This window comes from Psammomys obesus, unplaced genomic scaffold (genome assembly GCF_907164565.1).
Source record: "Psammomys obesus unplaced genomic scaffold, mPsaObe1.curated_primary_1811, whole genome shotgun sequence".
Taxonomy (NCBI): domain Eukaryota; kingdom Metazoa; phylum Chordata; class Mammalia; order Rodentia; family Muridae; genus Psammomys; species Psammomys obesus.
The window spans coordinates 3,123,923-3,194,408 of record NW_026588368.1 but is presented as its reverse complement, the minus strand read 5'-3'; the positions used below and the strand labels follow the sequence as shown (position 1 = coordinate 3,194,408).

The following is a 70,486-nucleotide window of genomic DNA, read 5'->3' as shown; positions in this document are numbered from 1 at the left end:
AAATGGCTGTGGAAACTCCTGAGGTCGTATCTTAGAAGGTAACATGTTTTGTTTTGTTTTGTTTTTTAATAATATCCTTAGGTTAATTGAATTTTAGTTACATTCTCTTTTAGCTCTTTTCTTTGACAGTTTTATAAATGCATTTAATTACTTTAGTTGTTTTTAAACCCTTTCTCCTCCTCCTCCTCCTCCTCCTCCTCCTCCTCCTCCTCCTCCTCCTTCTCCTCCTCCTCCTCAGATTTGTGTGTGTCTCGCTGAGTTTGATTAGAATTGACACATGTACATGGGTGGTAGATTATTTACAGGAACACAGGCAACTTACCAGTGAATATACCATTGAAGAAAGTGGCAGCCCACGTCCAACAACTATTAACTGTCATGAGGAAATGTTAATGTGTCAGTTTTGTGTGGGTCTTTTGTGATAACCACAATGGCAGCACATTTCCCCACTCTTCAGCTTTCTCTGCCCCATCTTCCTAGTTATTCTCTGAGCCTTGGAAGAGGTGATAGAGTTGTCTCATGTAGGGCTCAGCACCCCACCAAGATAACATGCTTTTGATTGCCAGGTTCTAAGAAAGCTCAGAGCCTCCTGGAGAGTCCAGGCAGTGTCCAGTGAAGGTTCCAGTTGATGGCCAGCACCAAACACTAGTTATCAGATACCAGCCATGTAAGAAGGATTCCAATGCTTCAAGCCCCAGATATCAAGCCACCAGCTCTAAGCAAGGCGAAGCCTAGAACAGTCAAACAACCCTTATGAGTGATGCCAAATTGCCCGTCCTTCAGCAAAGGAAACCCTGGTGCTATTTTCAGGCAGTCCTCCTGGGGATGATTTGATACGAAGCAATAAATGAACAGAGCAATGCCCTTGGGTGAATTCAGGCTTCACTGAGAGTCCAACGCTTGGACATAACTGTGAGTAAATCCTGGGTGGACACAGGGCTAGATCCTGACGGAATCTCTGGCTCTGCATTCTGATGAGCTCAGACTGGTCACAGTGGCTTCTGGATCTCTGGGAAGGACTCTGGGAGGAAATGTAAGTTCCTCATTTACAGTAATAAGAGCCCAGTCAGTGGCTTTGGTATTGGGAGGGGACATGCTACCTATGAAGTGCTCTGACTGGCATTTTCTGTTTAATGACAAAGGTCTTCATGGCAGCAGAAAGCTATGAATTCACGTCCAGAATTGCATATCTCTAAGGAGAGACAATAAAGTCAAAGTTACTCCCAGGCAAGGAGAAGTGAGATTCCCAGAGCCTTCTCCGTCTGAGGGTAGCCTGCACACATCCAAAATCTGATTCCGTCAAGTTACTCCTGTAAACGGAAGTATGTGTGGTTGTTAGGGATGAATGGACCCACCCCGAACTGCAAAATATCCAGCCGTATCTACAAGGCACATGGCCATCAGCACAGGTTCTGCTGTGACTGACTGACCATTGTGTCTAGGAATGCATTGTATCTTAACATTTGTAGTATCAATAGCAACATAGTAATCCAACTATGGACCCAGCTAACCCTATTTCATTTTTCTTAGTCAGATATTTCATTGTCTTTGCTTTAGAAGTTTTGGATTAAAAAAAAAAAAAAGTGTCCCTCAAATGGAATTCTCTTTGAAAGATTTAAAAATAGGCATGAGCAAGAATTTATCTTTTGCATTTTATGGTCAGGTGATCATAGAATTTCTAGGCTGATAGGACAAGGCTGTGGTAAGCAGAAAATACACACACATACACACACACACACACACACACACACACAAAATCAGAGTTAGATGATGGAGGAATGGCACAGGGCAGGCTAGCAAGCAAATGCTCTGAGGCAGCCTTACTAGGCCACAGAGGAAGACAATGCAGACAGTCCTGATGAGACCTGATAGGCTAGGGTCAGAGGGAAGGGGAGGAGGACCTTCCCTATCAGTGGACTGGGGAAGGGGTATGGGAGGAGATGAAGGAGGGAGGGCTGGATTGGGAGGGGATGAAGGAGGGGGCTACAGCTGGGATGCAAGGTGAATAAATTGTAATAAATTTTAAAAAAAAATTAAAAAAAAGAAATCCAATCAGCAGTTCAGAACAAACCAACAGACTGTCAAGCAAATCAAAAGGGACTCCTGGACCCAGAAAGAACTCAAAAACAGTCATCCAAGGAAGCAGCAGGACGATCAGGCATAAGGAGCCATGCTGATACCTGATCCCAGGGCCGATCCAGAAGACTACTGTGGTGAAAATAACCATCCTGGGGGAAAGGGGCGCTTACACTGAATTGCCAAATTGTTGATGCAACCACCCTCACACTGAAGGAGATAAGATTATTTATCCTGAACCAAGCTTGAGACTATGGCCTGAAAACCCAGATTTGAGACAACCAAATGACAAGTTCCTTATAGATATGGAACAAGTACAGTGATAGCTCGGTGCATGAGCTGAACACATCCGTGGGAGAAGCAGGTGGTAGGTTACAAAGCTGGGGAATCTTTGCTACAGGCCTCATACGTTGTCTGATGACCTTCTTCACTTTTGAATTGGTAGACGTTGGGGAGTCTGACTAAAATTCATTCAAAATGTTTATCCAGTCATAAAAGGGAGATTTGGTCAGATACTGCAGCGGGCAGTAATCAGATGCTGTTAAAGGGACTAAACATGGCCTTGGCTAATCTGGCTCTCAGCTTGCAACATCCAGCCCTCCACACTGAGGAAGCTGGAGCAGTCAGCCGGCAGAATCTTCAACATAAGCATGGCTTTCTTAACTCCAATTCAGAAAAATACATCCAGAGAAAGAGATAAAGGGATTTGAGGAGAGAAATAAACCAAATTACTGATATTTGAAAATGGTACAATTCTATACTTTAAAGACTCAATTAGAAAGCTCTTAGGAATGATAAACACCTTCAGCAAAGTGGCAAAAAACAAAGCCAGCATATACAAATCAGCACTTTTCCTCTGTATCAATAATGAACCAGCCAGGAAAGAAATCAGGGGGAAATCTCTTTCAGAACAGCCAAACAAACAAACAAAACCACCTAAGAATAAACCCTCTCATCCATCCCATCCAAGGAGGTGAAAGACCTCTATGAGAAATTTAAAGCACTTAAGGAAGAAAGTAGAGAGTACAGAAGATGAAAGGATCTCCAATGATCAAGGATTAGCAGAACTAATATTGTGAAAATAATCTGTATTATTAAAAAGCAATATATGGAGTCAACATAAAATGTCCATTAAAAATCAACATTTTCACAGAATTAGAAAAAAAACACAAAGTTTGTTTGCAAGCACAAAAATTCAAAAAACCCAATATATTCATAAGCAGAAAGAGCTGGAGTTTTCACAACTCTGGATCTCAAATTCTACTACAAAGCTATAGTAACCAAAACAGCATGGTAATGGCACAGAAATACATGGATCAGAACAAAGAGCCCAGATATAAACACACACAGATACAGCCATTTAATGCAACAAAGATGTCAAAAATATACACTGGAGGAAAAAAAAGCCACAAAGAACACTGGGAAAACTGGATTTCCACATACAGAAAAATAAAACTAGGTCCATATCCATCTACACACACACACACACACACACACACACACACACACACACACACATCAATTCAAAACAGACCAAAGAATTCAGTATAAAACTTGACCCTGAAACTTTCAGGGGAAAGCACAGGGAGATACCTCCAGATATAGTCCTAAGTGAGGACTTTCTGCAAAGGTTTCTAATAGCACAGGAAATAATCCTAAGAAGGGGGATCATGGGTTCAAGGTGGGGATGGAGAGATGGCTCAGCAGCTAAGACCCCTTGCTGCTCTTGCAGAGGACTCAGCTTCAATTTCTGGCACACACATGACAGTTCCAGGAGAGCCAACGTCTCTTCTTATCTCCGTAGGCAACAGGCTTGCACACAGCACACATACATACATGCAGGCAGACACTCATACACATAAAATAAATAAACCTATTTTAGAGAGTTCCAAGCAATCTCTCTCTCTCTCTCTCTCACATGCACATGGGCACACACACACACACACACACACACACACACACAGACACACACACACACACACACCATGAAAGCACAAGGAAACTATGAGGAAGGAAAACCAGGTCTAAAGAAAGGGATGGAAGAACAAGAGAGGACAGGCGTGAGACAAAGCAGTGTGTGTTCTCTGTCATGTATAGAACTTATATTCAACTATATACATGTATCCTGGTGTGTGTGTGTGTGTGTGTGTGTGTGTGTGTGTGTGTGCTTTTAACATGAAAGCTGAGGAGTTTGGGGGCAAGGAGGAGACTAGTAAGGCAGGGGAAGAGGGGGACAGCATATGCTTAAACAGGAGCAAAATGCTCTATACTTGTAATTTAAGCATCACAATGAAACCCATTACTTTGTGCACCAACTAAAAGAAAAAAAAAAAAAAAACAACTAAAGGCCTGATCCTCCATGTAACAGCTTGCTCTGTAGGAGTTGTGCATGGGGCGTCATGATCAGAGACTTGAGGGCTGATGGGACAGTCCCTAGGTCTATCTATATAGGAGCAGTAGTGTTGAGAGTGGGAGGGAGGACCTGCTGTACATGGTAAAAAGCTGGCACCTCTGCGCTGCAGGTATGGCTGAAGGAAGAGGATCCGTAGCAGAGCCTGTGCCTTGGAGCCGAGGACAGACACCTATGCCCATCTATGCCTCTCCCCCTGCTTCAGTGTAACCCTTAATACTGAGGATCATGGGGAATCCCACCCTGGCCCTGCCCCGCAGGACAACCAGAGTCACCCCTGCTCTGCTGTGAGGTGCATCTGCTTGGGAGCTGGAGCCCAACCTAAAGCTCCTTTACCGGAGAAGGAGAGGCTGAGAAGCATCCCAGAGCCGGGTCAGGGAAAGCAGGGACTCATCCGTGTGCAGCCTGGTCTGGATGCAGGCGATTAGGACTCTGCTGCAGCTCAAGCAAGCTTCGTCACAGCCAGCATGTTTAGGTGATGGAAGAACTAACGGCCTGATTTGACGATCATACATGTACTGATACATTATAATTACTCCAAATATACATACGGTCCCAATGTGCCAACAAAACTTTGTCAATAAATAAGACTGCACAGGCAGATCTGAGTGGAGGCCTGCTCTGACCCCAGGTCCTGTAGGAAGGCTGTCTGTACCAGGCAGCACTGGGGAGCCTGGCCTGGGTGCCTTCCACAGCCTCTGGAAAGGCTTATCAAGAAGGTTCACAGGCCGGGGCACCTGTCGTCCTTCAACCAGAGCTCTCCAGAGAGGCGGGAGTGGGGGCAGGGATTAGATAGGACCACTGTTCCCACTGGCCTCTGAGCAGAATGCCTGTCCCTTCTGTCCCAACGTGGGAGGCAGGCCCAGCTGGCCCCATTTCTCATCCCTATCGATTATTGTGGCAGAAGCCCTACGAGCAGAATGTAAATCAGCGTCCCTGGGGTATTTAACCAAGGAGGGTTAGTTGGAGGTGGTGTCCCTGATAAGTCCCTCATCTGATGTTTTTATATTAATTCCTATAGCAGCCAGATTAATTTTTATTCCGCTGACTGTTATCTCTTCTTCATTGACTAGGAGACATTTCTCAGAAGTGCGTATCTCAATGAGTATCAGTCATTTAATGGGGTGCTGCCCCTGGCTTCGAGGTTTTCATTAAAGAATGAACACTCCTTTGATCCAAAGGCTTGAGGTCTTTGGAAATAACAATGCACAGGGCAGTCACCACTGTCACTGTCGCAGTCATCGCCACCTGTGGGGGGAGGGTGGAAGCTGCCTAGGAACCCACAACCCTGGGTGCAGGGTGCCCTTCCCCCACCTCCACCTCCCCCCATCTGTTTCACCCTTGCCGAATCTGAGTCATCACAGAAGACTCAAGTGACCAAGTGACCACACTTAGCAGAGGGATCGCACCCACATCCCAGAGATGGACATATGGTCACCAGCCCTTTGCTTTGCTCTAGATACCTTCTCCCATCTCCGTAGATCAGCACCCCTTTCTTTGAAAACATGGTGAAAATGTCGCTATAGCCTTTTGAAGGCAAAAGGAATTCACGAGCCAGAGACTCCCTAAAGTCCAGTGCTGTACAGAACCACAGATCACAGGCTCAGATCACGAAAATGATTTGCATCTTTGCTGGCGTGGCACAGCACTAGGCTGGGAAGTGTCGAGGAACCTGGGTCTGGGTCTGGGTAGGTAAGTGGGGAACTGGTAGAGATCTGGCAAATATGGGTGCCTACAGGTGCCTACGGAGGGCAAGGCAGGCAGGTTTGGGGAACCTAGCTGCAGCCAGCACTGTAGACACCAAGTCAGAGAGGCAGAAGCTGAAACCAACGATGCTGCAGGGGCGGGGACACTCAGCATTGCAGGGATAGCTGGTGGGCCTGACACAAGGGAGCCACACTTCCCTCTCCTGTCTTCCCTTGCATTACAGCAGTTGGACCCCACATGCCTGTGACAAGGGCAGACCCTCTCCCATCTGATATTTGCAGACCAGCCCTCCACTAGCTTGAGAGGACAAGCAGTATGGACCAAGCAAGTGTGGCAGTTTGGATGAGAAATATTCTCCACAGGCTCAACTATGTGAGCCCTTGGCCCCCAGTTGTTTGGTGCTGTTAAGGGAGGTCATGAAGCCTTGCTGGAGAATGCATTTCACTGGAGGGAGGCTTTCAGAGTTTATAGCCTCACCCCAACTTCCATTTTTTTCTCTCTCTTTCTCTACTTCCAGCGTGCTGAGGAAAATGTGGTCCAGCAGCTTCCTGCTCCTGCAGCTATGCCTGCCGCCTGCTGCCATGCCTTCTCTACCGTTGTGGACTCTCCCTCTGAAGCTAATAAATGCTTCCTTCTATAAGGAAGGGGGCTGCTTCAGATTGTCAGCGTCAGCCACCTAGGATTTGCCTTGTGCTCTGGCAGGGGTGTGATTTTGCCAGCTTCAGATAGTTAAGTGTGTGTCATTTGGAATTCTGGGAAGTCTTCAGGGGGGTTAATAAATGAGAGAGCCCCAAGAGGGGCTGTGGTGGCTGCTACTTCCTCCTTCTTCTCTTTCTCCTTCTTCTTCTCCTCCTCCTCTTCTTTTCCTCCTCCTCCTGCTGCTGCTGCTGCTGGTGGTTGCTGGTTCTTGGTTGCTGGTTGCTGCTGCTGTGGTGGTGGTCTGTTTTGTTTTATTAAGTGGTCATGAGCAAAACAAGAAGAAATTGAATATCCTGATGTGTTGTATGTAATGATTACTATTTACTATTGAGATATCTTCTGGTAAAGCTGCTGTTAATCCTAAACAGCTGTATACCCAAATCACCGCACAGACACTGGGATTTATTTAATTAACCTAAAACACAATGCTGGGCAATAGTTGTTCCATCCTAAACTTCCAAGCCCACATAGTTTCTACCATCAGATTTCCCACATTATACTTGCTTTTTGTGATATATTAGGTCCAGTCCATCTCTCCATGTTGTTCCAAGACCCTTCTCTCCTGCCTCTGTTCTCCCAGCCTCTGCCCTTCTCCCTCCTCTGCCTCCCACCTTCTGTCCTCTGGCTCCTCCCTCTCTTCCTGCTTCCTTTCCCTTGCTCAACATTGTGGCTAGTTGCTTTATTTTGGCATGTTTACACAAAGTTGAGACAGGTGATGCTTAGAAAAAGTATCACAATGCAACATCCAGATTGAAACCAGAGTAGGGGGAGAGAAATCAGCATTTGAATGAACAAGGGTAAAGTGTATACATTCCAAAAGAACATTATACCAACAGTGATGGCAAAAATCAAACTTGCCCTGAGGAACTAGTCACCCCTCATCAGCAGGAAGTAGTGTAACAATAACGATGCTCCCTTTCCCCTCTAACTTCCTTTTTCTCCTACCTTAGGGTTCGAAGGATGGAGGAGAGTAAGGAACTCACAAAGCAGCAGGCTACAGCGGGACACTTGGCATATGCCTTTGATGGGAGATACTGAGACACCCACCATCAGGTGAGAGCGGTCTCCTCTGTCCCACACCTGCTGCTGTGATGTTCTTCCTCACTGTAGGTCCCAAAGCAGCGGGGCCCGCCACAGACCATAGCTTCTCAAACCATGAGCCAAAGTAGAACCTTCAGGTATTTCAGGTATTTTGCAAATAGCAGAGAAAGCAGACTAGCACACCTGAGCTTGTGCTTCGGCGACCTTCCCTGTAAAACAGAGACCCTGTCACCGCCCAGAGGTGCCTCCATCCTGGCTGGGTCAGAGGCTTCATGCAGTTTGTATGGTCTCACAGCCCAGGCTGCTGCCTTTTCTAGAGGACACGATTCCCAAAGATTTACCTCTCAAGAATGAGCTCACTCAGCTCTTTCAGAGTCAGACATGCGTAATTAGACCCCAGGCCTTTGGGATTTGGAGAATGTTGATAAATGACAAACGAGAGCAAGTAAGCAAGCGACTGCTCCCTCCCAAGGCTGTGTATGAGCTCCAACAGAGCAGCCCATTCTCTCAATCTGCACACTATTCCTAAAAGTCCAGAAGATGAATGCATTGCTTAGAGAGCTGTTTCCAAGACACAGTTGGGATGAGGTGTTGCTGTGAATAGTGTCTAAAGCGCCAGCTGCATTCATGGGTCCGAATTCTGCAAGGAAGTCCATGATGAGGTGGGGTCAGTGAGGAACAAGGCAGACTTGAGGATAGGAAGAGCCAGGTCTGGTTCAGTTCCAGCCCTTCAGCATCCACCTAATCCCCATCTATTGCCCCCCAAAAGCCAGATGGTTGGTCGAAATGATGTCATTAATGAATAATCTCTGGAGATCCTCTGTGGGGAGTGGAAGACTGGGGCAGAGTGTGGACCTGAGGTAGCCCTTGAGAGGTAGGCTGGGGGCAGCAAAATACCCACAGAGACGGAAAACTGGAGACAGGTTTTTCTCAGTTCCAACTGCTGGAGATGCTGAAAAAATGGCTTCCGGTATAAAAGAAAATACCTGAAGAAGATGAGCTTTGTGAAGCTCCTCGCTGCCATCAACATGGAGTCTCTGAATAAATGGTCCCCTAGCCCTCAGGAAGGGGTCCCAGGAAATAGTAGCAAAACATTTGACCTTCTCTCCTGCTCCTCACCAATGACCTGCTAAGAGCCCCCACTTCCGTCCTCCCCCAACACATCCCTGGGCTTCCCTCTCCTCTCACACTCCCATCTGTATGTTCTCTGCCAGGCAGATCCTGGAGCCATGGCGCCCACCTCCTTCCAGGCTCTATCATATTCACTGTGCTGCAAGACAAATTTGATAGGACCCTTGATAGAAAGTGGCTACCGCACAGGTCACCTGGTGGCTCTTTCTTTGGTGCTTGAGAAAATGCAATCTTGGATGCAACTCAGAAAGAGCACCTTCCCCCTTATGCATGGCCCCCGTCATGGAGGACCTTCAGAGAGCAGTACCTAAGCTGGGGAGAAGGCAGCTCAGGACCTGACCGAGCCCAGGATGGGCAGGTAGAGGCCCATGTCTAAGCCACAGCGGCAACTTCCAGACATGATTGCATCTGACCTTCTCCTTGAGTCTCCTGTCTCTGGCGCAGGGCCCATGGTGAGCTCAGCTCCTTCGTACTTCTGGGCTTCGTTATGGAGAAGTTTGTAAAGTGTCCAATCTACAGAAAATTGCCAACTTCTGGAATCATCGGGAGGGCCCGCATCCTTTGTGTAGAGCCCTTTTCATCCCTGGTGACCATTGTCCAGCCTCCTCTCTGGGGATTCAGTAGGCTGGGAAGGGGAGCTTCCTTTAGCCAAGAAGATACTTCCAGCCTTCTAACTCAGGTTTCCAAGAGCCCTCCCAGCCTAGTCCTGCTGGCCTGAAGCACTGAGGCCTCCAGAACCTTCCTGAACATTCCTCAGTTGAGCAATCCCAGCCCAAGCCAAATCTCAAGGGAACCTGGAGCAGGCAGGCCCCTCCTCTCTCTGAGGTGGCTCTGAAAGTTTAAAGGGCCAGGGGGAAGAGCATTCCTGAGCTTTTTAGAGTCTCCACAAAACACTTCCTGATGTTTGCCTGACACTAAAAACCTATTAAAGTCGTAAACTTCTCCTGCAGAAGGCTTCTCAAAAATGTATTTATCTAAAGGGCATCTGTGTTTGGTCTCTTAACACGAATGCTCCAAATGTCGGGCCCCAGGTGATTTATTTGGAGCGCTTTGTTCTCTCTCTGCTCCAGCTCTTTCAGCTTCAGGCCCTGGTGGCTTGGCCCCTTGCTCCTTCCGCTGATGTTCACGTTTCGATCTTCTCTTAGGGGCAGCACAGAGGAAGAGGGGCACAGAGGAGCGCGTGAGCATTCAGTGGGAACTGCAGAGGATGGGGCAGGGGCTGCTGCTACAGAGGTTGCTCACAGAGTGCACCTACCAGCCTGGTCACATTCCTCCATGTCCAGTCAAGTTAGCCTCTCCACCAAGAATGCCAGTCACATTTAGATGTGGGACCATTAGCTATGAGTCCCTATTAGGTTCCCAACTACATGAGATGCTACTACATCAACAAGCTACTGACCCCACAACATGCAAAGGGAGACCGGAGAATGTGCACAGCAATGAACGATCGTGGTGTGTGAAACACTGAGAATCAGGTGCCCACGGTCGGTCCAAGACTGCTTCCCAGGGACTGCAGATCAACCCAGCACTTTCAGACCAGGCTGCTTCATGGGGCCTCCTGCAGTCACCACAGGGTATCTGAGCAATGAACAGTTGGACATAGAGAGGAAGAATAGACAGATGGGAGGCAGGGTCAGTGCTGTGGAGCCCCTGGTAAGTCTGAGCACTGAGGGGACAGAAGAGCTTTCCTGGGAGGGTAGGAGGGCTAAGATCCCAGCTTTGGTGAGCAGGCCTTTAGGCCCCAGGCTTCAGCACAGAGTCCCCTGACAATCCTTCATTACAGCATCTTAATATGCATGAACTCATCAGCCCCTGCGCAAAGAGGCCCTGGAGAGCAGGCCCTGCTGGGGCTGCAGTATGTCTGCTGGCAGTGGGAGAGGTTTCAGGAGGCCTGGGAGGCTGGGGACTCTGCCTGGAGGGAAATAGTGAGTAGATGCCTAGAGTGTACTCCCGTGATGCTATCCTTCTCTCTGGGGCTTTGGCATCTTCAAGCTACGAGAAAGTGAGTCCACAGAGCCAAAGCTGCCAGGGCAGCCCGTCAGAGCCACTACAGCGTTCCACAGCACCATGCTGCTTCTCTGTCACTCCACCAGCAGAGATCCATCCTTCCTTCCTCCAGGAATGTGAGGGGAGAGGCTGAGAAGGTGCTTGGTGGTTTTTGTTTTGTTTTAGAGCCGTGCCATCTGATAAGCATGCTAGCCACACATGGCTATTCAACCTTATGTCATTTTCAACTCAACACAGCTGATGCAGTTCTTCTGTCCCTCTGCGGCCACAGTTCGAAGGTGCAGGAAGCACGGAGTGGAAAGCAGCCATCTCGGCTCCACCATGTTTCATTGGACAATGCTCTTTCCGGCTGTAGGTGGGATTGGCCACTTCTGGTGAGCAGGGAGGGCAGCGTCTGCTCTAGGGGAGGAATTGGTGGCATGATCAGAAGCCCGGAGCAAACCTCCCTGCAAGTAGAGCTGGTGCAGAGAGGTAGGTGATGAATGGGAGCTCCTGAGGTGCATCTGTGGCTGGCTTCACAGCTGAATCCCAGAGGAACCTAGAGGTTGTAGGCCAGTCAAGACAGTCCCTGGTCCTGTCTACAAACAAAGGGCTAGGAGTCACAGGGGGCTACAAACTGCTTGGATCATGGCCCCCTGACCAGCACCCCTGGGCTTGCAGCACTCCTGCCTCTGGCTCATGCCTATTACCATGCGTGCGGCAGGCAGGCAGGCAGGCAGTGACCGTGTCAGTGCCCACAGACCTGAGCTGACTGTGGACAAATTTTCCCACACCTAGAACTGCAGCCCACAGAGATGCTGGGCAAAGGCATCCCGCAGAGGCCATTACGGGGCATTAAGTCAATGGACTTCCTATTTGTCAACGGTCCAAAAACATAGCAGGTGTTTTCCACTCTGAAGGCAGAAACTCACTCAGAGGCCAGAGAGAATGCTGGAGACTCCAGAGAGTGGGGACAAAGGTTGCAGAGGGGAAGATTCGAGTGGTCCTATCCCCTCCAGGCAGTGTGGAACCTCCTGGAAGGAAGTCCATAGGTGTTTACACCTCCTGGTGTCTGCCGGGCAGAAGTGAACCCCAGCTCTGGTCTCTTTGCCCAAAGTCAGTTACCTTGGCATGTAAGACACATGCTCCTTGGCCACAGGAAGACGGCCTGACAGCCATCTTCCTGTGGCCAAGGAGCATGTGTCTGCCAGTTCAGGGGATGTCATAGCATGAAGAGAGAATATTTGTTTTCTTCACTGCAGTGTCTCTGTTTTTAGAAATAGCACCTCAAATATTGTACCCAGTAAATAAATGCGTTTTTTTTTTTTAAGGTCAAGTGGAAAATGTACAGACTGGGTGAAATATAGTTCCATACTGCCTGCAGACGAATTAAGACTCCTTGTCCATTCTAAGAGACCTAGCCAGTGCTGCCAGGTCTAGGCTGTGCTTCTGGACTTTTGACTCCTGAAGACCCCGAGGGTCAGGTTCCTGGTCCTGAACTGAACTTTTTTGACATCTCTAGAAACTCCCACTCCATGGTCCTAGAGGATACCACAACACGATCTCTATGTTTATCTCCAGTTTATCACTGTAGGGTCCATGATAGGATAAGACAAATAGTCAGGACATTAGCAACCTGAGTGGGACATTAAGACCACTGAATCCTGCTAAATGGCCTTTTCCTTCTGCCTCAGCATCCTGGCACAGAGTCAGTGTCTCTGGAGGGCCTAGCATAGAACCCTTGTCTCTACCCTCCTACGGAACACTACTACCCAGTCTCTCTCTCTCTCTCTCTCTCTCTCTCTCTCTCTCTCTCTCTCACACACACACACACACACACACACACACACACACACACTGCCACTGCACTATAGACCAAATCTAGAAGCATCATCCATCTTTCCTGAAGGTTTAGCTATTTTAGCCTGAAACTTGAGAAGTTGGCGATAGATAGGTTTTGCTATGATAAAGGTAAGCTTAATTTTTCATTTACCTCCAGCTAATAACTGAATATAATGACTGAAATAGGTCCTCCTTTGCTTCCAGAAGCCAAGAGTAAGGGAAATGCTTCCTGGTGACAGGATAATTTGTCAGAAAGTTACGAGTGAGTTTAGCAGAGCTGTATAGGAAGCGTATATTGAACAATATGACACACTGGCTTCTAATTGCTTCTTTCTTTCTGATCAATAATACATGTTTTCAAAAAGCCTTCTGTTTGCATTTACACAATGGACGGTAACTACTGCAAAGGATCCATTAAGACCTATTTTAAAAAGTGCATTCTTAAAAAAGTTGTCTAAATCTGCATTACAAGGCAGATTATGAAACTGCCTTGGGAGACGTTTTTCTAAAAGGCATTCAGGCCGTTTCTGCCGGACTTGCCAACTATGCTCACTGCCCTCTCCATGGCTTGCTTAGGAGCCGGAAAGCTTTCTCTACTGCTCTACATGATGCATTGAGACACAGTCGAGCCCAGCAATGGCCTCCACCATGACAGAGGATGAGCAAATGCCCAGGAGCCCAGGTAGGTGCAGTCATGAATCCACCTACCACTCTTGAAACTCCACTGAAGAGTTTGAAGCAGCAAGGGGTGGGCTCTGAGGTTCTGGGACTCTTTTCCTTCCAACACACCTGTGGGTTAGGAGGCCTGGCACTTATGGCCAAGCCAGGAGGCTGCGGAACAGGAGTTAGCTCTGGCAGGGCTTGCATTTGACACAATGGGGCTCTTACCTGGGCAAGTGAAAAACCAGGAGCAGAGGAAAACAGACAAGTTTGTAGGAGGGGCCATCAGGCGTCATATGCTATCTTAGCAATAGCTTCTGATATCTTTGTCTTTTATACTTCTATAGGTGATGGGAATAGTCATAGTAACAAGGACTGCTCAGAGGGACTATGGTGGTCCCTGACTGTGGGCTCTCTCTCAAGGAAGACAGGGAGAAGGGACAGCTTCCTAGAGGCCCCAGACTTGAGACAGAGAACAGATGAAGATGAAGAAAAGCACACCTGTCCACTGAGCCCATCCATATACTACTGCTTAAGCTCAAAACAACACTGCTGGGCAGTTGTCTCCACATACCAGTGTTAAAGAAGAACTTTCTGGAAGGTATCGATCGATGTAGTTAGCCTGGTTTTTAGGCTGGGTGAAAAGAATGAGAGAGAATTTCTCCAGAGGAAAAGGTGCTACAGGGGGAAAAGGGGAGGGTCGACGGGGGTAGGGGAGGGAGGAACTTGGAAGACCCCACAGGAGAAGCCTGAGGAAAGCTCGGGCAAGAACCAAAGACAAGGCAGTCATGTGAAGGTGGGCTCTGTCCAGGCTCGGGTAGGTAGGTCTGTCCCTGTTGCTTGCCTTCATGAGGCAGGGCCTCAGGCTTCCTCTGGTATCTAGTCAGGCCCCAAGAAGGTATAAGAGGAGTGTCTTCTCACAGACAAGCTGAAGTCCCACCTCCAAGTGTCTTCAATGGGTGCTGAGGCAGGCGGACAGGCAGGATCTCCAGAGGCCATAAGGCACATCCTTTGAGGCTGTATCCTGCCAGCCCAAGCCACATAGCTTGTGAATATGCTAATGACGTATTTGATGAGGAGGCACACCTACTTGCCTCCACCGTGGTGGCCTCAGAGGTAGCTGTTGGCCATGTTTTTTTTTTTTGTTGTTTTTAGCTCCCTGGAGGGCAGCCAACAGCAGATAGGGAGGCACACCATGGAGAAGCAATAGGCCCACCCCCACTCACCCTAACACCCCATCGGAGTAGCAGAGGGAGTGAAGTGTCCCCCTCAGGGTTGCGGACTCTGTGTTTTCATCTATTGTGTCACACTGCCTGCAGGAGAAGAGCTCATGTCCACTCTGGTGGACCTCGCATTCCTGTGCTTCCCAGTCTGGGCTGTACTTCCGGACGCCTCTCTGAGGACCCCAAATGCCACGTACCTGGCCCTGCATTGAGCTTTCTTGATACTTCCGGGCATCCCTAGACCTACGCCTCTGTGTTCCTAGGGCACCTTTCCCAGTGTCCCATCCAGAAGTAGCCCTTTTCTACTGGAGCAAGCCTGGGATCGGTGTCGATGCTGAACCTGGCCTCCTCACCCTCTCGTCCTTGGGTTGTGTTTTGGGGACAGACCCAAGGGGCCTTCCATACTCAAGAGGCCACATACAACCTTTACAGTCCAGCTTTCTGCAAGGACACCACATGAGCCGCCTACCCGTTAACTCCTTGAGACCATCAGTCGGCTTCCCCTGGGCAGGAGACAAAACAGGCTGGGGGAGGTAGACAGCACAGGTGCTAACAAACTCAAGTTAAATCCACTCCAGAGCAGCAGCCCGCACCACAAGCTCTTGGGGAGAGTCTTCTTTAGAGTATGTATGAGTAGTGGCTTGGTGGTAGAGCATTTGCCTAGCACACTAGAGGCTCTGCGTTCAATCCCCGGTGTCATTATTTCTTAAAGAAAGAAAGAAAGAAAGAATAAAGCGTCTCTATGGGTGAAGCTTAGCACCTACCAGACTGTGCCCAAATCTAGCTCCCAGAGCACTAACGACCTTCACTGGGGGAAGGTCAGGGTCAAGTTCTGGGGGAACCCTGGCAAGACAGCGGTTATGGCTTACTGAGCATGTACCCGGTGCTGTCACTGAGTTCCATCTACACATATACTCCTTTAAAAAAAAAGGGGGGAGGGGAGTCCTTTCTCTGAGAGGAAGAGGTTTACAGCCTGGGGTGGAGGGTGGGTGGGGAATGAGGCTCAGAGTAAGAAGATTAGGAAGAGTAGAGCCTCATACAGACCCTCCTTTCATACAGGCAAAAAGAAAGGAGCAAAGGATGGGGCTTCCTAAGTGACCTCTGAGGCTGGCCTCAGACCTGCCTTAGGGACAGGGAGGTAGCCACCGTTTCCACTCCCCTAGAGGAAGCTCCCTCCTACTGGGCTCAGACTCTGAACACTGAGTTAATATCTTGGACCCAGGTAGAGCTAAGTTTGGACCTTCCACAAGGCCCTCAATGCCAGCAGCTCCAGGACTTCCCTAAGATCTAGGTGCTGATGTCCCTGTCCCACTCGCCGGGCGTACACAGGGAGGAGGAGCTATGCACTCAAGTACATAGCTATCCATGGATCTGGACACTGGTGCATTCGTGTATATGGGGTTCACACAAGAGTCCACTCAGGGTCTTCTGAGGAGAGGGAAATGTCCTCACCGAGGTATCTGGACACTCAAGGGTGCAAAGGCTTGCGGTGCAGACAGGAGGGTGTTCTTGCGTGGGTGCTCAGAATGGCCAGAGGGAGTCCGTTCCAGTGTGGTGTCAGTGAGGGAAGTGTGAGGGGGAAGCTGACTGGGAGAGTGGGCCAGATTCTCTTCTCTCTCCGCACTCTGTTGGAAAACAGCCACAGGAACCTGTTTGCAGCCAAAAAGTAGCTTCCCTTGCATTTTCTGAGACAGGTCCCTTCCGGAGGCACAGACCCAAGTGACAGCTCGGGGATCGGGTGTATTAGCAACCCTGTGACTAACTCCAGCTCCGCAGACCCAAAAGCCAGTGGTCTGAAGGCACCTCTCCGGGGCTGGACGGCTAGTGGTCTGGATACCCCCCTTCCAGCAGGCAGGCTCCGAAGAACATCTCAGCTGGCCCGGCCCCAAGTCAGCCTATGTCTTGGCAGCTTCTGCTCCTGCCTGTAAGGGTGACTTCACTTTGACTTCATATCTGCAGAGTGATGTTCACATCGCTTATTCAAGCCCTGAGCTCAGCCAGGCAGGAGGGTGGGGCTCTGCGTACTGCAGAAGGGGAGGGGCTCAAGGCTCAGGTTCCGGGACCCGGTTTGTACACCCCGAGGTCCTACAGGCGTCTGTTTTCCTTTCCTTCCTCTATCAGGTGCAAGCCTGGCTTCAAATAGCAGCCGGGAGTGGGGAAAGCTGGGCTACATCTGACCTTCCATTTCCTGTCCAGAGGCTCCCCACCCATATCGTGGGTAAATATATTTAGGCATATTGGTGGGAGCCTTCTGGTAAACTTCTCTGTTTTCACCGTCCCCACCACAGTCCTGTAGCAGCAACCTCTTCTAATTGCACCAGGCTACATCAGCAGGTCTCTTTGAAAGATGCGCAGTTAGCCAGTTTCCTGGTCCCATTGGTCGTACAGGTCCCAGCCATCACAAACAAACCCAACAGGAACCCCCACCCTCTCGACCACACGATAGATTTGTACCCTGAAAGCAGGCTCTCTGGCTCTCTTTCTCCTGGTCAGGGCTCCTCCCCTATTCCCGCCTCTAGCCCCAGAAGAGGCTGCTGGCTCCAAATGCACTTCCCCCTGATAAATGGCGGAGGATGCTCTCCGCGTCCAGAGGCCGGGAGGGACAGCAGTCTAGCGTCTGGTCTCTTTGCGAGTGTAGGGAACAGCCGGCCCAGTCCCCTGAATCTTCTGCGTTGCTCTTTCTGGGCGGCGGGAAAGAACAAACGCAGAAACAGCGAGCAGGCGCCCAGGGTGAGAAAGTGGCTTCGACAGCTAGACGATCAGGGACCCACGCTACCTTCAGCCGACCCGCAACCCGCGCCACAAGCCAAGGGCACCCAGCTCCGACCCGCCCTCTCGCCAGGGAGGAAAGAGCAGTTCCAGAAGCGGCTGGTGCAGCCCCACCTTGCCCCAGGCGGGTACCTGGAGCCCCGCCCCTCCACACACACCACACACACACACCCGCACCCCTGGTCCCGCCCCTCCCGGTGCCCCTCCCTCTGCTCCCTGCCCTGCCCCAGTCCGCTCCCCCGGGCGCAGGCAGCGCAGGTCTCCTCCAACGTCAGTACCGCCAGCGGAGCCCGTGCAGGAGGCTGCGGGGAGCGGCTCGTGGGAGTCCGCAGCTGGGATCCGCGCCCGGACGCAGGGCGCCCGCAGTGCCCGCTGCGCCCGGGCTGGCATGGGGAGGCCCGGCTGAGCGCCGCATCCCACCGCCCACAGACCCGCCCGCTCTTCGGCCGCGGCTCGCGCGCGCACGGGCGATGGCGAAGGCGACGTCCGGCGGCGCCGCGGGGCTGGGGCTGAAGCTGTTTCTGCTGCTGCCGCTGCTGGGCGAAGGTGAGTCCTGCGGGACGGCGGGGACGGTGGCGGCCGGGGAGAAGTTAAGCACCGCGGACCGAGCCGGGGGGCCGATGCGCGCACGGGCGCGCTTACCTTGGCTGGCGTCGGCCGGCTGCGCGGCCGGCGGCCTCCGGGCCTGGGAACCCGGTTGCCTGCTGTGAGCTGCTGCGTCCCGGAGCGCTCCGGCCGCCGGCTGGGCGGGGCTCGGCCCGCGCCCTGGTCCCTGCTCCTACCAGAACCGCAGCCGCGCATCTGAAGCTGCTCGCTCCTCCAGCCAAGGAGGGCTCCGTGCCCGGACGAGGCGGACAGATCTTGTCGCCTTTGGGGGAGCAGCTGCGAGCGGACGGGTTAGGGCAGCCCTGGGGAGCCCGCGACTTGCGCCAGCGCTTGAAGACCGCTGCTGCGCCCTGGTTTTTCTTTTCGCCTTTCACTCCCGCACTCTCCGGGGCTCTGCTCTTCTGGCTGAAGGGTGCTGAGGCTCTTTAGTAACGGTTATTTTTTTCCCCTGGTATGTTTTTGCTGCCCTGGTCTCTAAAAACCTAAAAGCCAGTGTTTTTCTGGCGTCTCATCGCCCGAGAGTACAGCATGGTCTGAGCCCTGCCTGGCAACCGGGAGTCCTGTGCCTCTCTCTCTCTGTTCGGCGGGAGCGCCTGATAGTGTGGCTTTTGGAGGCTTACTAGGGTCCAAATGGGGTTCAGGGATGACGTTTATAAAGTGCTTTGGCACGGCCACTCTGGAGTCCAGTGCAGTGATATGCTACCAGCATCCTTCGCACGTAGGAGTTCCTTCTTAGGTGTGGCCTTTCAAAGGCTGGTCACTGCCCTCACTCTTATACCCTGACCAAATGAACCCTAAGGATGCAGGATGTTGACCCGTTCGGCTACACATTTTAGTGTCCTTCCAGCCTACCCTAACTTGGTTCCCTCTGGAAATGCATATATAGTACCAAGTTTGCCTCTGACATCAGAACGGAGCCCAGGCCACCCTCTTCCCGTTCCTTACAGCGGGCTTTCTCTCTTTGCAACCTTTGAAAACAGAAAAGGCTGGGATCACTTGGCCTCTAGCTCCAAGTCTTGCGAAGACTGGGCTCACAGACCAGCCCTGGGTTGCCTTTGTGGACACCACAGAGAGAGTATATGCTAAAGACCTCCCCGTTCCTAAGGAAAAAAAAAAAAAAATAGATTGAAGAGTCTGATCCTAGATGCTGGGGCCCCAGTGTTGCTGGGGGTCATAGGCATGAGGCCATGTAACAAAATACAGAGCTTCTCCTGTGTCTCTGGGTTTAAACTTACGAGTCACAGGTGTGTGGTCCTGTGGTCGGGGCGAACTAGGAAAACGTGCTGGGCAACTTCCCTGAACCCTCCTAGCCTTGAATTTAGTCTCTGCCGCACCTCTCACCCCCCTTTTCAGGGACCCAGCTCAAGGGTCTGGCCTGTGGCATTAGGCAGAGACAGAAAGAGCTTTCTATGTGAGACCTCTGGCCAGTAGAATCAGGTGGCCACAGACAGCTTATAGAATCCAGGGACTATGAGCCCCTGTCGTAGACCCACCGGTTTCTGGATGGTCAAGAAACCGCGATAGAGGTACAGAGAAGGCAGTGGCCGTAGACCCAGGAAGAAGAAATTGTTTATTGTTTGAGAAGCTCTCTAGCCCAGACTTGACAGTAGCAGTTGTGACACTCATGGGCTCGACTGCCACCAGAGAGCTCGGGTGCGGTTCCTCAGGAGGACAGGGCGCAGCGTGGCCTCCGGCGCCCTCTTGTGGATACAGAGTTCTAGCGGCTGGGCTTGCTGACCACAGTTTTGGAGTGGGTCTGAAGAGGTGAGGGAGGGAACCTTGCTCATGAGACTGATACAGAACTCTCATTTCAAGTTATCATCAAAACATGCTCCTCCGACCTCTTTCCCCTTTCCCATGAGCTCATCATTCTCAAGAGAGCTGTAGGTACATAGGTACTACCAACAGATCCCAACAGCCTGGAACCCTTCTCTCCACCCCCCTTCAAAGATCCCACAGTACTGTGCCACACACTTGGTCCTATCCTCACGACTGTTGGGCCCAGGGTCCTGGAACTAGAGGTAACAACCTTCTGTAGGTTGTTAAATTCTTCTGGACGGGAGGATGCTAAATCTCCGAATCTCCGTCTCCCTTACTTGGACATGCTCCCTCCCCCCAAACAATTCGGCAAGACTCTTGTCCCTCATCTTCTTGGCTTGGCATCTTGATTAGCACCTCTAGCTGCACGAACCAAAAGATCTGGTGCCATGTCATGGGGGGGGGTCCCTTTCTGGATAGCTCTTCTGTAAGTGTGTGGGGACCATACTTTGTCTACAGCAGCAGCATCCTTGGGAGCCTGGGGCACACAACTTCACCCCTTTGTTCCTTCCCTCACTGAGCTGTGGATCCTGGAAACTTGTCCTGATTCTCCAGGCTCGCCTGGACCCTTCAGTGGCTCTTCCCTCCAGCTGCTGAGCGTCAGCACCCATTCTCAGGGCTGGGCCAGCCGGGGGCTCCTGAGGGTGGGGCCTGAGAGCAGACAGCAAGTGAGGGAGTGACTGAGCCCATTCACTAGATTGCCTTTATTTTGCAGAATTGCTTTAGGAATGGGCTAAGTAAATCACTGTTTCCTTGGTGTAGTGTGAAGAAAATGGCATCGTTCACCTAATGGGGTACTAATGGCCTCTTAGCCAGGGGAGGAGAAAACTAATTAAAAATTACAGGATCTGTTGAAATGGACCTGGGGATAGGAAGGGAAAGGGTAGCTGGAAGCTGCTGCCTCCCTCAGGATCTTCTTCTCCACAGCCTGGCAGAGGACTCCGTTGGTCCCCTTTCCAGCCGACACACAACAATAGCAACCCCTGCCCTGTTGGGTTTGTGGTCTTCTTTTCCCATTTTACAGGCGAACAAACCGAGGCTCTCCCAATCTGTAGATTGGCCAGGTCCAGGGCTCTTGTTGTTAGCAAGGCCAGTAGAGCTTGGTACCAGTAGTGATGACGAGGGCCCTGGGAGAAGAAAATGCCCCTGGCTGTCATACCACAAGTCACTCACACATACGCTGGGGAAAAACAGACTGGACCAGATCTAAAAATGGTCATGTGACACGTAGCATCACCCAGACAGGAGGCCTTGGCCTCTCTGGGTTTGAGCTGAGGTCTCGGCAAGATCTTCCCCCCTCTTACTGGCTGGTGGACGGTGGGAGTTTCATGGGCTAGGAATGAGTGCTGGGCTAGGCCTGGAGCTGTGTTGAAGCCCTGCTGTCCTGAAGAGGGGGCCCCTGTGCTCCAGGCATGGTAAGAAAGCATGTTAGTGTGTAGCCAGAGGGCTGCTAGGGACAGGACACTCAAGGCTTGTCCTTTTGCACAGTGTCAGCTGAGGCACCTGGTGTCGTAGCCACGGTGCCGTGCTGGGGGAGGGGTGCAGCTGTGTACCCTGCTCCACGGGGAATCCATTTCCCTGGGGCTGATAAAAGAAAACGCCCACTGCGTGCCCAGAAGAAAAAAAAAAAAAAAAAAAAAGCAAAGTTGGCTAGGAGTCCAGCCTCCACTCACTAATTCTTTCCTTCGAGCTGAGTGGCCGTAATTACATTACGGAGGGTTGTGTTGTGTACGTGTGTGTGTGTGTGTGGGGGGGTGCTTCTGGGGTAAGGGCTGAGGCCTGCTTGGCTGATGATCTCTTACCTCAGTCCTTTTCGGTCAGCACTGTGCCTTCCTCCTTCCCCGTTCTATGAATGACTTGATAGTACTAATCAAACAGCCTTGAGTGTTGCTTCCCAAGGAGTAACTAACAGCAGAAGACACACACTTAGCAGCAAGACAAGGTGACAAGGACTGGGCATCCTGACAGGGAGCCCTGGGCATGGGCCACAGAGGAGGCGCTGTCAGTGGGGGCCCCTGTCTGTCTGGTCTGTGTTCTCTGTGCCCTCTGTTACGGGGTGTTTCGTCCTAGGAAGCTGTGGGTTGGTGCAGCCAACTCCAGGCTGTCCCCTCTCATAAGAGCAGCCAGGGCCTGTGTCCTGGGAATCAGGAGAGGCTGTGCCTCCTTCAGCAGGACTCCCAACCCCTCTCAGAGGTCACAGATCCTTTCCCTGACAGGTTCCAGGACCCTAAAGAGCTCTTATAGATGGTACCTTCTTCCTCCTCCTTTCTTTCCCTAGCTGCTGCCTTCCCCATCACCTACCTTCCTGCTCTTCACAGCTGTGTGAGGGGCCTTCAGGGACCATCCCCCTTTGCATCCGATAGACCCCCCTGAGCCATCCTGTGAAACCCTGACCTAGTCAGACGGGGTGAGAAGAGGCAGCAGAGTGCTGTTGTATCCTGCCAGCTCCTGGTGCCTCTGAGAAGGTGGCTGGTGAGAGCTTGAGGGCTGCCATGGAGGCAGACACCACCTGGGCTCCGGGGAGAGCAGGTGGCCTGCCACAAGCAAACACTTGTGTTTGCTTTTTGTCTCATGGGTAGCTCCACTAAGCAGAGCGGCCCAGATGCTACAGCAGGTTGACTGTTCGCCTGACCAGGTGTGTGCTGGCAGCGGAGTCTCTTCTCCTTGGTGTCATTGGTACACAGTGGGCTCTGCAGCAAGAGGGGCCAGCGGCCCTGCGGCCTAGATCTCGGCAAATGGAGCTCCTTCTTCCAAACACAGGAGCTAGCAGATGCCCTTTCCTGTGCTCCCGAGTCTTCCCTCCTCTGTGACGGAGTGCTGGTGGCTGTCTTCTTCAGGGCTGTCTGAGGGGCAAGCGTGACCCTGGAGCAGGAGACAAGGGATGCTTCTTCCTCTCCGCCCCTCTTACCTGGAGGCATGTACAGCATGGTGGAAGTCGGGAATCCATTCCAGCCCACCTTCAATCCAAGCAGCGAATGGTTCTGGGAGCCACCCTCCTCCCGTGCAAGACAGGTTTACTGTCTCTTGGGAGTGTGCTCTTGCCCTACTGAGGGCTCCACCTGGCCTGTGACTCAGCACTGTGGTCAGCTGAAGGTCACATGGGCAAAAGACTGATCCAGGAGGTCCACAGCCGCAGTGCCTTAGAAAGTCTGGACTGAGGTGCATTTCAAATGTTTTCTTTCCTAGCCAGGCCACCCTTTGTTTACAGTCCTGAGCAACAGATGCCAGCCAAGTCTCCATGGCTTAACCTAGGTGCTCTACCTGTGCCTTGCTTTTTATGGCTAATCCAGGACCGTATCTCTAAGGATGGCACACAGTGAAATGGGCCCTCTCTCGGCAATCATCAGTCAAGAAAATTCCCCCACAGACTTGCATACAGGGCCATATGATGGGGACATTTTCTCAGTTGAGTTCTTCTCTGCCTAGATGACTCTAGCCTGTGCCAAATTGACAAGCAAACAAAACTAAACTGACCAGCTCAGACACTCTGCTAGCTTTTCCAAGTGGGCCTTTCTGCCCGTTTTCCTGGGTGGCACTGCAGGGGCCTGTGCTGGGCCCAACAGCTGTGGGTAACTTTTTTTAAGAGAAAAGTGAAGTGGCATTTAGGCTACCTCAGGATGTCCAGATGGCACCTCTGTAGTTCCATCGCATCCTCATTACTCCCAAAGGATATCATATACCCATTAAACATTGTTCCCCGTGCTCCAAGCCCCTACCTCTGGTTCCCACCAATCAGCTTCTATCAAGATTTGCCTGTTCTGGGCATTTGCTGTAAACAGTGCAATGCTTGTAGTAGTTTGCATTAGAGCTTATCTTCATTGTAGCGCAAGTCAGGATGCCCGTTCTTCAAGAGTGAATAACATTCCTGTTGTTTGGATACGCTGCATTTTTTTATCCATTCTCTCAATCTGGAGGTGGGCTTTTTTTTTTTCTTCTTCTTCTATTGTGAACAATGTTTCCTCCATGGCCTCTGGACCTGGCTGTTTATAAGACTTGTTTTCAGTTTTCCTAGCAGTGAAACTGCTTCAGGCTTTGGTCTTCGAGCAGCTGTTGATCTGCTCTTTCCCCGGGCATCGTCAGTTTCAGCAACTGTGTGCAAAGGTTACATTTTACCCACATCCTCTCCAACTCTTACTAGTTCCTGTTGTTGTTTTTACATCCTAGCCTTCCCAGTGGGCTCTATGTGGTATTTCATTGTGGTTTTGGTTTTGAGTTTCTCCTAAAGATAAGTGACTAGACGGGCGTCTATTTACACACTCACTGGCCAGTTGCACACATTACTGGACAAGAGTCTTTTTAGAGCCTTTGACCATTGTTGGTATTAAATTTTACTTTGATAATTCATATGTGTATCTAGTGATTTCTGTTCACTAACTGACCCCAGTCACCACAAACCTCCGCAGGCTCCATTCCCATATTCTTGTCTTTGTGTGTGTGTGTGTGTGTGTGTGTGTGTGTGTGTGATGCAGTGATTTTTAACCAAGAGCTTCTGAGGCCATGGGTTTAGAAACTACCGCATTGGAGCTTGTGGGCTTAACCACAGGAACGTTGCCTCTCTGAGAACCTATCAGTAGCCAATAATTATTCAACAGAGAGGGCCAGGGCTCCTCAAGCCCACTGCATGGTTGGCTGTTTGACATGTAGGCTTGTGCAGTCCCAGTGTGGGCATGCGCAGCTGCAGTGAGATGCTGTTTACAACAATTGTGTCATGCCTTGAGGATAACATTCCTGGGCCCTTCTCCTTTTCTTCCAGCTCGTAACATTCTTTGTGTTCCCTCTTCCACAGTGTTCCCTGAACCTTGGAGATGGTAAAATAAATAATCTTACTCGGGGTTGAACACCTTTGGCCATTTTTAAATTGGGTGCTTTTGACCTGTCATCCCTGCCAGGCTCGACTGAGAAGCTACTTCATCCAGTAGCACCAGTCCGTTAAAAGAAGTCTCTTGAGAAGACATTGATGTCCTTGTATGGATGGACGCTGAGTCTCCACTGCCCACCGAGTGTGTGCATTTCTCAGGAGACTGGAGCTTTTGAGCACGTCACAGTGAGAACACACGTTGCAGAAACAAAGGCATCACAGAAGGAGAAGCAGACGCCTGAAACCTTACTGGGAAAGGGGAAGATGGTAGAGAGCATGACCCGCCCCACACCCAACAAGGGAACTGGCAGCCTGGAAAGCCAGGGCTGCCCCTCTCACTCTGCCTCTATCTAGACTAAAAATAACTGGGCAGATTGGTCTAAGTTGATTACAGTAATTGCTACTGTGATGTCATGCTGCCAGCAAGAGCTGTGTTGCAGAGGCAGTGGCCTCCCTTCTGCATTCCTACTTGGGGTTTCGACCACAGATTCCAAGGTCCAGGTACAAGTGATGGACGTCCATCACTGCCCTGTTCTGCCTTACTAGAGACCCCGGGATTCCAGTGTGTGGCTCTGGGTCCTTCTGGAGCCAGAAATGGCTCCTGTGAGGTTCCCAGCTTCTGTCGCTCCACTCTCCTCCAGAGCAGATGCTTGGGACTTCTTTATCTGCCACCCCGTCTTAGTCGGGATTTCTACTGCTGTGATGAAACACCATGAAACAAAAAGGTTGGGGAGGAGAGAGTTTATTCAGCTTAACACTTCAACATCATAGTCCATCATTGGAGGAAGTCATGACAGGAACTCAAGCAGGGCTGGAACCTGGAGGCAGGAGCTGATGCAGAGGCCATGGAGGGTGCTGCTTACTAACTTGCTTCCCATGGCTTGCCCAGCCTGCTTTTCTTCTAGAACCCAGGACCACCAGCCCAGGGGATGGCACCGTCCATAGTGAGCTAGGCCCTCCCCCATCAATCACTAACTAAGAAAATGCCTTACAGGTGGATCTCATGGAGGCATTTTCTCAACTTAGGCTCCTTTCTTTCTGATGACTATGGCTTGGGTCAAGTTGACACACAAAAGCAGCCAGTCACACCCCCATCCAGAGAAGAGGTGCACATGTGCACAAGGAAACAGAAATCGCTCCCTATCTGACTACAGCCTCCACCATCCGACATGTTCAGTGGGACACGGACCTTGTGGCCCTGAGAGGAGGACTCCACGATACTCAGGCAAAGCTCCAATGTCTAGTGAGTTGGAGTCATGAGAGCCTAATATGGGCTTCTGTGCCTGTGGTTTCTCTTTCCATGTAGGAATCCCTGGTGGGATGGGACACGCACGCACACACACAACACCTCCAAGCAAACTCCACCTGGACTCACCTTCCTGAGCCCTCACTTTGTTTTGGGACTCCTGCCCTGACTCCATCCCACCGAAATATTAAAGAGCCAGTTATTAAATGCCAAGGAAATTTGTAGGAGCACCGGCCTTTTGGAGGAGAAACTGGGAAGACGTGGGTGGATCTCTACAGTGGCATTTTTCAGGCTGGTACGACAGCTGCCATATAACTGGATGGCCCTTGATGCTGGGACTCTGTGACCTCGTTTCCCAAAAGCACTATGTGAACAGCTGTCACTGGACAAAGGAGCCTGGGCCAGACTCTGGCTGAGTCCTAAATCACTCTGTGTGGCCTGGGGCCATTTTCTGTCTTGGTTTATTGCTCAATGAGACAGGAATTCTAATATTCATTAAGTATTTGGATGTGCTTAAAACAGCACTGTGGAAATCCCACTGCTGAGTATTGAATGGGTGTTGGGATGGAGTGTCAAAAAGGAGCTTCTGAGGTGTATGGGGTGGTCTCTCAGCACGGGGGACATTTTCTGAGTCATAGTGCTCTGCTGGCTATGTGGGGACAGCTGCACAGTTGGGAGTCGTCAGGGTCAAAGCCAGTAGAGCCTCCTCGGCCCAGCTGCAAGAGCAGCAGTCAGTTAACTGGTGCTGCAAAGCACTAGAGAGAGCCCTGGAGCCAGAGGGGCCTCGTCACTCACACATGCTCATCCACAAGCCACTTGGGTGGCCAGGCCTTGCTTTAGGAAAGAAATTAATTGTAACCTAATTGGCAGTTTCCTTTGAATAGAAGCCGGAAGGAACTGCCAGCAAGGCCCGCCATTAAGTCAGTAGCAGCTGGGAAGTCACATTTGGGTGAGAGCGTCCTTCATCTCATCGAGGTCACTGCAGCTGGTCTGGGTGGGCATGGAAATGCAGGTGCTAGCTGCAATGCAGTCTGGGTAAAGCCTGGTGCCCACGTTCCTTGGAGAAGAAGTGCCCCGTCTAGCTCTGGGGTCTGGCTAGCCCAGTGCCCAATTGATCCCTAGCCTCAGCTTTGCAGTAGATCCTCATTCAACCCAAAGGAGAGTGCTGTGAGACTTGGAGGGCTCAGCGCTGGGAGCAGACTAACATGATCGTGAGAGATGATTCCCACAGCACCAGCTTGGGAGATGGGACATGTGAGTCCCACGCCTGGAAGCGCAGGGAAACCAGAGTCTCTGAGACCAGGAGCAGCCCCATCCCCATACCGTGACTCCTCTTCTGTCAACCGCTCTTCCAGGCTACAGCCACCCTACTGTGGAGGCCCAGTAAGACAGGTGACCAAGGAGGTGCCACATACTGAGTCCTCTGCTCTACATCAGCGGAGATCCAGACTTGAAGCTGTGTGTGGACTCTGAACCACGGGTCTGGAGGTGATGCTGATGGTTGTAGGAAAAAGATGGATGTGATGATTATGATTGTGGTGGTGGTTACGGTTCTGACGGTGGTGATAGGCGATGGAGATACAGGTGTGGGGATGGAGATGCTAGGAATGGCAGCGGGCAGCTGCCATTGTTCTTAGAACTTCCAAGTCCATCAACTAAATTATGCTCCCAACAACCGTTCGGAGAGGAAGGGCTTAATCTCCTTGGGAGCCAAGACAAAGAATGTAAAGTCCTTGCCCAAGCCAGTGCCCCACCCTACCAGACACGGCGTACTTTGTCACCTCAGATTTGGTTCCTGGTCTTCGCCTAGAATCTGCAAGCTGATTCAGCCTGTCATTTCTGGCAGGCGTTCTGAGGTGGCGATCTCTTAGCCCTGAGAAGCTATACTTCTTGCTGGCATCTGCCTCTCCCGGCTCTCTCTTTCCTGAACTTACCATCTTCTTCAGTCCTCTCTGCCTTCCAGGCCAGGCTGCCCCTGTCCTGGCTGACACTGTCTCCTGTTCCATGCTCCCTAGGAAAACCTCCCTGGCCTCCACCTGTGGCTCAGATAAGCAGCTTAGGTCTGTGTCGTCTTCTTGTTGCTGGGAATAAACGCCTGACAAGAAGCAACCCTTAACGGCCGAGCCACATCTCCAGCAAATGGCGTTTGTCCTAGTGAGGGTTAGTGTCACCATGATGAAACACCATGGCCAAAATGCACAGCTCTGCATCGGACTCCGTCACTGAATGTGACGTCAGGGCGGGAACCTGGGGGCAGGAGCTGCTGCAGAGCCCCTGGGAGGGGTGCTGCTTACTGGCCTGCCCCTGATGGCTTGTTCACCCTGCTCTCTTAGAGGACCCAGGACCTCCAGCCCAGGGATGGTGCCCACAATGGGCTGGGCCCTCCCCCCATCAATCACTAATTTAAAAAATGCCCTCCAGGCTTGCCTCCAGCCTGATCTTATGGAGGCATTTCCTCCGTTGATGTTGCCTCCTCTCAGGTGACTGTTGTTGGTTCATCCCGACATAAAAGCAGCCAGCACAGGATCAGAATCTTTCTCACTTTAGATTAAGGCTGAATGACCTGTGTGCCCATCCGTGGGCAGTAGCACTCATCTCCCTTTGGCTGTTGTGATTAATGCTGCCGTGAAAAGGCTGTGTAAACCTCTAGGATTTAAGTTCTTTGGCATGATTCTGAGACAAAGCTTCTGGATCATGTGGGGTGTGTGTGTTAAGTAGTTTGAGAGGCCCGAATGTTTTCTGTAGCACCTGTACCATCTCAAATTCTGACCAACAGTGTGCACAAGGCTTTTTAAGAGCTCTTCCTATTTAAAACACTGTCATGAAAGTTATCGGACATAGACAAAAATCAGCAGTACAACCCAATCAATTAATTACCTGAAACCCACTGAGAATCCATCCAGTTCTGCCTGACTGCTTCAGCTGGACTGGATGTGTGTGAGACCCACCTGGGAAGCCATGGGTAGCAATGGTCCATCCCTTTTCATTGCTGCCGTGGGGTTCTGTGGTATGGCCGTGCCAATTTGCATATCTAAATACCCACTGAAGGACATCCGTGTTTCCAGATCTTGGTTGCCATGAGTAGTTCCGCCGTTTAATACTAGGTTAGTCGATGGATTGGATGGGTGGTTTAAGTTCTGCTCGATAACTGGAGTGGACTTGCTGGGTCATGTATAAGAGCATAGTGTGATAACGATCAGTTGCTTTTTTACACAGTGCTCTCTTTGATGCTGGTGACTGCTGCCTGCCCTGCTTATCTGGCAGTATCCCGTATCTTGGAAATGTCCTCTGGTTCCAGGTGGTTTGTTGAACTCCCTGACGAGCCCCTGGATCATGTACGATTCCCAGGGCTTCTCACACTTGGGTGGCTCAGAACTATTTTGCGACTGTTTTGTACTTTCTCTCCTTTTCCCTTCTTTTTCTTTCTTTGCTTTAATGTGGTGCGACTATCAGCCATGTTAGCTGTGTTCACGTTCTTTGGAGAAATTCTTGCCAAGATTAGGACTTTAAATTAATTCCTGTTGTTTTTTATTTTGTCCATGAAGAAGCTGTTTCTCCCACCCCCGCTCACACCCTCGTGTCTCCTGCAGCCCCGCTGGGCCTGTACTTCTCAAGGGATGCTTACTGGGAGAGACTGTATGTGGACCAGCCAGCTGGCACACCTCTGCTCTATGTCCATGCCCTCCGGGATGCCCCTGGGGAAGTGCCCAGCTTCCGCTTGGGCCAGCACCTCTATGGTGTGTACCGCACACGGCTGCAGGAGAATGACTGGATCCGGATCCGTGAGGACACTGGCCTTCTCTACCTCAACCAGAGCCTGGACCGCAGTTCCTGGGAACAGCTCAGCATCCGCAGTAAGAGAACAGCCTGGCACCCCCACACACACACACACACACACCCCGGTCCAGCCCTCCAGCTGTCCTCATCTCAGCTGGCTGCTAGTCTGAAGCCTGGGATGGCTGCTGTGGACAAGGGTATAAGGGCCAAGGTGAAGGCAACTGCTTTATAGCCAGGCTAATGAGGGACCCGAATGACTTTGGGAGCATTAATTACTTCCCGACCTCCTGAGGCTGTTGGGAGTTGGGAGAACCACGGAGGTGACTTGGCACACACATGCTCTGTGTGTGTGAAGCAGAGTGTTTGCAGTGGGGAGATAAGGGTGTGCAGATTGTGAGAGAGATTCTGAGGGGCTGGAAAAACCCCAGGGGGTTAACTTAGCTAGTGATCCAGAACTTGCTAAAGAGTTCCAGCTCGCAGGGAGCATGTCCTCTCTGTCTGCAGCAGGCTGGCTGAGCTGTCCAGGAGGCAGGCAGAGCAATGGAGACCTAGCCTGCAGCACAGAGCTAAGGCTGGACCTGCATTCAGGGCCACATAAGGATGCTAACTGTAGTGGGGTGAATGGGGATCTAAGTGGCTTGTGTGGCTTGAGGTGGTGATGGTATGTACCTGGTAGCTCACACCTCCCAGAACCCCCTCTGAGGCAAGGCCACACTCATCCTTAGGGTCCTATCCACACGTAAGAGGCAGTGTAGGATACTGTGAATACAGAGTGAGCTCCATCGCCAGAATGTAGACTAACTGATCTATTGGACAGGCACAGCCAGGATGGTAAGCCAGGGAGGCAACCCAAGATGGGCAGTTCCCTGACAGTCTAGTCGGGACCAGTGGTTCTCAACCTGTGAGTCGCAACCCCACAGGGATGCATATCAGATTATGATTATACATCATGATTCATACATTAAGGTTCATAACAGCAGCCACATTAGAGTTATGAAGTAACAATGAAATAATTTTATGGCTGGGGATCCCCATAACACGATTAAAGGGCTGCAGCATCGGGGAGGCTTAGAACCACTGGTATAGACAGTTCCTGGAGGAAGTGCTCTGAGGTGCCCTTTGGTTTGCATGTGCCTTCTTTCCCTCTTCCTCCTGAGCCCTAGTGGGAAACAGGAGTGAGAGCCCCTTGGTGGAGAGGGCCAGGGTGGGTGGAATGTGCTGTGAACAGTTTCCTGAGGACCTACACCACTCATATTTACACGCTGCCTTCTCAGGTTAGAAGAGAATCAACACAGCAATTAGGACAGTGGTATGACGATAATCCAATGTAGGCTGAGGAAAAGCAGCCGGGCCTGAGGTGGAGACCCAGGGAAATGCCTGCCTCAGCCAAAGCCTATCCCTTGCTAGACTAGGATGTGATGCCTCATTGATAGAACTTAACTGAAAAGTCTTCCTCTGCATGTTGGTGAAGTCTGCATGGGTGTGTCTATGGGAAAGCACTTGATGGTTAGTGGACAGGGAGTACAGCTGGCCAGGAGCCTGCAGGAGCTTACACCGTGAGCTCACCCACCTGGAAGGGACCAGGGAACACTAGCCCCAGGGCCTGAGCACTTCTTTTAGGAGAGAGATCGTTTGAACAGAAACCTGAACGATAAGAGAGGCAGATAGAAAGGCTGCTCCTGTCCAGGCCTCCGCACCTTGTAGCAGAGGTGGGCGGGAAGCAGCCGAGGCTTGTGGGCCACAGTGGACCCTGGTATTCCTGCCTGTCCTCTTCCCTCTTCACCTGAAAAGTGGCTGTCTCCTTTTCTCCCCGCAGACGGTGGCTTCCCCTTGCTCACCATCTTCCTCCAGGTCTTCCTGGGGTCCACAACCCAGCGAGAGGGCGAATGCCATTGGCCAGGCTGTGCCCGTGTGTACTTCTCCTTCATCAATGACTCCTTCCCAGCTTGTAGCTCCCTCACATCCCAGGATCTCTGCATCCCCGAGACAGGACTGTCGTTCCGAATCAGGGAGAACAGGCCCCCTGGCACCTTCTACCAGTTTAACCTGTTGCCTGTGAAGTTCCTTTGCCCCGACATCAGGGTGGAATACAGGCTCTTGGAAGGTGAGTTCCAGCCTTGTGGGGCTGTTCCTTTGTCCTGCTGCACAGCAGACAATAGTGCTGCAAGCCCTTAAGGTGAGCCACGTGTCCGTTCTGCCCCTGTTTAACACTCCAGAAATATCTCTTGGGTGTCTGTCATCAGCCCGAATACTGCTGAAGGAGGTTAGGAAACAGGCCACCATCTTAACATGCCTGAAACCTCTGGTCACCTCGAGGACAGAGATAGAGCCCGTAAGTGTGTCAGGGGAACTGGATGGTTTCCGGAAGGAGTGAGGAGCAAAGAAAAGCCGAGAGAACAGAAAGGCAGGGGCCACTGAACAAGATGGGTTGGTGCCAGATGGCTCTAGCCACAGAAGGCTCCAGCATATGCCTCTTTGTGGTTGGAATGCCTTTCACCACTGGAAGGACCAGAGGCCAACAGGGACAGGCTAGTTCTGTTCGGGAACGTTTCAGAGTTTTGCTCCCTGGAGCATGGGGAGCTGTGGAAGGCAAGGCGGGGAAGGTATGCAAAGTCTCCACTTGGCATCTGAAAGGCTTAGTTGGACTCCTGTGTTGGGTATGGTTTAGGATCAGGCTAGTATCTGGTGGAGTTAAGAGAATAAGAGGTACGAGGGGAGACCCCCTAGTGGAAGGATGGGCTGGCATGAGGCTGGAATCGGCATGAGAATCCGGGAACTTCCTGGCATGCTCTCCAGGATTCTTGGAATCTCGTGGACTCTTCCGGAGCTAGACGTGGGGTGTTGAACCCAGTTTGAAGGATTCTGCTAGTGTCAGCAAGCACGGCAGACCTTGCCTGGGGAGCTGGCCCTTGCGCACAAGTGGACCTGCACCCTTTGACATCCTGTCTGCAGTAGAAGAGATGGACCAGCCCCGGGTCACCCACTGGGGGGTATACAGCAGGAATGCAGGCCTCACTTCCAGAAATACCAGTTTTAATGTCAGTCATACCCCAGATGTCCAGTATTTGTTTTCAAGGTAAACTGGGATGTTTCTCACGTTGTCTAAAAATGAGCAGATACTACATCTGTGGTTTAAAAAAAAAAAAAAAAAAAAAAAAAAAACACTGACATTCGTAAACCAGCTAGTACCTGGAGCTGACCCTCTGCCTATAGCCTCTGCCTTCCTGGACCCCCCTCCCTGACCCCCAGCCGCAGACCCCTGACCCTGTGTCACCACCCGTCTGTCCACAACCAAAAGTAGAAAAAACAGACCTCCAGCAGCCTACATTTGAGAAATGAATGCCATCCCCCATGGAGGCAGAAGGGACAGACAGCCACCAGGGTGCCAGAAGCCTCACTGTCTGCAAGCACTCAGGGCAGAATCATAAAGAAGACAAGCCACACTCTATCTCCCCCACCCAGCAGTCATGCGGGATTCCCTTCTGCTTGGTGACAGGGGAGAATCTGCCCTTCCACTGCAACCGGAACATGGAGGTGAGCACTCGCTGGGCCCTGGACCGGGAGCTTCAGGAGAAGTACGTGCTGAAGGCCGAGTGCATTGTGAACACGAGTGCCAAGGAAGAGAAGGTGACTGTATCCTTCCCAGTGACCGTGTATGATGAGGACGACTCGGCGCCCACCTTCGCCGGAGGTGTGGATACTGCCAGCGCTGTGGTGGAGTTCAAGCGGAAGGAGGTTTGTCCATGTGCTTGCTTGTCTGTCCTGTGTGGGCCTTCTCGGTGTTTGTCTCCGTCGGCAGTCTGTCCTCGATCTGTTCAGCTGTTCTGCTCACCATCCAGTCACGTGGCTCTCCACTTGTCCTTTTTGTCTGGTCCGTTTGGCTGACTGCCAGCCAGATAGCCAGCTCTTGACTGAAGGCCTGAGCCTGGGTTGCTTAGTTTGTGTCTAATCAGGCCAAGGGCCCCAGGGAGAGCATCGGGGAGAACATTCTGACTCGCCTGACCTGGCAAGCAGGGAGGTACTTCCTTCTGCTGGCAACCTGTCACAAGAGCATGTCTGAGGCAGTCAGGAGCCAGGGGATAATTCTGAGATGTCCTCACCCATGCTGCTCTGGACCAGCCTAGGCGGCATGCTACTGCCACCTGCTGGGCATCAGGTCACTCTGCAGCCTGCTCCTAGGCTCAGTAGGAAGGAAGTGGGTTTTTTTTCCCCTCTGAGGAACCAGGTACAGGCTTCCTAGGGAGTCAAAGTAGGTAGGGTAACATCGGATTGGACAACCTTAGAGTAACCCAGCTTGCCCTGTGGCTTTAAGGGCTCGCAGCTCTCACTGAGGCCTCGAGGGCAAACAGTCAATTCTGATCATCCAGGACTGGTTCTGACGACACGTACTTGCTTTGGTTCTGGGCTGTGCTGGGTCATTTGGTCTTCTGACTATCCCTGAGCTAACTGGCGCTAACTGGCACTCTCTGCTATCTGCAGGGCACTGTCGTGGCCACTCTGCAAGTGTTTGACGCAGACGTGGTGCCGGCGTCGGGGGAGCTGGTGAGACGGTACACGAGCACACTACTCTCAGGGGACTCCTGGGCCCAGCAGGCCTTCCGGGTGGAGCACACACCCAATGAGACCGTGGCCCAGGCCAACAACAACTCCGTGCGGGCAACCATGCACAATTACAGTAAGGAGCCAACAGTCACAGAGCTTGAGGACACTCGGGACACGCCACACGCAGCACATGAAAACCACGTAGACTGCGCACGCGTTCCATACGCGCCAAAATAGATCGCCATCCCGGGCCACACATAGTCTTTGCATACAAACACCATGCAAACATCCTGCACGCTAGCACATTTATATGTGCTACTTCTACACACCCCAGAGCTCTAGCTCAGTAGAGTGTCTCAGCTTTTAAACATCCGTATTGTAAGACTGCTCACCAGGCCTGCTGTCGGGGCACATATTTGAAAGTTGTGTGTGTGTGTGTGTGTGTGCAGGGCTGTATATTGATATGTGTGTGTGGTGTATGGCGTAGGGCCTGATCTTGGAGCCTAGTGACTGGTTTTGTCTCTTTGTGCGCCCGCCTGCAGAGCTGGTTCTCAACCGCAGCCTCCCCATCTCGGAGAGCAGAGTCCTGCAGCTGGCGGTCCTGGTCAACGACTCAGACTTCCAGGGGCCGGGGACGGGTGTCCTCCTCCTCCATTTCAACGTGTCTGTGCTGCCTGTCACCCTGAGCTTACCCAGCGCCTACTCCTTCCCAGTGGCTAGAAGGGCTCGCCGTTATGCCCAGGTGAGCCTTGGCCCACGGCGTGGCTTGAGGTTGGAGGGCCCCAAGATTGCAGGCAGAACTGCGTGTGGGTAGCACCTCCTCCCTCCCCCACTCAGTGGAGAGGTAGCATGGGTGGGGCCTCGGAAGGGTCCAATCTGGATTCTTGAGGTAAAGGTCCAGTAGATGGCTCCCGAGCCAGGCATACCCAGAAGGGGTCCCATTCCGGGAACCCCTAAAGAGGCCTCTTGACCTCAAGGGGGACAGGTGACAGCATTGCAAATCACACAGCCAGGGCACAGTGCTCTAACAGTCGGGAGACACGCACAGGGACTGTGGCCGTCACGTCTGACTCCCAGTGGTGTGGCTGTTGAGTTGGTGCCCTTAAGCCAAAGGCCAGCTAGGAAGGTGGGCTCGTAGGTTCCGAGTCTGTAGAACGCTGTGCATTGAGAAAGGGCTGCCATCCAGACTGCTTGAGGACCATGTTAGTCTACCCAAGAACCTCTCTAGCTGCTGGCTAAGGGGTAGCGGTGCCCCCCCCCTCCTCCTCCTCCTCCTCCTCTTCCTCTCCTTCCTCTCCTTCCTCTCCTTCCTCTCCTTCCTCTCCTTCCTCCCCACCCCCTCCAGATCGGGAAAGTCTGTGTGGAAAACTGCCAGGAGTTCAGCGGCGTCAACATCCAGTATAAGCTGCAGCCCTCCAACACCAACTGCAGTGCTCTGGGCGTGGTCGCCTCCACCGAGGACACCTCAGGGACCCTATTTGTAAATGACGTGGAGGCCCTGCGGCAACCTGAATGTACCGAGCTTCAGTACACGGTGGTAGCCACTGACCGACAGACCCGCAGGCAGGCCCAGGCTCCGTTGCTCGTCACGGTGGAGGGGACATGTGAGTGTCGGGCTCTGTGCACGGGTGGGACATTACGGATGATCACAGAGAACATGTGTTGGTTGTGTCTCTGAAACTCTGGTGTGACCATCATCCCGTGTGTCCTATGTCGTGGTCACTCACGTCTCTTTTGTCTTTATCTGCTTATTCTGCTTCTGACTCTGGTTCCTCAGTCCCCACCCCACCCCTGCCTTTTTGTTTTATTTTGGTTTGGTTTGGTTTTTCAAGAAAAGGTTTATCTGTGTAGCCTTGGCTGTCCTGGACTCTCTTGGTATACCAGGCTGGCCTTGAACTCAGAGATCCACGCCTCTGCCTCCCAGAGTGCTGGGATTACAGGCATGCGCCCTCAACCCCTTTCATCCAGTCCTTTCTAGTTAGCCTGAAACCCTTGAAGCCTCGCCCGGGAGGCAGCGGAACTACCGTTACACTCTTCATCAGTGTGGGCAGTCTGGAGACGGGGTGCACACCAGCCCCTGTGACCCTCTCTTGTCCGTCACTCGCAGCCATTGCTGAAGAAGTGGGCTGCCCCAGGTCCTGCGCAGTCAACAAGAGACGACCTGAGTGTGAGGAGTGTGGTGGCCTCGGCTCTCCAACAGGCAGATGCGAGTGGCGCCAGGGAGATGGCAAAGGTAGGGCCCAGGAGCTGCCGGGGTGGGGGAGAGGTGGGGCGGTGTCCGTACTGCCTGCCGTCGGGAATGATGATGGTTACTTGATGAGGGTTCCTCCGAGGTCGGCCGGTCCCCGTAATGAGCTTCCTCAATCCTTGTCTCCTGAACCTCGTCCCTCTTGTGGAACCAGTGCCAGCAGAGAAGGCAGGGCATCGGGTCACAGGGGCTTTGCCACCTTGAAACTAGAGGCTCCTTGGCTGGATTCACTCTGGGTTGGTTTGGAAGGGTCTATACTAGAGCCGGGATGTCCAGAGGACAGAGTGGTCCTCCAGAAAGCCTCAGCCAGGAGGTGTGTCTGCCCCACTGTGGGTGAGCGTAGCATTGCCTCCCATTGATAGTATAGCTTTGACAGGTCCTTGTCTTTAAGCGGCCTCCTTAGAGGAAGGCTGTCAATGCTTCAGCCCTTGGGGACCCCTTCTTGTCTCATCATTTCTCAGGTGGTATATGAGGTGTATACGGGGTCACTCTGCTTGTTCCTTCACCCCCGTCTCGAGAGAGAGGCAGGGTTGGCCAGGGGACCCTGACAGCCAGACCGTGATGGGATGTGCCACGTAGGGTAACAGCCTGCTATGTGCCCCGTCACAGGGATCACCAGGAACTTCTCCACCTGCTCCCCCAGCACCAGGACCTGCCCTGACGGCCACTGTGACTCTGTGGAGAGCCGGGATATCAACATTTGCCCCCAGGACTGTCTCAGTAAGCCCACGCTTAGGCTCTTGGGGGTGCATTTTGTCAGTGTACAGGGAAGGGCAGAGGCAAGGGAGCTAGCGGCAGAGATCGTGGGAACCCTGGCGCCCACCTGCACACAGTCTGGAGCCACATTTGCCCATTGGATGCCCCGAGCTAGGCTGGGGTATTCCATCATGGCCATGCACAAGCTTAGTTTTCGTGGGGCCAACGGCTCATCCTTAGCACCGAAGAAGGATCAGTGGGTAATACAAAGTTCAGCCAAGCAGGATGTGTCAAGCCACCCCTCCTGACATCTCATTTAAACGGTTGCTGTGTTCCTCAAGACTGGGCTCTTGTAGCCTGGCCTAGCTATCCTTGGCTGGCTCTGAGCTGCAGTCCCTGTTCTGCTGGCTTGAGGCCCACCTTCCTTTTGGTCTGTTTCCACCATCTTTACTGTTACCGGGGGCTAGCCATGGGTGATGCCTTCTGGCACCTCAGCGATGACTGGACAGTCTTGCTTCCCCCTACTTCCACAGCCAGTGTGGAGGGTCAGTGTGTTAAATGCCCTGTCCAGGTGAAAGGGCTTCTCAGCCCTCACTTGTCCTGAGCTCCTGACACCAAGCTGAGAAGGCCAGTCACAATCTGAGGACTCTGAGGTGTCGGGCCACACCAGGAGACTGACCAGGCCACGTGTGTCCTCAGGTGGCAGCATTGTTGGGGGCCACGAGCGAGGGGAGCTCCGGGGGATCAAAGCCGGCTATGGCATTTGCAACTGCTTCCCAGACGAAAAGAAGTGTTTCTGCGAGCCTGAGGACAGTCAGGGTAAGGAGTGCCCCAAACAGGCCTCCCCAAACCCTCAAGGGAGGTTAGAGAACGTTGGTGAGGTCCGGAAGCTCCATCCCTGGTGATGGAGGTTAGTCAGGCCCCGGGAAGCTCCTCCCATCTCTCTGGGCCCCTTACCCATTGGTGCAACCACGAATGGGGGTCAGAGTCCCTGTGAAACATTTCCCAGTCACAAGTTCTCAGTGACAGACGGTCAGAAAAGCAGTTCTACCAAGTAACTTGGTCAGACGACTCCCTGGACAGGCCCTTGCTGGGCCTCAGGCACTGTGGACTTCTCCCGGTATTGGGTCACTTTAGGGTCCTCCGTCCAGAGCCTTTGATCCTTTCTTCTCTCTTCCTACCATTTTATAATGGCCATTCAGACATTTGCGACCGGAAAACAGTATGGCTGGTGTGGCCGGCACACCGCCTCTGCCGGCTGACCCAGGCAGGGTGCTCAGGCTCCATGCAACTGTTTCTACCCTGAGAGGGGGGTGAGCAGTGGTCTAGGAGAGGCAGCACAGCAGTACCTGTACCCGGTTGGTCAGGGGCGTCTCACAACGTCATGGTGGTGCAGTCCCTGCCCAGCTGCTGAGACCCGTCACTGCCCCGCCGCAGGCCCATTGTGTGGTGAGCTGTGCCGCACCGTGATCATACCTGCCGTCGTCCTCTTCTCCCTCATCATCATCTTCGTCTTCCTGGCCACGTTCTTCATCCACTGCTACCACAAGCACGCGCACAAGCCGCCCATTGCTTCGGCGGAAATGACCTTCTGCCGGCCAGCCCAGGGTTTCCCCATCAGTTACTCCTCTTCAGGCACTCGCCGGCCTTCACTGGATTCCATGGAGAACCAGGTCTCTGTGGATGCTTTCAAGATCCCGGTAGGTGGACAGTGTTGGAAGCTACGTGGCCACACGGGCTTTCTTTACTGTTTGGGGTACCCACAGGTGGTTGAGAGGGCATTGCTTGCATCTCCTGCCATGTAGGGCCAAGGGCAGGGGGGATCCCTGCCCTCATACAGTCACCTTCCAGTGGGAAGCTGGTCTGTGAAGGCACTGTCGAGGAAGGAAGTGACAGGTACTGATTTGGATGGGACTGGGCTGGCATCTGAGAGGTAGGCCTTGTCCCAGGAAAATGAGCTTGGCCCAACCTAGCAGGGGAGGTGTGAGCAGAAGCCCCAAGGGACAGGAGCAGTGAGTCCTACACACACGCGCACACACGCAGAGGCCAAGTGTTCTATCTCAGAGTAGAAACAGTGGAAGAGGCCCCTGTTGGATAGCATTTCAACAGGCTACTCTTAATTGAGAAGCAGGGTGACGGCGGAGGCGGGGAGGGGTGGAGGGTGCGGAGATCATGACGACGTGCTGGTCTAGACTCCAGGGCGGCAGCCGTGTACACGGTACGTCCCCCAGCGTGGAGGCAGGAGGCACTGAGGCCCCAGAGGAAAGCCCCAGCCATGTACCTTTCTGTGGGTGCTGCTGCTCAGAGTCACACAACTGTGGAAACCTCCCGGCCCTGGTCATGTCTTCCCTGGGGCACCTTCAGGTAGACCTGCCCCTTCAGCATCCTGCTCTCGGCTGTCCAGGATTCGGAAGCCAGGGTACTCTGGGTACAGCTGGGGACGGTGTTTGGAGACAAGGGGTATGAACAGAGTAAGCCCCTGTGGAGGGGCTATGATGCGGACACCTGTGGGGACACCCAGTGGCCACGGGCCCTCTGCAGTCTCTTGTTTCAGACTGGGAAGTGGCCTTAGGTGGCTGGGAAGTCCCACTTTCCCAAGGGCCTATTCGAGTGACACCCAGCCCTCCTCCCCTCCATCAAGGCCGAAGAAGCCCATCATAGATGCACCGCTGCTGTCTCCTAGTGTGTGGTCCCTGTTCGTGGCAGTAGCTGGGATCTACCGCAGGCTTCTGGAATAAGCCACCAGAGCTCTCCTTCACCCAGATAGCACAGCGAGGCTGCTATGCCATCCTGATGTCCCGGAGGGTACAGACACACTACTCTGACCTGTCTCCTCCAGAGTTAGCCTGGCACCCTCCAGCTGTACCCACTAGCTCCAAACATAAGCCCCACGACTCAACCACACAGCCCGATTTCTCTGACATAAAACATGGAGAATTGGGTACTATGGCCTATTCCCATAATCCCAGCACTTGGGAAAGATGGAGCAAGAAGATCACAAGTTCGTGACTGGGCTGAAACAAGCAAACAAAACAGTAAGGATACGGGTTTTCATAGGTTTTTAAAGGAGTAGGTTTGTACCATTTTTCACATGCTTATTAGCATAGTCTGGTCTAACATAGTCTGGCCTCAGACACGTTCCTAATGATTGCAGTGGAGGTATGGCAGGAGGTCTAGCATAGTCTGGCCTCAGACATGTTCCTAATGATTGCAGTGGAGGTATGGTAGGAGGGCTGTGACACTAGGGATGTCCATGCCTTCTTCACACTCAGGAAGCTTCAGAAAATACCAAGATCACTCAGGAGCTTGCTAGAATGTGATTGTGTACTCAAAGGAGACTTTATCTCCACATCTCATGTATGGCCACGTGTCCTTACTGGGCCATCTCTGTGGTTGAGGAAGCCTGAAAGAGCCTTGTAACCAAAGGTGTGAGGTCAAACTCAAGGACACATGGGGTGATGGGCAGCTAGTGTGGTGCCAGCGTCACGGGGTCGACTCCTTACAGGATTGTACTTGGTGGGCAGGAGTCTAGGAATTTACCCAGAATGGTCGTGATGAGGCTTGATATGTGCAAGGGGTTTGGGTGGGATACCGGGAGGGCAGTGTGCCGGCCAGAGCTAGGGTATAGCAAATTGGGGTGCACAGGACAGGCCATGAGAGGGGTATCTGCCTCATACTCGAGGTGAGCGTTTCCCTGGGAGTCAGAGGTGCCTCTCTTTAGCAGGAAGCCACACAGGGAGGTTGCTCTGAATGCTTCCACTGTGGGGGAATTCTGGGCTGAGAAGCATCCTGAGCTGCAGGTGCCCATTCAGTCCTTTAGGAGTTCCTGGGTGGGGGGGGGGGGAGTCATAGAAGACTTGGATCTGGGCTACTGTCTAGTCAGGCCCCAGCTGGCCTTGAGGGTAAGAACTTGAGCCTAACTGGTCCCAGGTTATTTGTGGCAGCAGGGGTCGGGGTGAGTCAAGAATTGAGTCTAGGCCCTTTTCCTGGAGACTCCTGTCTGTCCTGGCCGTGGTGTTCCCAGTGGATGAGCTATGAGATGGCCAGTGTGGTTTGGGAGATGACCAGCTCTGCATGCTGGCCCTTGCCAAAGCAAGATGAGGAGTTAGTATTTAATGGCCTTGCCTTCTTGGTCAACTTTACTCCTCACACTTTTCTCCCTGCTCTGCTAATGACCTGTCTCTACCCCAATACAGGAGGATCCAAAGTGGGAATTTCCACGAAAGAACTTGGTTCTGGGCAAAACCCTGGGAGAAGGCGAGTTTGGAAAAGTCGTCAAGGCCACAGCCTTCCGTCTGAAAGGCCGGGCAGGATACACCACAGTGGCCGTGAAGATGCTGAAAGGTATCTCCAGGGGCTGCATGTGTGGGTGGCTGCAGCCCTGCTTCCGTGAGATTCCCCTGCAGAGCCTCATTGCTGTTCTGTGGTAGCTGCAGTCTGAGCACCCCCACCCCCAGACATGCAGCCTGTGTTGCTGAAGAGGGACAGTGAGGGTCTTGCCCTAGTGGAAGATGCTGGGTACCACTTCTGCGCCATGTCAGGAAAGAGCCCAGGGTTTTTAAAAGTTTCAAAGCCCTTTGGGGTTGGATTGAACTGATAGTTGCCAGCATCCCAATTCATTTCTCTCATCTGGAAGGCCACTGGGTCCTAGTAAAAACTGTCCCCCATTCCAACAACCCCTGAGCCTTCTCTGTCCCCATGACCAGTCATGTCCTGGGTCTGGCTCTCATGTGCATCCATACCTTTCTTATACAGGGCATGTGACTCTAGCCAGAGGCTGTGGCTGTCCTGGGTGGGCAGCCCTCGTTAGGGTCATGTTTGTGACCTGAGGGCCCTGTGGCAGCCAGACTGTGTGGCTGGTGCATAGCTCAGTTCTAGTGCTGTGGACAGGGGCTATGGTCGAGAGTGCTGCTGGTACCTCACCAGCCCCTCACACCAGCTTTAACCTTCAGATTGTTGGTCTACATAGGCCTATATCCCACCTGTGGCCTAGAACCCTATCTCCCAGCCATGTCTGTCCTTCATCCCAGGCCAGTAGATACCAGAGGCAGCCAGGACCAGTGGAGGCAGGTGGATCTCTGAGTTTGAGGCCAGGCTGGTCTACAAAGCAAGTCCAGGACAGCCAAAGGCTACACAGAGAAACTCTGTCTCAAGAAAGAAAGAAAAGGAAAAGGAAAGGAGAGAAAAAATTTTAAATACCAGAGGCAACAGTGTGTCACCACTGGCTAAGGAACCAGGACGAGTACTTGACTACATGCCTGATACTTTGTATTCAACTACCTCCTGAGAACTAGAGCCAGCCCTGACTGCCCTCAGGATGTGTGTTCATTTGACTGCTGAAATCCGGCCATCTTCACAGTCTATCGGAGCCAGTTAGGCACTCAAAAGCAGTATGGTATCTGCCTCATTCGGGAAATGTGCCAGCCTGCTGTGCGCTGTGCTGCAGCGTGCTAATGCTGCCTTCACTCTGGTGCATCGTGCAGGATCCCACAGTGACTGAGCATAAGCTCCAAGCACACAAGTAGAAGAGAGGCCACAGGACTCTAACCCGGTGTCGGACAAATAGTAGAACGGGAGATCTGGGCCCAGTGTAGGGCGCTCACCTTCCTCAGCACCTGTCTCTCTAAGCAGATGTGTGGGACAGAGGCAGGATCTCTTTCTTTCTGGAAAGACTGAAAGAATGGAGAGTCTCTGTAGGTTTCTCCCTGTTGAATACAAGCAGCTAAAGAGACGTGCTGCCATATACACAATGACCCTGGAGACATGGAACTTGGCCCGTTGGCTGTTATCCCAGGGGTGCAGGAAGCCACGTTGGCCGACACCGAGGACTGTGAGGAGCCCTAACCAGCTGGATGCTGAGGGCCTTTATGTGTCTGTGTGTCTGTGAGGAAGATAGCAGCCTGGTCCTTACTCAGTGTGGTCACGGGATCCCAAGGGCGGTGGCAAACCCCATTTCCACGTGCTGTGTTTCAGAAAATGCCTCCCAGAGTGAATTGCGAGACCTGCTTTCTGAGTTCAACCTCCTGAAGCAAGTCAACCATCCACACGTCATCAAGCTGTATGGGGCCTGCAGCCAGGACGGTAAGGCTAGCCAGAGGATAGGGTGGGTGGGCAAGTTGTCAGTGCCCCAGGCCGGGAGCCCTGTTCTGCCCTCTGCTGTCCTTTTTCCACTCTGCTTAGTTCTCCTTCCTGGAGAGGCTTCCACTCTTACAGAGTATCTGCATCTGCTAGCTGAGCAGATTGATGTCTGGAGCACTCCTCGGGCCTGATGAGCCCAGGTCGGTAGCATCGGCACCCATGGTAGGGAGCTCTGAGAATGAAAACAGTGCCTCCTGGGGACCTACAGAATAACGAGTATGCTGTTACCCACAGACAATCCCCAGACCCAGCCCTGCAGGGAAGGAGCATTATTACCTTCTCAGATAAGGACAAGGGAGATAGACTTGTCTGTCTGTCTCTCTCTCTCTCCCTCTCTCCCTCTTCTTTCCACTCTCTCTCTCCCCTCTCTCAGACATAGGCCTGAATGTAGCCCCTAGGAGTTGTTGAGGGAGATGGACTGGTTCCGAGCTAGTCTGGGGCCAATATTGAGCTGTGAGATTTGCACAGGCCTTCCTGCCTCCATTGGTTTTTCCTCTCCGGCCTACAGGACCACTACAGAATCAAGGATGGAGAGAGGTGTGAAGTCCTAGTGTAGGCTGTGGTAGATGACAGGGTAAGGCTGAGAACAGTACCCGCTCACTCAGACACCATGGGGAAGGCCTTCCCTGTACCTAGAAGGGAATTGATGTTCACATGGTCAGTGTGGGCCAGGAGCTAGTTGGCCTTCCATAGCTTCCTGATCCATAGAGCCTTGACTGCTGCCTGCCCAGACAGCAGTCTCTGCCTGTCCACTTTCTCTTTGGGGTGACAGAGCCTGCAACCTTCCTTACCCAGGCTGGCCTGACCCCATGCCCAGGGCTGCCTTTCTCTGTCCCCAGGGCCACTTCTTCTCATTGTGGAGTATGCCAAGTACGGCTCCCTGCGGGGTTTCCTCCGTGACAGCCGCAAGATTGGGCCTGGCTACGTGGGCAGTGGAGGCAGCCGCAATTCCGGTTCCCTGGACCACCCGGATGAACGGGTACTGACCATGGGTGACCTCATCTCCTTCGCCTGGCAGATCTCAAGGGGTATGCAGTACTTGGCTGAGATGAAGGTGAGACCCACAGATACTGCTCTGGCCCTGGTGCCCATCCCAGCCTTAACCATGGCAGGTCTGAGGATTCCTGCTGCTTTTCTTTCCACAGCTAGTCCATCGAGACTTAGCTGCCAGGAACATCTTGGTGGCTGAAGGACGGAAGATGAAGATTTCTGACTTTGGGCTGTCCCGAGACGTTTATGAAGAAGATTCCTATGTGAAGAAAAGCAAGGTATCTGGTCACCAGTGTGCTAGCAAGTTTCCAGGAGGGGCAGTGAGCTGACAGAATGATTGGAAAGTGGAAATCTGTCCCCATCCTGGGTCCCCGGGACCCCAGTCAGACTCTTGTATATGATCTTCCTGAGGGCCTTTCTTGGTACTTTGAGTCACTTTCCAAGACCTCCCAATACCGTAGAACAAGACTCCACAGTTTCTCTCAGCTCTATAGAATAAGACCACTGTTGGCTGTGTAACTGTTCTTTTGCGCCTGAGGGTGAAGTAGAGTAGAGGGAGGCATGGTGGTCCTTGATTTGTTGCTTTACATAGGAGTCTCACTGGGATCTGGGTAAAACTGGGTCCAGAGATGCACCTCAAGAGTCCTGAGATCCAAGTCCAAGCAGTATACAGACATCTGTGACTCACTGACATCAGCCTGTTCCCATGGTAACTGCCTTGCCTTGTCACCTGGCCTCTGTTCTCCTGAAGCGCCCATGTGACAATACAGGCAGGAAAAGCTCCCGGGAGTGCTCAGGATCCCGATGAGGAGGTAGCACACACCCAGCTTCATCTGCTTCAGCCTCGCTGTAAGGGTTAGAGGTCCTTTGTGTGGCCACAGGTTATGAGCGCTGTGTGTGTTTGTTCCGGGGTTGCTGTGGTAATAGCAGATCTCAGAAACTGCATAAAGGAAGTGGAAGGGCTTGCTGTGCCACAAGGCAGAGGGTGTGACCGAGGCTTCCTGTACACACGCACACTCACACAGACGCATATGTGCACATATCTTCCAGGGAGGCCTGCTGTCAAAGTTGAGGTGTACAGCTATGGCTTTCAGGGGCTTTGACAGCCTCCAAGGGCACAGGCTGCAGGCTCCACAGACAGAACTCTGAGGGGCACAGTCCCACATCACTAAGGGAATAAGCACAAGGAAACACGTTCAAGCAAATAGAAATAACTGAATGTGTGCTTTGAAAAAAAAAAACGGTAAGTTCTTGTCAGGCGTGGTGGTGCACGCCTTTAATCTCAGCACTTGGGAGGTAGAGGCAGACAGATCTCTGAACTCTAGGCCAGCCTGCCTCTACAAAGCAAGACCAGGATAGCCAAGGATACACAGAGAAATCCTATCTCAAAAAAAGACAGAAAGAAAGAAAATCTTAAGGCTTCCTCATTGAGCCATCCAGGGCAAATGGTGAGCATAAGGGACAAGACACAGTAAAGGTGTTCATTCTGTTGTTGGAAAGGATTTGCTAGAACAGAAGCCAGCATTGCTGATAGGTGGGGGAGGGGATGCTCATTCTGAGATTCTGGAAGAACTCTGAGAGAAGGAAAACCCAGCTTTGGTATGCAGACACTTCCTTCCCCCCACCTGCACCCTGAGGTTTCTCAGATGAGCCTTGATGATGGCCCACAAGAATGGAAAATGGAACATATTCCCAGGTGCATGTGTTCTTAGGATGCTGGAAAGAAAGTTACCTTGCAGGGCAGGTTCTTGGTTCTGCACTGGAGAGCACTGGTCTGCCCCACCCAGCGTGCCTCAGAGCTCTGGCAACCCAACCACAGGTGGATTTCTTGGCAGGGCTGCGGCACATGAAAGGGTTGTCCTCTGTGGCTGTGGGTGGTTATCCTGACTCCCAGTAAAACACCAACAAAGTCAAAGGTTCTGGCTGGAGCTATGGCCCCTTCAAGATTGTGCACAGTTGGTCTGTCCCTGAGACATAGTACCCCCTGTTCCCTCCAGAGCTGGGACTAAAGGGGCATGGCTGACTACCTTGGTTACAGAGTTTAGAGCCCTATTGATGCCTGTTTCCACCACCTCCAGGGCCGGATTCCTGTCAAATGGATGGCAATCGAGTCCCTTTTTGATCACATCTATACCACTCAAAGTGATGTGTAAGTGGCCATCCAGGGGTGGGTGATTTGGACCATGATGCCTTTCTCTTCTGCCTGGCCAGGGAACACTGCTGGTTCCAAATACCTGTCTTCAATATTAGTCATCCAGAGGGAGCCCAGGCTAAGAGGTTAGCAGCTATTCTTTCAGCAAATGGTTGGGGCCAGGCAGCAGTTCTGCCAGCCCAGTGGAATGTGGCGAAGTGGGGTAGGGATGGGACAGCCATAGCCCGCTTCCTGCCCATTACTTCCTCCACACCTCCATCCTCTCTTCTGGTAGGACCAGCAACCAGCTCCTCTTCCATGAGTGCTGGAAGGAATATGACTCAGACAGGGTATCCCGTGATACTTAACCTGCCCACAGGCGGGCTCACGGCCTCCGCTACTGGTAGCCTTATATGAGTTTGTGGACTAGTATGTCCCAAACTTCTTAAAGATGGGAGCCATACTTGCTCCAAGACAGATGAGGAGATGTGATAGTTAAGGACGTAGACCTCTGGGGTCCACCAAGGAGGCTTCAGGGGCCAGGAAGCTCCTTAGTGGTTCCCTTCCTCACCACAGGTGGTCCTTCGGGGTACTGCTGTGGGAGATTGTGACCCTGGGAGGCAACCCCTACCCTGGAATTCCTCCTGAACGGCTCTTCAACCTTTTGAAGACGGGCCACAGGATGGAGAGGCCGGACAACTGCAGCGAGGAAATGTGAGTGGGCTTTTACTTGCCCGGTCAACCTCTGAGATTAATACCCCGGGCCCTGAATGGGAATAAAAACAGACATCCCTTCTCTTCTCATTCTCAAGAAGGCTGGTGCCACCCACCCTGAGTAAGCTGGGTAACGGGGAGTGACAAGGCAGAGGCCAGATAGCCATCAACGGGCTTGAGGTAGATGCTGGGCTCCCTGGCCCCGAGGGGCCTGGTGGGCTTCCTAGAAACTTCTGAGTTGATGACACTGGCAAGATCCCAAGGCCTCCTTCAAGATGTGTGGGAGGACATGCGCTCAGGAGGTAAAAGGTACAGCAGATGGGGGCAGACACAGCCCCAGCCGAGAGTGGCAGAGCCCCGGAGCCGTTACACCAGACAGCTATAGCTAATCAGATGGTCCAGAGACCAGGTTAAAAAGAGAGAGGGAGAAAGGGGTGGGTAATTGGACCAGGTAACCCAGTACATCCCTGCCACCATCAGTACCTAGCTGAGAGCAAGGTTAGGCATGCCAGTGTGGGAAGATGCCTCCTTGAGTAGCGTGGCCGGCAGTCAGCCACCCGGCATAACAGCTACATCACAGCCCCGGATGCCTCGGCCACGCCCAGCTCCCGGGAAGCAGAGGTTTTGGACGGAGATAAGACTGGTAGCCATATAACCTTGGTTTTTAAATTCTCGAGCTTTCCGTAGAGGTACGTAACGGAATCTAGTCACACCTACCCCCGTTTCCAACCTCCAGCTCCCCAACACCCCTGCATCCTGTTCCCCTCCCAATTCCGTGTCCCGTATTTAGGGCGTTAGGGCATCCGATGGCACGTGGGCATTTTACCAGTGGCCACACCCTCTGAAGAGAATCATTCTCCCCCTCCCACGGCAACTGTGCACTGACAGTAGCAAGGGCATCTGTCCAATGGCCCCACAGGGATGGGGTCTAGAGGGCATCTACCCTGTTTGTACCCGAGTTTTGGCCATCCTGTGCTTACCGGTCACGTGCAGGTAAGCACAGCTGCTGCTGTGACTTCATGACTGGGACAGCTGTGTCATAACCGGAAGACAGTGCCTGTTCCCTGTTCTCTGGACATGACAATTCATTTTGCCCCCTCTTCCATGCTGTTCCCTGAACCTTGGTTGGGAGAGTAGACATTGAGCGGGGGGAGGGTATTGTGTGTTTGTGTCTGTGTCCCCGTGCACCCTGTTTAGGGCCAAGCACTAACTGAGCACGGTTTCTTAGCTTGGCACTTTGACCAGTTACACGTGCCTCTTTTGACGGCTACCACTGCAGACAAGAAGCTTCTCTGACCAAGGCAGAGCCCAGGTCCGTGGGTATAAATACTTTGACAGCATGATCCACCCTAGGGCCTAGGACCGCTACAGTCAGGAGTTTTTGACTTGGATTACAGCACCAGGCTTGCATTTTGCTCACATTCAGTCAGGAAGTTGTGATAACCAGACACTGTGCTTGTTCGCACCCCTAAGAGCCTTCAGTCAGTTCCTCCTTTTTACCCATCCTAAGGACTTTACTTCCTACTCAGCCACCAGAGTAAGGGCACAGCCTAAACGCTGTTTACTCCTGTTGGTCTAAGGAATGAACAGTGAGCCCCTCTGGAGAGAATGTGTCAGCGGCCTGCCCCTCAGTCCAGCTCAGAGTTGCAAGTGGTTTAGAAACAACCTAGAGAGAGGAGGCATCGGCCTGTAGAGCCAACTCTGGGTGTGGCAGGCCTGCTAGGGCATCACCACCTGCCTGTGCTTCCGTCCAGGTACCGCCTGATGCTGCAGTGCTGGAAGCAGGAGCCAGACAAGAGGCCAGTGTTCGCCGATATCAGCAAGGATCTGGAGAAGATGATGGTGAAGAGCCGAGTGAGTCCCCAAGTCACTGCCAATGGCTCACCTAGGAATGGGAGTGTGTGTTTCCACTGCAAGGCCAGAGGGGATGGCTGTGCTTTCCAACCAGGGCAGGCAGAGGATGAAAATCTGCCCCCCAAGCTGGTCAGTCCTCTAGGGCCCTGCAGTAATGGAGACATCTTGGTTTCTAGCTTGTATTCAGGCAGGAGGTCTTCTTCACAGGCAAGTACTGGAGAATATTTCAGAATCAAAGGATAGCCTGTACCATACTGGAATGGAGTGTCAGAACGTAGAATTGAAGCCCGTGCCCTAAATGCATAAGCTCTGAGGTACCTGAGGTGGGCAGTGAGTAGGACTGGAACCCTGGCACCACAATTGTGAGCACCCTGTCAAGGGCATCATGCCGTTAGCACATGTGGCCTACAGGAATTTTAAGAAGTTGATGTTGTCTCCCGGTTTTTATTAACTGTTCACATAGATGCCCAGAACCTAGTGTCAGCCAAACAAAACACTTGAAAATAGCCGGCCTCTGTGCCTTGGTGAGACGGTTGAATAATCTTCGCCAAATATTTAATGAGCAGCTGTTTGCACTGGATGCTAGGGAGACAGGTAAACATGACCGTCCTCAGTCACACCTACCTCCATAGAAACCTTGTCTTCATCCTTCAGATTGGAATTCCTTCGGATTCCAAAAGAGCACACAATCTAGGCTCCCTGGGATAAAATGCAGCAGTTTGTGTTGGAGAGACGGCTTAGTTGATAAGAGCATCAGTACAATCGTGAGGACCTAAGTTCAAATCCCAGCATCTATATAGAAGGCCAAGTGTGGCCAGTGCTGTGAAGGACAAGGACAAAAACAGGAAGGTTTCTGGTACTTGCTGAGAACCAGCTACAAATGCAGTGACAGACCCTGTCGAAAGGGACCAAGGTAAAGAGTGGCAGAGCAGGATGTAATCAGGTGTCACACACACATTCACACATACACAGTCTCACACATACAATTTTTTTTAAAGTGGTTTTGTTGGTTTTTTTCTTCTCTTGAAAATAGATTTTTTTTTCCATACAATATATTCTGATTATGTTTTCCCCTCCCTGTATTCCTCCCAGTTAGTTCCTCTCCAGCAACCTTCCCATCCAGACCTACCTCCTTTCTGTCTCTCAATCAGAAAACAAATCAGCATCTAAGGGATAATAATAAACTGAAATAAAATGTAGTAAGATGAAATAAAAACAGGCCAGACTAGGACAAGAGCCAAGTCAGAAGGAAAAGAGCCAAAGAAAAAGCACAAGAAACAGCTATAGACACAGAGACAAATTTGTTCACACACTCGAGTCCCATTAACAACACAAAACTGGAAATATATGTATTATGAATATGTATTTTTATATATGTATTTTTATATGTATTTTTATGTAAATATACAAATATATTTCAGAATATATATATTATATATTATATATATATATAATATATATATATACACACACACACGTATATATTCTGTATGTATTCTGAATATTCTGAATGTAACCCATTCCCAGTAGTAGAAGCTTGGTTTGGTGACAAAAGATGTCCAGTTGCAACTCTTGTCTACCCTATTGGCAGTTTCGTTTAAATTGCCTTCATATAGATACAGATAGGAAGCTTTTATTGTGTTGGATTTCTATACTACTCCTTTAGTGGCTCTTAATTTTAGCTGTCTCTCCCTGTATTTTCCCCTCCCCCTTCTTCTTGTTCCAGCCATAAGTATTCTATTTCCCCTTCTTAGGGAGACCTGTCCGTCCCCACCTCAGAGTCCCTATACTTAACATCCGTGGCTCTGTGGATTGTGGCTTGGTTATTAGTGACTTAACAGCTATCATCTACTTAGAAGTGAATGTGTGCCATATTTGTCTGTATGGGTCTGGATTACCTAATTCAGGATGATTTTTCTTCTAGTTCAGTCCATTTAGCTGAGAATTTCATGGGTTGTTTTTTTTTTTTTGTTTTGTTTTTTTTTAATGGCTGAGGAATAGTTTATTATGCAAATGTACCAGTTTTTTTTTCCATCCATTCATCTATTGAGGGACATTTGGGTTGTCTCCAATTTCTGGGTATTATGAATAGAGCAGCATGAACATGGTTGAGCCACGTGTCTGTGTAGAAGGAAGTAAAGTCCTTTGTGTGTATGCCCAGGAGTGGTTTAGCTGGATCTTCAGGTAGATCAGTCCCCATCTTCCAAAGGAACTTCCCACAAGTTTGCACTTCAGTCAGTGAAGGACAAGTTCCCCACATTCCACACCCTCACCCTCATGAGCTGTCGTTTGTGATCTTAGCCATTATGACAGGTGTAAGATAAATCTCAAAGTAGTTTTGATCTGCATTTCCCTGTGGACTACAGGGTGCTGAACATTTCTCTCAGCTATTTGAATTTTCATCTTTTAAAAATTTTCTGTTTAGCTCTGTACCCCCTTTTTAATTGGGTTGTTTCTTGATATCCAGGGTATTTTTAGTATCCTACATATGCTGTATATTAGCCCTTTATCAGATGTGTAGTTGGTAAAAATCTTGTTCCCATTTTGTAAGCTGGTACTTTGTGAATGACATTGTCCTTTGCTCTTCAGAAGCTTCTCGGTTTCATTCCATTTGTTAAGCATCTATCAGTCTTGGTGCCTGAGCTAATGGTGCTGCATTAGGGAAGTATTTTCTAAATGGGTTCAAAGGAGAAAATGAATATCCAGGTTAACAAAATTAGAGATGAAAAGGGGAACATAACAACAGACACTGAGGAAATCTGGGAATTGTAATGACATGCTCCACCAAATCGGAAAATCTAAAATAAATGGGTAATTTTCTCAGTATGTGCCACATGCTGAAGTTGCATCAAGATCAGAAAAATGACTTAAACAGACCTGAAAACCCTAGTGAAATAGAAGCAGTCATTAAAAATCTCCCAACCAAAAAAGGCCCAGGGCCAGACGGTTTTAGCACATAATTCTACTAAACTTTCAAAGAAGAATTAATGCCAATACTCCTCAAATAATTCTACAAAATATAAACAGAGTGAGCATTTCCCAGTTTGCTTTATGAGGCCACAGTTACCGTGATAACTAAAGCAGATAAAGACTGAACAAAGAGCCAGAACTACAGACCAATTTCCCTTATAAGCATAGGTGCAAGATTTCTCAATAAAACGCTTGCAAACTGAATCCAAAAAGAACATCCACCATGGCAAGTAAGTTCATCTCGTAAATCCAGAGATGGTTTGGCATGGGTAAATGGGTAGATGTAACCCATCATATAAACAAACTGAAAGACAAAAACCACATAATCAACTCATTAGATGCAGAAAGGACCTTTGACAAAATCCTCAATACCTTTTCATGATAAAAGCCCTGGAGAGATTATGGATAGGGACATAGCTCAACACAGAGGAAAGGAAGTTTACAGCAAGTCTGTAGCCAACATCAGCTTAAGTAGAGAGAAACTAAAAAGCATTTTCACTATAATCAGATTATCAACTCTCTCCATATCTGTTTAGTATAGTACACAAGGCGCAGTAAGACAACTGAAGGAGACCAGAAGGATTCAAATGGGAAAGGAAGAAGCCAGAGTATTTATTTGTTTGTTCGTTCATTCATTCATTCTTAGTTTTTTGAGGCAGGGTTTCTCTGTGTAGCCCTGGCTGTCCTGGACTCACGTTGTAGATCAGGCTGACCTTGAATTCACAGAGATCAGCCTGCCTGAGTGCTGGGATTACAGGTGCCACCATGCCCAGCTCAAAGTATCTTTATTTGCAGATGGTATGATAGTATACATAAGTGACAAAAAAAAATATCACCAGAAAACTCTTACAACTGATAAACACTTTAAGCAAAGTAGCTGGATACAAAGTTAATTCACAAAAAAAATCAGTAGTTCTCCTACATACAAATGACAAATGGACTAAGAAAGAAGTCATGGAAATAACACCTTTCACAGTAGCCTCAAATAATATAAAACAGCTCAGGGTAACTCTAGCCAAGCAGTGAAAAACGGGTACAATAAAGAAAATATTGAAGAAAATTAATATAGTAAAAATGGCCATCCTACCAAAAGCAATCTACAGATTCAATGCAGTAACCATCAGAATAACAGCACAGTTCTTCATGATCTTGAAAAGAATTTTTGGCTTCATATGAAACACACACAAATAAATAAACAGAATGAAGCAATCCAGGTCAATAAAAAAAAAAAAAACTGAGCGGTATCACAATCCCCTATTTCAAGCTGTACTCCAAAGTTACAGTAATAGAAACAGTGTGGTATTAACACAAAAATAGACCTGTTAATCACTGGAATCAAACTGAAGAGCTGACATAAATCCACACACCTACAGACACCTAATTTTGGGGGAAGAATCCAGAAATATACTTAAAAGAGACAGAAACTTCAGCACGCGGTGCTGGTCAAGCTGGATGGCTGCATGTAGAATAATCTAGACAAATTCATGCTTAATCACCCCGCACAAAACTCAGCTCCAAACATACCGACCCTCAATGTAAAATTGATAACCGAGTCTGTTAGAAGAGAAAGTGGGGAATAGCCTTGAATGCACTGACACAGTTTTGTTGTTTCTTGAGAGAACCTTCAAGATCTGTGGCGCAGGGCTGTCCTGAGAGGAAGTGACAACAGATGCCAAATTGGCAGTGATGAGAACCAGCTAGGACAACACTGGAGCTGGCTCCATAGTTACCGGAGTAGCTTAAGTGGCAGGCACCCGCCATTTTTCGTGCGCGTCGAGCTGAAAGCTGTATCCGTGCCCTGGCGTAATCCTCTGAGGACAGTGAGAGGTCCCGGAAGGGAAGCTGGAAAGCAGCCATTGGGCTGAACCTCGACACACCATACTTCAGCAAGAGTAGTGTGGCCAAGGCACAAGAATACACAAAGAAGCCAACTCCCCAGCCCTCTGCTCTTGGCTAGATTAAGAAGCCCCAGTGCTGTACTTCAGTGCCATCCTCCCGGATGGAGGCCTGTGGTCTTAGAGAGACGCCAAGAGACAGGGCAGGGTAGGAATACAGCCAGAACCTCTGCCCCCTGAGCATTAAGGGGCCCTGAGAATGTCTAGGGGAGTGCCAGGGTCAAAGGTGATTGGCCACCTCTCTCTCTCTCTTGCAGGACTACTTGGACCTGGCTGCATCCACTCCTTCGGACTCACTGCTCTATGATGATGGCCTCTCAGAGGAGGAGACGCCCCTGGTGGACTGTAACAGTGCTCCCCTCCCGCGCTCCCTCCCTTCCACATGGATTGAAAACAAACTCTATGGTAGAATTTCACATGCATTTACTAGATTCTAAGCAACGCTGTCCCCTCTGCACCATCCCAACTCTCTGTATTGCTTTCTAAGAGTGTTGTCTGATTCCCAACGAAACCAAAGCCTATTCTGAACCCCTTTCTTTGTAAATCTCTGACTCGGCATCCAGTTTACATTCAGGCATTTTGCAGCTATGTCTTCCTAAAAGGATGTGAAAATAAGTGTCATTACCACTCGGCCCAGCAACTAAAGATGACACAGGAGAAGCGGATTATAGCAGAATTCTCAGGGGACATTGGGAAGCAACTCAACAGTACTTCTGACTTCGTTACTTAGTTAAATTTACCTGATGGGGGAGGATGGGTGGGAGATTAAATTTAGCAAAGGGAAGCTGGCATCCCAGCATGCAGTGAAAACATAGCGAGGGCACATCCAGGCCACTCCTAGGCTGGTGTGTGCCTCGCCAAAGCCTGCCGAATTTCCGCTTCCGGCTACTTGTCCACCGCCATGCAGTGTGGGGCAGCAGGAAGACCACGTGGGCCCTGGGCAGACACCAGACTGTTGCTTTCACATCCTTTGCACCCTACCCCCGTTAACGATGTTGTCACTTACGAAGCCAGTGCTAAACACTGAGCCAATGCTTTCTGAAAGAACATAGTCTGTGGTGCTGTGGCCTTGCAATGGACAGTAAATACGGTTCTTGCCAAAACTCCTTCTTTGTCTTGGATTAAATACTTGAAATTTTTTCCGCTTCCTAACTTCATCATTAATCCTTTTTTGAAATCTTGGGAGTCCCGAGCACTTTGAAGCTCAGGTAGGTTCTTTGTGCATGCTTCCTGAGTCACAGGTCCTCACTGGCTTTGGGTGTAGTACCAACAGTGCTGCAGGGCGGCCTGTGTGCCCTCTGTAGGAAAGGAAGCCTTCCTCCTCCACTTTAGCTGGGATGACAGATCAGTAGCCTCTCTACCTTAGAGAAGCCTGTAGGCCAGCCGTTTCCTGATGCTTTACACTGCCCTAGGAAAACAAAGTTAAGCGGGTGACCAGATCTGTTTCAGATTTGAGACTCTAAAGTCACAGACGTTGAGATTGGGAGTGTCTGCTAAATTGCCTTTACCAGGAGCAAGTGGTAACTGCCCAAAGCAGAGCAGTGTTTTGGAAACCTGGGATGCAAAAACCATTAGCGTAATTGGCACAGAGGAGCGCAAGTTGGTTTAACTGTCAAAGGGAGTTTTGCCAAGGCCTTACTGTCTGCACATGAAGTTTGAGTTCTTCAGTGCAGAACAAATTATCTGTTTTCATTTTTAGGCATGTCAGACCCGAACTGGCCTGGAGAGAGTCCTGTACCACTCACGAGAGCCGATGGCACTAGCACTGGGTTCCCAAGATATGCAAATGATAGTGTATATGCTAACTGGATGGTTTCACCCTCAGCGGCAAAATTAATGGACACATTTGATAGTTAACATTTCTTTGTGAACGGTAACGGACTCCCAAGGGGGGAAGAAACACACCAAGAGCAACAAGCCCACCGGCCCCTTGGCGCACACCACACTGGCCAAGACCAGCCCCAGGTGGTAGACTTGATCAATGTAGTTTGTTTTAGTGGCTTCCAAAGTGGTTTTACTTCCAATAGCTCCCTCCCTCCTGGTGGTCCTTTCTCCTAGCACTCCTCCACAGGGTGGGCGCTCCGAGTCTTCTGGGGAGATTCCCATTCCCCTTAATTGGGTAGCACCTCCCTTGGTCTGTGTGTTCACATGTGTGGAGTCTGCCATTCACAACTTGTATGAGAAATTGTATCTGACTGTTTGATTTTTCTGGTTGATAACAAAAAAGCCTACCACACACAAAAAGGGTCTCAACATGAAGCACACATACAAACGACGTAAGTTGAAAAACCTGGCCAGAATGACCTGTCCTTGTTTAGTATGAGAGCCAGTAAGGGCTTGGGTAGTTGCTTCCAAAGCCCACCAGGGCTGGAGGGGAGAAAGGAGCCTAAAGATGGGCCTCGGCTCAGCATATGACACCCTCAATATAGATTTTTTGGTTTTTTTGTTTTTTTGTTTTTTTTTAAACCATATAGCCTTTTCTTAGGGAAATGTTTCGTTTCTGTCATGGTTAAACGGCTCTTAGATTTAGCACAATGGAGAGAATTTGGCACTGCCCTCGCTACGTGTGAGGCAGCTGGAAAGACGGGGCCCCACAGGACGCATCTTCCCTGTTGAGCCCTCTGCGTTAATCTCACACGTTCAATGCCGAGTGACCACTACCCGCTGACCAGAACAGGATGAAGAAGAAGGGGGACTTTAGGAGTGACGTGGCCTTCGGGCCCAGAGTTGCTGACACTTAGAGGCCTTGAGCCACCAATGCTGGCCCCCACAAAGAGTGCACCCCTCCTCTGTGCTGGGGACAGGTGGGTCTATCTTCCTTTTAACTGGTAACTCGCGCAAAGGGAAGGACAGTTCAGCTAGTTGTGTTAGAAGCTGCCCTGGTAACGACTGAGGTGAAAGAACAGTTTTGGCTCTTATAGAGCTCGCGTGAAAGGATCAGCTCTTCCTGTTCGTCGTTGATGCTGCTGTGGCACGTGTTTTGGTTTCTTCCGTTCGTTCTGTCCATGACTCACGTGAGGTTCCTGTCTTTTCTGTACTGATGGTTTGCAGCCACAGACACTCCACACTCCTCCAAGGCTTTAGCAAGATGGCTCTTAGCAGTCTTGGTAGCTCTTTGGCTGTCTCTGGACTGTCACTTCCTAGGAAGAGGTCACATTACCAAAACACTGCCTGGTCTCCAGACTTAAAGCACTGTGATAGGACTTTTAAATAGATGTAGCAAAATATTATATTTTATGGGCATTTCACAAACAGTAAAATTGTGACTATTTATGTGGGTGAGAATGCTCCAATAAGTATTACCAGATAGAGCCTTACGGAGTCTGTGTAATATTTGTGTACACACACAGCCAGACGAGACAGAAAGATGAAAAATGCTTATTTAGGCATATACTTACGGCTTTAGTTTAGGCCATTTTTTTTTTCAGATACACTGTGATAAGTTTTTTTTTTTAACATAAATATCTCTAGTCATGGGACCCTTTTTGCTTTTCAGATGTGCTGAATGATAGTTTTCTTAAATGCAAAAGTAAGGGTAAACGCAGATCATTCAACATGCCTACACAGTAAGTGAATTGCTACAGTAGGCTAGCTCCCAAGAGCAGAGAGCGTGAGTCTGACTAGCTAGCCCACCTGTGGGGAATCAACACATAATGTGTAACCACTTGTCTGTCCTTGCGATATAACAGTACCCATACTTGTCAAAGTACCCATTCTTGTCAGCACTGTCAAGACAGATTCTTCATCTACATATACGCAGAAATTACCACATAATGAATATTACTATTAAGTAGCAATCTGTCAACCATTAAAGTTTGTAAGATCCATTTAAGAAAGGATTAAACCGTACTGTGTTGATCTTGTTTTTTTGTAATCAAGGTGACTAAGGAAATAATTGCAGTTGTGTAAATAAAATGATGAATCAAAAAATGTGTCAAATTCTTTTCCTGGTTGCCAAAAAAAACAAAAAAAACAAACAAAACAAAACCCAGGTTGATGACTTCGAAGTGTGTCTATACGTGAATAAAATGTCACAGGAAATCTATTGTAGTAATCACGGGAGAGCAGTAGAGTTGAAGGACGGATGGCTCTTGGTGGTGTTACTGATGCGTCTTGCATCAAGTGGTAAGTGACCTAACCCTGTGATTCTAGGATTTCCTCCTGTAGTCTGGGGTTCCCTCCCTGCAGGTGACCTTCCTCAGAACAAAGCAGTGGCCAGTGTTGAAATTCATTGTCCTCTGGCACTCTCGGCTCCTAATTTCCGGAAACCGCAGTAAGAATCTCCGGGTTATTAAAGTTTTGAAATCCTCACAAATCAAACGTTCTCAGCCACTCACAGAGCTGTGCATACCAACTACTTGCATTTGTTTTAGCCTTGGTGTTTGGGATCCAAAGAGCTCAAGCCCCAATCGGCTCCTCCACCCAGTGGCAAACTGGACTATTTGCTAGCGCCAGTGTGTGTCTGTGAACACGTTGAGTGCCGAGTGCTAGGAAGCTTGAGTCCTTTCCAGTGTGCAAGCACGTGTGTACTCGCAGACTTTGCACGTGTAAGCCGGCAACTGCCTCACCCTTCATGGCCAAACCCGGGCCGTTCTGCCAGCGTTTGTTTTCTCCTACTCCGGTCTGAGCCACAGAAGCTGGAAAGAAAGACAGTGCTAAAGCTTCAGGGGTGCCTTGGGGAGGTGTTTTACATTAGTAGGTTGGAAACAGCTGATGTCTTTCCAACAGCATGCCTTCCTCCCCCGTCCTCCCACGTGGCCAGCTTATTTGGGTGGAGAACTAGGTGAACACATCCTAGAACGGGTCGTAGATGAATGTTTCAAGTGTAAATGAATTAAAGGGGAAGTGTATTTCCTACTGTAGAAAGAAAGCATTTCCCCTTAGGCAGAATGGAGGGCCCAAGCCTGCATAGCATATTCAGCTTTGCTTGGGCCAGTCGCGAAGGCTTCGGACCTCTCTACCTCTAACTGTGAACAGGAAAGTGAGAGGGAGTATGTGAGGAGCAGGGATTTTGGGGCCCCACTCTTCATTGTGCAGATTGGCCATCCTCGCCTCTGCCCCCAGCCCAGTGGTGTGTGTTTGCAGCACCCTAAGTTTCTTTAAGATTTCCCACTTGACTGGGGTGCTAGGATTCACAGGAAGGAACATCCTAGGTAAGATGAGAAGCCACATTTTGTGTATACAGAATGATTAGTTGGGCACATTGCCATGCCCCATAGCAAGGCCAGGGACCCCCTTGAGGATAAACTTCCAGTGTTGGTGGACACAAATATGGGGAACATTTAAAAATAAAAAATTACAATCTATCTAAATGACGGCATGGTGTGTTATCACAAATGACAAGACATTTTGCATCTGTGAGGACATGTCAAGTTACAAGACCTGGCCAATGAGACCTCTCAGCAGAAGCGTAGGCATTTGGAGACTTGACGGGGACACATCTTGCTAGGGTGGCATTGCAAGGAATGGAGTAAGGAGGGGGCCCACAGCCTGAGACCAGTCTAACCACTATGACCTCACCAGCTCTGTCCTGTACCAGGGTTCCTGTGTCAGACACAGTAATTCAAGCTAAAAATAAGTGTTGGTAAGAAAGATAAGGGAGGTACATTCTACAGCTTAAATATAATGCCCAGTTTTCAGGACTGGAACAACTGTGTCTTTTTTTTTTTTGGCTGTTCGCATCTCGACCCAGCTCGATCCTTCCATGGGTTTAGAAGTGTCTGGTCCCATGTTTACCATGTTCAGGTAATACATAGGGCTGACGCTACACAAGGCCAGAGACCTTGGCTAGAGGGCTGTAGCAGATGGATGGTGTCTGCATCATAATCCACTTGTGAGGCCTCCATTCCCCTCAAGACTATGGCTTTCACATATATTGGGTCTCCCCATGTTTTAAAGGACTTGGGAGTTTTCCTGGTGGCTCTGTGGCCATGGTAGTTTTATTACAGTACACATGGGACACACAATTAGAGAAGGGAGCATTTCATGGAAAGCAAAGTAACCATAGAGGCAGTAGTCTTCAATATTTTTCCCCCAAACAAAAAGCAAGCTTTTGTATTGAATAACTCGGGGAAATGAGTCTTCTTATTCTTGTCTGGTGTTGCAGCTCTGGCAAGGGGCTATCCTTCACTCCACTTCCCTTACAGAATCATACCTCCAGTTTCAGGTTTAACTCCACAGAGAAAGTTATTTGAAAGGTTTGTATCTTAATCTCCCAAATATAGTCATGTATTTTCTAATTCAGTCTCAAAATCTCTGTGGTGGTTTGAATGAGATGGCATCCATAGGCCTGCATGTTTGAAGCTTGGGTCTGAGGTTAGAGGAACTGTTTGGGAAAAGCTAGGAGGTATGGCCTTGTTGGAGTAGGTGTGGCCTTGTTGAAGGTATGGCTTTGTTGGAGGAGGTCTGTCTCTAGGAGTGGGATTTAAGGTTTCAAAAGCCCAAGCCAAGCCCAGTCTCTCTTTCTGTCTTGATCTATCTGTTTGTCTCTCTGCCTGCAACATAAATCAGATGTAGGCTCTCAAATTCTGTTCCAGTACCATTACCATGCCTGATTAGCTGGCCACCATACTCCTGACCATAATGATCATTGACTAACCCTGTGGAACTGTAAGCTAGTCCCCCAGTGAATGCTTTCTTCATAAGCTGTCTCGGTCATACTGTCTCTTCACAGCAATAGAACTGTCACTAAGACAATCCCTTATATTATTTTTTCATTGTATGATCCAATTATAATCCAGTCTTTTTGATTGCAAATATTTTAGACACAACTTTTAAAAGACTTCACTCTCATATTTTGAGTTTTCTCATGGACTGTGTTAACACACAGAAAAATTCTATGGGTCCCTTTCTGGTTAAGCCCACCAGCTTTTGCCGTTCAGGATTTCGAATGGCAGAAGTAGAAACTGATCAGGTAATCCTGGATGACATACCTTTCCACCAAATACTACTATTCTGTGACTAATTACTGGTATCATCTATGATCAGAAATTATGGTTTGTTTCTTATTTTCATTTTACATGTTTACATGTTTTGTTTGGTTTTTTGTTTGTTTTTTTGTTTACATTTTTGTTATGTTTACTTACCATGTGCCCATGCAACATTCCTATGCTACAGTGTGTGTGTGGTACCCAGAGGACAGTTTTCTCTTCTCCCATCACGTAGATCCCAGGAACCAAACTCTGGCGGTTAGGCTTTGCAGCAAGTGGCCCTACCCAGGGAATCTTCTCAAGGTTTACATTGTGTAGTTATGTTTGTTTCTTGTAGGAGGTGTGAGCCTTTAAAGAGACCAGGGCATTTTCAGGACTAGGCAGGGATCTGAAGAAAATGGAGGAAGTTCTGGATAGGTGTGGGGGGAGACAGAGCAGAGCTATTTGAGAGAGGGCCATGGATTCTGAGAGACAATCAGAGGATACATGTATGAGGAAAACAAATCTAGTCTTTTGCCAAATTTGTATCTAGTATTTGTCAAATTGGATTTCTTTTGACCAAAGAATACTTTAGGGAGGTGATTTTTTAATTGGGATTTTATTTGGAGATTTCTTCTTAGCAATTGCAAACTGTTGCCCACTGGGCCTGGGAAACAGTCTTCGCTTTGGTCTGTAAGGCATCACTCGGCTGAGTTTGTGCTCAGTCACTTGTTTCCAAGTCCTCGTTGATGAAGTGGATGCTTTCCAGAGAGGATGCGTCAGCTGCGATTATGACTAGAGAGCAAGCACTCCTTCACTTGAAACCAGACTACATCCTCCAAAACTTAATTGTAAACTGGAAATGCCAGGTGTTGCGATGCATTCACTCCACCTCGCCAAGGGGAGCTTGGCAGTACCACCTACTGTAGAGCGCTGGCTGTCCTTTCTTAGTGTGGCCAAGGAAGGACTGTGGTCCAGCCTGAGAGCCCATGGATGCAGATTACCAGTGAGGGAAAGAGAATAGGGACAACCACAAAGCCCCGGGGGAACCTGATTGGAATTTGTTACCAGCCCTGGAAGTCCGCTGTGCAGATGCAGAATGACAAGCCGAAAGTCGAAGTTCAGGAGTCTGAAGTCTTCCCACCTTTGGTTATCAGGAGCAGATCTCATCTATTAAGATTAAGGGAGGCAGAGACAGGTAGATCTTGTGAGTTTGAGGCCAGCCTGGTCTACAAAGTGAGTCCAGGACAGCCAGGGCTACACAGAGCAACCCTGTCTTGGAAAAAGAGAGAGAGAGAGAGAGAGAGAGAGAGAGAGAGAGAGATTAAGTCTTGGACTGCCTGCATGCCACCAAGCTTCCTGCCCTGAGGATAATGGATTAAACCTCTGAACTGTAAGCCAGCCCCCATTAAATGTTTTCCTTTATAAGAGTTGCTGTGGTCATGGTGTCTCTTCTCAGCAACAAAACCCTAACTAAGAAAGCGCCCCTCCCCTTCACTTTCCCATTTCTTTCTTCATTTCGTCTCTATCCTGCTATTTCCTTCTCCAGTGTTCCTCCCCCCCATCCTTTTTCTCCTCCAATAGTCCCTTTTACACTCCTAGTTTCTGCGCTTACCCTATGTTGTCTACTCACATAGACAAGTTGAGGATGTGGCGCTAAGAACTTCAGATGAGAGAGAACATGCAACATTTGCCTGTCCTCACCCGATTGGTTACCTCACCCAGTATAATCTTTTCTAGTTCCATTCATTACCTGTGATTTCCAGGATTTTATTTTTCTTTCAGCTGAATAGTTTTCCCATTGTATGTGTGTATGTGTGTATATGTGTGTATCATTTTTTCATTATCCATTCATCAGTAGGACGTTTATATTGTATATAATAAACACGCCTCCTTATTCAGCTGTACGCAATAAAACAGTGAATTTGTGTGACACATAAAAATGACAGGGTTCTATTTGGCTGTAAAGGAAGTTGAAATTATATCTCCTCGGGAAAGGAAATAAGCCAAACTTAGAGAAATTTTCTCTCAGGTGTGAACCCTAGATTTAAATTTATTTTTGTGTGTAAGTGTGTAGTGATTTGAATAAAAATGGCCCCCATAGGCTTATAAGGAGTGGTATTATTAGTGTGGCCTTGTTAGAGTGGGTGGGGCCTTGTTGGAAGAAGAGTGTTGGGGGGGCGGGGCTTTGAGGTCTCAAATGCTCAAGTCAGGCTCAGTGTTTCAGTCTCTTCCTGCTGCCTGCTGATCCAAATGGAGAACTCTCAGCTGCCTCTCCAGCATCATATCTGCCTGCGTGCCACCATTCTTTCCACCATGGTGGTAATGGACTAAATTTCTGAACTGTAAGACAGCCCCAATTAAAGGTTTTCCTTACAAGAGTTGCTAGCCTGGGTCTGGCGGTACATGCGTTTAATCCCAGCAGGATTAAAGCAGGAAACAGAGGCAGGTAGATCTTTGAGTTTGAGACCAGCCTGGTCTACAGAGCAAGTTTTAGGGCAGCCAGAGCTACACAGAGAAACCTGTCTCAGAAAAAGAAAAAAAAAAAAAAAGAAAGAAAAAGGTTTGTTGTGGTTATAGCATTTTTTTAATAGCAATAGAATCCATAACTAAGACAGAAATTGGTACCAGAAGTGGGGTATTACTATGATAGGCTAGACCATGTTTTTGTTCAGAGAACTATGAAACACTTCGGCGCTTTGAACTAGAAAAGTGGTTGGACATTTTAAACGGGCCTTAATGGGCCATCCTAGTAGGAGCATAGAAGACAGTGGTGCCTAGGGTAGTTTGAACTGTGGAGGCCTTCCTCACGAGGTTCCAGAGGAGAAGGGTATTAGTATGTGGCCTGGAGATTGTTCTTGTGATATTTTGGTGAAGAATGTGGCTACTTTTTGCCCATCTCCAAAAAGACTGCCTGAGGCTATATCGAAGAGTTTTGGATTAACTGCAATTTGCAGAGGAGACTTCAAAACAGCCTCGTGTTGACTGTGTCCTGCAGTTATTAGTGGCCAGCCTTAGGCAGATTTATACCGAATAAGAGCAAGTTGAGCAAGGAAAAAAATCCAAAATGTACAGTGTGAGGAGAAAGGGGGCACCAGAAAGTGTAGACAAATTAAAGAAAAGCCTGATGGTAAGTGGAATAAAGGGTGTGGCGACCTCAGAGCAAGACTCCACCCAGCTTCCAATTTGTGATAAGAAATTAAAGAAAAATGAAAATGAATTAAAGAAAAGCTTATGGCCTGGGTGAACACCTCTAATTCTAGCACTTGGAAGGCAGAGGCTCTTGGATCTTTGAGTTCAAGGCCAGCCTGGTCTCTAGAGCAAGTTTCAGGACAACCATTTCCTTAGGCAGTGAAGGAAACCATAGAAAATAGAAAGCCAGTGGAAATATGTTTGAACAAGGAGGCTATGTTCCTGCCTTAGCAAACAATAGAACTTGGCAGCTTCAGCTGCATGGTTCTGGATTTAGAGTCAAGGGTTATAAAATCTCCCTCCCCAATTAAGGAAAGACACTGAGGCTAGGAATCTGTCACAGGTGTCCCTGCATGGAAGCCCAGAATGGCCATTGTGTTAAGCCGTGACAGTGAAGCCAGGATGGTTTTGAAGATCCCAAGATGTTGGAAATGTCAGAGCAGAGGATACCTGCCAATGAGGGCTGCTAAAAGGAGTGGAACTAGGTCAAGAGAAAGAAATGTGTTGAAGTCAACCAAGCCGAAAGGAGCTGGAGATCCAAAGAGCGCTTTGCCATCATAGAGATGGAGACTGAGACATGGAGATGCAGAGTTTGGAGTTTGTCCAGCTCGTTTTCAGTCTTGCTTTGGACCAGTATTTCCTCACTTAGCTCTTTTTCCTCCCTTTTGAAAAGGTAATGTATATTATGCTATTGTATGTTGGGAGTATGTGCTCTATTTTTTATTTTGATTTTATAGGGACTATAGTTAAGAGATTGCCATGAGTCTCTGAAGAGACTTGGGACTTTTAAACAAGTTTGAGACTGCAATAGACTATGAGGACTTTTGAAGTTGGACTAATGCATTTTGCATTATGATGCGACTACAAGCCTATGATTGGCAGGGAGTGGAATGTGGTGATTTGAATGAAAATGACTTTGACAGGTCCATAGGCCCATAGGGAGTGGCATTATTGGAGGGGTGGCCTTATAAGAGTAGGTGTGGCCTTGTTGGAAGAAGAGTGTTAACTGGGGGTGGGCTTTGAGGTCTCAAAAGCTCAAGTGTGTCAGTCTCTTCCTGCTGCCTGCTGATCCAGATGTAGATCTCTCAGCTACCTCTCCAGCATCATGCCTGTCTGCGATGCACCATGCTTCCCACCGTGATGATAATGGACTAAACCTCCAGGCAGTAAGCCAGTGAGTGCATGCGTATGTGTATCTATGTGTGTGTGTAAGTCTTAGAAGAAATTGTGATTGGGAGGAAGTTATCCTAAGGGAAGGAGCCAATGCTATCATGGTATTGTGTAGCATTCCTCCTGGGGAGACCTGAGCAAATGTCTACCCACTCCAGATAGGGAACTAACAACAGATGAAAGTAGTAAAGATACCACCAAAGTCCAATTTGGAAAACCAACAAGTTTTATTGGAGTTACTTAGAGGATGAAAACTGATTCAAAGTTAACTGCATCATCAGAAGCCTATCCCAACATGGGTGACAGCTCGTGAAAACAGGAGCTCACTGCACAACCTGAAGGCAGATCAGAATATTGGAGATGATCTCTTTTAGATAGCTCAGGTGGCCTCTTCCAGGCATCTTAGATTGCCTGACAGTGTCTTTCAACAATCCTTGCTGATTACATTTGCTTAGAGTAGTAGGCAGTGTATCTGGTCAGTTTCAGGGACGTCCTGATGTTCTTTTGTTGTTTCCTAAGTTTAACTAGATGCCTTGCAGAATGTTTCACCTTTAAAATATCCTGTGTCTTAAGGAGCCTGGCTCAAAGATGGAAAGTTTTATCTTGACGAAAATTGTTACGTAGCACCTGAATAGTGGTTCCTTTCTCTTGCTGTGATAAAACGCTGACCAAAATCCAGATGGAGAGGAAAGCATCGGTTAGACTCTCACTTCCACATCAAAGACCATCACCAAGGGAAGTCAGAGAAGTAACTCATACAGGAACCTGGACTCAGGAACTGAAACTGAGGCCAAACTGAAAGATGCTTATTTGCTCATTTTTCCATTCTTCCTCAACTTAACTTTCTTATACACCCCAAAAGTATTTTTCCAGGGGTGGTGCCCACCCACAGCGGACTGGGCATTCGCACATCAGTGATCATTCAATAAAATACCCCCACAGCTTTGCCCACAGGCCAGTGGGGATGCAATTCTTCAACTGAGGTTCTGTTTGTGTCAAGTTGATAAAAGGTAAGCAGCACAACCTAGAATAGCTTCAGCCTTTTCTTCTCTGTGTTTTCATTTTCTCTCTGGAAACTGAAGAGCCTAACTATAAATTTGGGAAGGATTCAAAGGTTCAGATGAAGGGGACACGACCCCTCCCAGTTTGTGCACCACATAGAAAGTGGGCATGTGGTTCTGCCTGAAGTGTGATCAGGTAAGAAGGAAGATAAAGGGAGGACAGCAAACACAAGGGAGACAGAAACCGGGCACCTGTGGGGCTGGCAAAGAAGGAAAAAAGAAAATGCCTGCAGTGGATGGGGATGGATCGATCCTGGATCTCAGTGTGCTAAAAAGTGAGGTGGTTTTGAATTTGGTTAATGGGGACACTTCTTTCTCTTTTTAGAGACTTTACCAGAATTCATCCATTCACAAGTTCAGTTTGACCCTGTGCTTGATACTGATATGCCAGGAACTGCAGAGGAGGTCTCATTCTAGCAGAGTTTTCATCCAATTTAAAAAGTCTCCATAAGAAAAATCTAAGCCTAAGCATTTTCATGGCTGGACACAAGCCTAGAGGGCACATACCAAAGGCCCCTACATCTGAACTATATTTTGTTTGTGATGAGGTTTCAGCATGTATCCAGGCTGTCCTGGAACTTACTATATAGATGCAGGCCTCAAAATTATGATTCTTCTGCCTCAGCCTCCTATGTGCTAGGACTACGGGCAGATGCCACACCTGGCTCCTGGGTACTTCTCAGTAACCTTTAATGAAATGTCCAGTATAGTGTGGGCACACAGTAGATGCGGGCTTGGACTAAAAGTTCCAAAGCTGCTAATCTGGCATCGTGGTTCTCTAACATTTCAGAGAGATGCCATTTATATTTACTCCATTAGTAGCTTGGAGAACTTTTGTCTTATCTTGAGAATGTAGCGGTACTGCGCACTTTACCATTTGCTAGAGGTTCCCATGCTCCAAGTCTCCTAGGAGAGAATTCTGTTGCATCTTTACACTCATATTTTTGGGACTACGGCTAACTCATGTTTGCTGTCATTTGTGGATGCACTAGAGTAGATGGATGGCTGAGGTGATTGTGAGGTGCATCCTACAGAAGCAGCATTCCAGAGGAGAAGGTTTGTCCCTGATCACAACTGACTTTTATCAGCGACCAGTTGTTGAAATACCTTTTACCCACGTATTCTCCTCTAATGCCCTAATGAAAACTTTAAGGGTCTGGGCCACGTGCTTCGAAGACAGTCTTGCCTACTGAATAGCCAGTCTTGCCAACTCTTAGATCTCACTCTTCCCGATGTCGTTTCTGAGCGACTGTAGACGTAGGGAGTCCTGATAAAGAGCTCATCCAGACAGACCCTGCTAGTCTGTGCTTTCCTGAAGAGGCCAGTCTTTTCCTCTCCCAGTACTTTACATGCAGCAAACGGAACTGTTTAAAATAAAAACAGCTAAGACTCTCTGCAGTGGTTAGTACCGACCTGCTTTGAGCAGAAGGCATGCTGGCTGTATCGGTAGCCTCCCACTAGTCAGTTCTCTGCCGAGTTTGTCCCGTTAAGCACTTCTGTGACGATTAGCCACGTGTGAGTCTAGTTAAAGAGTCTCTAGTGCATGACGTTGCCAGGCAAGTTATCCCACAAGTCTGAGCACCCAACTCAGTTTTCGTTTGTTTGTTTTTAGATGAATCCTACGCTTTCCTGGTAGAGCGTAGGAAAGAAGAGTGGGGGGAATGGGCGTGTCCTAGCTGTACAGAAAAAGGCCTGGCGGCGGAGGGCGGGGCCCGGCCGCTGAGGGCGGGGCCTGGCTGTGAGGGGCTGGGCTTGGCCGTCTAGCCTGGCCGCGGAGGGCGGGGCCCGGCCGCGGAGGGGCTGGGCTTGGCCGTGTAGCCTGGCCGCGGAGGGCGGGGCTTGGCTGCGGAGGGCGGGGCCTGGCCGCCGAGGGCGGGGCCCGGCCGCCGAGGGCAGGCGGGCGAAGGCGCCACACCCTCATTTCTCTCATTTCCTCACGCGCGCCGGAAGTGGCGGTGCTCCGCGGCGGCGCGCCGAGCGGGCCGGCCCTGCGCTGGCCAGGTGTGCGGCTCCCCAGAGGCGGCAGCGCTGAGCTCCGGGCTCGGTGAGTACCGCCCTCGCCGGCCGCGCCTCTGGCGGGCGGCCGGTCCCCTCCGACGAGCCCTCCGGGACGCTGCTGGGCGCGGCGCTTTGCTGACGCGCCTTCCCGATTCTGGTCGGGTTTCAGGAGACGGCTGCTGCCAGAGACCGTCGGTTTGCGTGTCAGTTTTGTTTTTTTATTTTTATTTATTACGTATTGTCGTTTTTTTTTTTTAACCCACTCGCCACCATCTCCGCTGAGTGGCTAGACTCTTTTACTGCGGGGTTGAAGCGTCCTCTGGCAGCAGTCCTCCCGGCCTCCTCTAAGATGCTCTTGGGGTAGGAATTGGTGACCCCGGAGCCTGTTCAAACGGGGAGTTGTCAGAGTGACCAGATCGTTTAGGAAATTCCTGCGTACCAGGGCAGGTGGCTGGGTAACTTGTGAGCCACCACGGCGGTGCTTGTGTCTGCAGTGATGGTACTGGCAGTGTGACAGTTTAGTTACGAACCTAAAGCTTTTTCCTAAGCCCTTGTTTAATCTAGAGGTGCCTTGAGCCTGCTTTTGAAATGTATGTGCAGGGTCTTGACAGTTCGTGTCACTGAAGGCCCCTGGGCCTTTAATTCCTTGGGGATTAATGCTATCTTTTAAAGTATTAAAATAGCACCCTTAATTCCTGAAGTAATAAAAAAGTGTTTTATGGCATAATGTTCAGGAACATTTTGTGTTATTGTTTGATACTACTTATTTAAAATTAGGTCGCTAAAAGAATGCAAAAAAAAATGTTGGATTTCCAGTATATGTGGCTTAGAGGGTGTGATATGAACCAACCAGCTTTAGTTTCAAATAATTTAGAAATTAGCTTTTTTTGTTCTTCACTTCTTTTTGTGGAGGTATAAAATGCAGATCAAGTCAACAAAGGGGTAAAAATTAACTCTATAGGCCAGTGATTCTTTGCATCCTTGTTACCCTGCCCTGCCACACACCTCAGATTGTAACTGCGGAGCATTCCCATAGTGCTCTGCTGCTTCCAAGTCGGTTGCACCCCTGCTTCCCCATCCGTGTCCAGACTTCTCCCATCAGCTTTTAGCTTGGTCTGTTTTGAGTTTTGTACTAATGGTGTTAATACATGGTATTATCAGACTGTTGCTTGGGGAAGTTACCCTTCTTGGTTTTTTGGTATCTCGTTCATATCATGGCATGGTATGGATAGTTCTTTTTAAATGTGCAGCGAGCGTGCCATTGTGTGATGTGACTGTTCCGTTCATGGACATGTGTGCTTCCAGTTTTGTGTATTAGTAGTTTTAGATGTTAAGGATGTTGTAACATTCTTGTGAATGTGTTAGTGAATACGTGAAGACGTTTCTGCCAGACGCAGAATAACTGAGACAGACAATAGGGAAAAAATACGTCTTAAAGAACCTTTTAACTAACAAAACAGTGAAGTGTGGTTTAAAAAGTATAGGTATTATGAGTTAAGTCATAGTGGCGTACTTAATTCCAGTACTCGGGAGGCAGAGGAAGGTATATCTCTGTGAGTTCCAGGTCAGCCATGGATACACCCTCAGGCCCCGTCTCAAACAAACACTTACTTATTAAGTTACTATTTATTCTTTGTATTTACACGAGTGACAGTCTTCTTGCAGACTCATTATGCTTAACTATCTTTTACCCACAAGTCAGTTAGAATAGGCCATGATATGATTGTACCGTTTGATAGCAGTTAGGTAAGAACTGTGTTACTCAAGGTAGTGGTTGTTAGGGGAAATGGGGTAGCTGGTAGGGGAAATGAAGCACCCACCAAAGGATATAACTAAAAATGGATTGGAAAATCACAAGATTTCAAGACAAAAAAACTTACATAGTTACTGTCATGCCACACAAGTACTAGCTGTAAGTGTAAAACTGGATTATAAGGTTAGTTCTAGATGTGAACTTATTACAGGAATATAGTTATTTACATAACAGAATAAAAATTACTAAATATCAGTAGGAAGTCAGAACATGTAATTTGCACAAATACAATTAGCAATTGAGTTTTAAGTATTAGTATCCTCATGTTTGGAAAGGTGCTTTGCCTACTGAATAGGGAGAGAAACAGAGACAGAAAC

At 49.9% G+C, this 70,486-nt stretch overlaps 2 protein-coding genes across 4 annotated transcripts in view; both read left to right on the top strand.

Moving 5' to 3' along the window:
- The first annotated feature begins 17,789 nt into the window (after nt 1-17,789).
- On the top strand, nt 17,790-57,922 carry Ret (ret proto-oncogene). Its single transcript, XM_055604213.1, has 20 exons — nt 17,790-18,090; nt 29,663-29,926; nt 31,666-31,953; nt 33,346-33,584; nt 34,329-34,524; nt 34,934-35,133; nt 35,737-35,995; nt 36,499-36,624; nt 37,249-37,359; nt 38,035-38,154; nt 38,773-39,035; nt 41,532-41,679; nt 43,309-43,416; nt 44,313-44,527; nt 44,619-44,741; nt 46,542-46,612; nt 47,171-47,308; nt 49,063-49,162; nt 54,285-54,432; nt 55,727-57,922. The coding sequence occupies exons 1-20, from the start codon at nt 18,015-18,017 to the stop codon at nt 55,882-55,884; spliced, it is 3,351 nt and encodes a 1,116-aa protein (XP_055460188.1). The 5' UTR covers nt 17,790-18,014; the 3' UTR covers nt 55,885-57,922.
- A 10,403-nt stretch (nt 57,923-68,325) lies between these two features.
- The window catches only part of Csgalnact2 (chondroitin sulfate N-acetylgalactosaminyltransferase 2), a 31,659-nt gene continuing 29,498 nt past the window's right edge, over nt 68,326-70,486 (top strand). For 2 of the 3 annotated variants that reach the window (XM_055604312.1, XM_055604311.1), the window contains exon 1: nt 68,326-68,402. The gene's annotated coding sequence lies outside the window, so the exon portion shown is untranslated. Of the gene's footprint in view, nt 68,403-68,690; nt 68,717-70,486 lie in introns of those variants that run through there. The other variant, XM_055604310.1, reaches the window with a different exon arrangement.

Bases quoted from the DNA above. Each gene is read 5' to 3' on its own strand.
- Ret (XM_055604213.1), top strand. From the start codon at position 18,015: ATGGCGAAGGCGACGTCCGGCGGCGCCGCGGGGCTGGGGCTGAAGCTG. The intron at 31,954-33,345 runs GTGAGTTCCAGC...GCTTGGTGACAG, and splicing joins GGAATACAGGCTCTTGGAAG to GGGAGAATCTGCCCTTCCAC. The intron at 47,309-49,062 runs GTGAGTGGGCTT...GCTTCCGTCCAG, and splicing joins GACAACTGCAGCGAGGAAAT to GTACCGCCTGATGCTGCAGT.